This window comes from Pinus tabuliformis, chromosome 9, assembly GCF_031772625.1.
Source record: "Pinus tabuliformis cultivar Carrire ecotype Pingquan chromosome 9, CPIR1, whole genome shotgun sequence".
NCBI lineage: Eukaryota > Viridiplantae > Streptophyta > Pinopsida > Pinales > Pinaceae > Pinus > Pinus tabuliformis.
This window is the reverse complement of record NC_142307.1, coordinates 1,300,380,314-1,300,442,026: the sequence shown is the minus strand read 5'-3', so window position 1 is coordinate 1,300,442,026 and position 61,713 is coordinate 1,300,380,314. Positions and strand designations below refer to the sequence as shown.

General features: G+C 35.7%; 2 protein-coding genes across 2 annotated transcripts; both read right to left on the bottom strand.

Annotated features, from left to right (window-relative positions):
* Positions 1-19,840: 19,840 nt before the first annotated feature.
* On the bottom strand, positions 19,841-21,293 carry LOC149153326 (C4-beta,C20-epoxidase-like). The gene is made up of 3 exons (XM_089440083.1): positions 20,781-21,293; positions 20,305-20,644; positions 19,841-20,223 (listed from the first exon to the last, which is right to left on the bottom strand). Exons 1-3 carry the CDS (start codon positions 21,167-21,169, stop codon positions 19,984-19,986), a joined length of 969 nt encoding a protein of 322 aa, XP_089296209.1. The 5' UTR covers positions 21,170-21,293; the 3' UTR covers positions 19,841-19,983.
* Positions 21,294-34,563: 13,270 nt separating this feature from the next.
* On the bottom strand, positions 34,564-36,179 carry LOC149153325 (C4-beta,C20-epoxidase-like). The gene is made up of 3 exons (XM_089439665.1): positions 35,465-36,179; positions 34,989-35,328; positions 34,564-34,907 (listed from the first exon to the last, which is right to left on the bottom strand). Exons 1-3 carry the CDS (start codon positions 35,851-35,853, stop codon positions 34,668-34,670), a joined length of 969 nt encoding a protein of 322 aa, XP_089295791.1. The 5' UTR covers positions 35,854-36,179; the 3' UTR covers positions 34,564-34,667.
* Between the last annotated feature and the right edge of the window lie 25,534 nt (positions 36,180-61,713).

Sequence of the window (61,713 nt, the reverse complement as noted above, 5' to 3'; positions counted from 1 at the left end):
ATATTGATAATAAAAGGAGTAATTCATTTCTTAATTCCATTTAATTTTTTAGGACCTCCAGATCCCATGCATGATCAATGACTTTATGCTCGTTTCCAAATACTACAAGAAAAGCTAGAGGTTATTAAGACATCAATGGGTTCTGAATTTGACAACTTAAACAATTTTCTAGAAGATAAAATTAAGAAATGGTTAGTTACATTTGTTATTATAATTAATACCTATTAACCACACACATCTACAAGCATATGCCCAAGATATCAAGGAGGAAATATTTGACATATGTGTCAAACAGGACATAATGGTTCCTCTAATGAAGGAATATATTAAAGAATGGTTGAAGAAATCATGGTAAGAAATCATTAATGTTTAATATATATCAAACTTTTAGATTAACAACATCCTTCCAGCCAAATAAATGAGCATCTTCTTCAACATTAGAGAGAAAGGTCATCCCACATCATTTTTGTCAGCATCCAAATCCATTGAAGCATTTCCCCTCTCTTCTTAGTCTTTTCTCATCCAATTTTCTTGATTGTTTCTTTACATCATTTAGTTTTTTTTGCTGAAGCAAGAGTCGGTCCTTCTATTCAAATGTATATAAAAAAAAAGTACATAAAGTACAACAAACCCAAAGGAGATGTGGTTCATAGATTTAACGAGCCGCACAAAGCCTTGGGCATCAAGCCAAAGGCTCAAAATCCAAGCCCAGGGCCCACAAAACGTAACTACGAGACCTTCAAAATACAATCAATTGTCGAGACCATTCAATCCGCCTTCAGAGATCTGACGGACGAGGCTCTATATCGGAACAAAAACATGCAAACTCTTTAATTCTTGAATCGGACTCGATGAGGAAATAGAGACTGCCATATAATGATTTCAGGTCTGCCTAGGGGGATAACCCTCGAGCCTGTAGACCACTCGAAATCCATTGATCCCAACCTTGAAGAGAAACAATCACCGAACCCGAAGTCCAATAAAGCCATCGTTTAATTTAAGTTCGGGTCTAACAGGCATGGTAACCTCCTTGCAAGTTGCCATACGAAATCCCTAGGATTGCTTCAAATCGGCCTAACTACTAGCACGTTAACCAAACGCCCGACAAAGCTAATTCAAAGGTGATCTTCTTTAGAGAATTTCGTTTTCATAAAAAGACTTGTCATTTAAATTGACTCCCACCCGAAAACTTTGGGTATGAAGGGTTCAGGGTACATATTCCCGCCCGCAGACCAGATATCCATGCACTTCTTCACCATAAAAGATCAAAATACCCCTGTTTCCTTTAGTCTACATCCTTCTAGTTTCCCTTGCTTTGATAGAGCTCCATGTCCGTGCTCGCCTATCTGAGACACTCTTCCCTCAATCTGCCTTGGGGGGTCTCTATCCAATCGTAAATTTTATTGCTCTTAGCATAGAGCACGCCTTCATTAGCTAATATGTCTGCTACTTTGTTGGTTGTTTGGCGCACATGCGTAAAAATAAGGGTTCTCATGTTCTGCAGGTGGGATTGAATCCATTGATACACTTGCAAAAGCCACCAATGTCTCGAGACTTTATCTGGAGTAGAGCCATAGCAAATTTTCTTGACCGAATTAATAATCAATTCAGAATCAGCTTCAATTATGGTATTATGGAGATTTGAGTCCCTCAAGATTTCTAGACATTGCTCAAGGGCCATAAGCTCTGCCATATTGTTAGTGGCTTTTCCCAAATGGCTATGAAAGATGGTTTTTATGAAACCCTTTTCATCTCTTATTACTCCTCCATACCCCGCCATACCCAGGTTTCCTTTTGAGGCCCCATCTATATTGCATTTCAAAAATCCCTGGGGGGGGTTGCCAGAAATCCTTATCAGTTATTATATGACTTACATTCCTATTTTTTCCCTGTGGGACAAGCCCCTAGAGACCCAAATGCAGTAGTATTTTCACAACTGAATCTTTTGGTTGGTCCTCGGGGGGATTTTTAATGAGGGTCCCTACTGTCTCATTGAGCTGTCTTAAAATCTAAGCCATGATGTTCTGGGGAGAACCTTTCCTATTCTTGAATATTCTGTTATTGCATTCTTTCCAGACATCCCAGATTAGAAATCCTGGAACTAAAGCCCAAGCTTTGTTGATTATTTCATTGTCAGAGAAATTTTTCCTCCACTTCTTCAGAGTACTAGTAATGTTTTCCATGTCCCTGTCAATTTGTCTGAATATAGAAGCTATCCAGTTCCACAAGGTGGATGTGAATGGTAGAAGTTGAGTAGCTGATCCATAGTTTCTTCTTGTAATTCACATAGCTAGCATCTAGATGGGCCGGATACCCCTCTTCTCCTAAGGTTTTCCCAAGTCAGAATTTTTTTGTGCTACACTAACTACATGAACAATTTGATTTTCATCCAGCTTTGGTTCTGCCATAGGTCCTGCCCTACCCAATCAGGGTTTGGACAGTCAAGTCCAAGGGTTATGTGCTTGGCCTCTTTGAGGTTAAAGTTGCCTTCATTTTTTTTGCCCCATCTTAGTTGGTATGAATCAGCGGATGTCAGAATCCTTCTCTAATCCAAGATGGTTGTTAAAGCTTTTTCCTGTGCCTTCAACGGGGAGTCATCACTATATACCAGATTCTTCCATACTCTCCATTTTCTCTCGCTTCTTTCCTGATCCTAGAAGTCATTTACCCTGAGTAACCCTTTGTTGTCAGTATCATTCTTGAGATTGGCGAGTTCTTCTCTTCACAGTTTAGGTTCATGTTGCCAATTATCTTCCCAAAAGCAAGCAAGGTTTCCAGCTCTTATTTCCCAGAAACTGTGTTTCTGAACAATGGCTCTATTCTCCCAAGCTTTTCCAAATGTGGGAGCCTTTGATGAGCCCAGCCATTCTAATGTGATCCCTTTCTTTCCAATTGTTTGCAATATTTCTGTTTCCAAAGTTTGGCCCAAGGTGAAGCCGAATCTTTTAGCCATCTCCCTCATAGTTTTGCCCCCAAAACTTTGTTAAGTATTTCAGGGTCATCAAGTCCCAAACCTCCATGTGTCTTAGGTTTACATATCTTTTCCCAGACTACCAAACCCTATTTTTTGCTCTTCCCCTTTGCCCCAAAGAAAATCTCTTTGGATATTTCTGCATTGTTGCATAACTCCTTTAGGAGCTGGAGGGCTAAAAACATAAAGATGGGAACTATTTGAAGGACAACTTTTGTGAGCACTAGTCATCCTGCTAAATTTAAAGACTTGTCTGTCCATTTCCGGATTTTGTCCTGGATCTTATTGGTCACAGGCTCCCAAACTTCCTTGCTTAGAGGTTTGTCTATTAGAGGTACTCCCAAATATTTGGAGGGTAGCATATCTCTCTGAAAGCCTAGAATTCTAGAAATATGTCTTTGAATAGCAATGTCAGTATTAAAAAAGAAGATCTTTGATTTGGAAAGGCTTACCTCTGTACCCGCAGCCTTTGCGAAGTGGTTCAGGATTTGTTTGTAGGCTAGAGCTTCCTTGACCATGGGTGTACACTATAGCATGGTATCGTCCACAAATTGTTGATGGGTCAAAACCTCTCCATTCATGGTAAGTTTGAGACCCTGGATTTGGCCTTCTACTTTGGCAAATTTGATAGCATTTCCAAGCCCTTCCATCATGAGAATAAAGAGGAAGGGTGAGAGTGGATCTCCTTGTCTAAGACCTCTCGAAGGTTTGAAGGTTGTAGATGGTGAACCATTTAACAGGATTGAAAAACTGGAAGTAGTTACAAGGGCCATTACCCATCTTATCCAGTTATGGTCAAATCCATAAGCTATTAGAACTTCCCTGATGTAAGCCCAACTTAGCTTATCATAAGCCTTTTCTAGGTCAAGTTGTATAATCATTCCTGTGTGCCTATTGTTCTTAAGTGAGTGAACCACCTCATGAGCTTGAATGATATTGTTGAGAATTTGCCTGCCTTCCACATATCCAGTTTGCTCCTCAGAAACGAGCGTTGGAAGAAGGGGCTTAAGCCTATTGGCAATTATTTTGGAAATAATTTTGTACACCACATTGCATAATGCTATTGGTCTAAATCTGTCTGGTGTCATAGCATTAACCTACTTTAGAATCAAGGATATGAAAGAGGTATTGAGCGCCTTCAAAATAGTTTTGTTTTTCCTTGATTCCTCCACCACATCGATGAAATCGTGCTTGACTATTCCCCAACATGCTTTAAAGAAGTCAACATTGAAGCCATCTAGACCTGGCGCTTTTCCTTTTTTCATCTCTTTGATGACTCCGCTGACCTCCTCTTCATTCCTGGTCTGTTTAGATTATAATTGTCTTCTCTTGTCACAAGCTTAGGAATGTGCTTTGTAAATTCCTTAATGAATTGAGATCTGTCTAAAAGAGGTTCCTCAGCTATGCCTTGGAAATGTTGAACCAGAACAGCTTCTATTTCTTTGTGGGTATTGAGTTGATTTCCTTGAGAGTCTTTGATTTTTGAAATCCTGTTATGAGACCTGTGACCCATGGTAGATTTTTGAAAAAACTGAGTATTCCTTTCTCCTTCTTTTAACCATAGTACCCTTGATTTATGTTTCTAGAATATCTCCTCTTGCTTACATAATCCTTCCAATTCTTGTTGATTATGGTTAGTTTGTTCCTTTCTCTCCTCGTTGAAGCTATCTGTGATGAGGATCTGGTTAATTTCTTGTAGCTTCCGTTCAGCTATTTTTTTTGCTTCAAAAATGTTGCCAAACTCATTCTTATTCCAATCTTTAAGCTTGAGTTTGATGTGTTTCAATCTTTTATGCAGGAGGAACATTTTAGTGCCCTAAACTTGCATATCCTTTGTCCACCATTTTTCAATATTGCTGATAAAGTCAAGATGGGTAAGCCAAATGTTTTCAAATCTGAAAGGTCTATTTCTTGGAGTTCCTATAAAGGACGCTTCAAGTTGAACAAACCAGTTATCTGAGCCACCAAAAGGGAGTATCGTAGCTGACAAGTCAAGACCTATCACGATGAGGTCCTCCGAGATAATAAATCTGTCCAGTTTTGAGGCCACTAGAGACTTTCCTCCCATTTTATTATTTCAGGTGAAGATACCATTACTTGTCTCTGTATCTACTAGCCTCATGTTGTTTATGAAATTCTGAAATGCTATGGAATTTCTGCCTAGTAATCTAGTTCCACTTTTTTTTCCGATAGGGACCTGATCATGTTAAAGTCCCCTCCCAGAATCCAGGGGATACTCGAATGCCTGTTCCTTAATTCCTCCGGTGAGGTAAGAAGCCTGATTTTGTCATCAGGCTTTTGTGGACCATAAACATTTGTAATCAAATAAACTTCCTTGTCCCCCAAAAGTTGGATGACCACTGATAGATAGTTCCTGGATGCTTCAGCATCTAGGATTCCTAGCTTCTAAGGGTTCCAAAGTGTGAGAATTCCTCCTGCTGTTTTATCTGCTTTAACTTCTAGATATTCATATTTGATTAGTCATTTGTTGTGTATTTCTCTTATTTTTTCTATTGAACATTTTGTTTCCTGAATAAATATCATATCTAGTTTTTCTACTTTCATTCTATTGCTGAGATTTCTTTGTTTCCTTTTGCTTCCTAGACCCCTAATATTCCATGTTGTAAGCTTCATTAAGAAAGATTTGTAAAGGAGTAACTAGTTAGGTCTTTCATCTTACCAGAGTTGATCATGAGTTTTCCACATTCAATCAGCAGCACATTTTGTTTTTTTCATCCTCTTTTTCTTCCTGGATTCTTGGGAGCTTGTCCCCCTATTGCCTCCATCGTTTTAACCCCCTCATTGTCCTGACTATCATAGTTTCTTTTGGTCCCTGCACCCTTTTCCTGCATTCTCCAGAGGAAGAGTTGTTGTACTCTGTTAAATTCATCTTGAGGTAGTGAATCCACTCCTTTGGTTGTTCCTTTCTCCAAGAACTTTTCTAGATCGAGATGCTCCCTTTCGAGTATGTCCTGCAGTTCATGAACCTTTGTACCCACTTCGCTTGGGGTCATCTCTTGGTCCCAATCAAGTACCATAGTGCTTGGCTGATCCTCCCTTTGTTGGCTTTTATCAAGTCAATCCTCCATGCTCTTATCCTTTTCCTTCTCTACCGGATTGTCCTTAATTACTTGATTTGTTCTTTCATCCCCCTCTTCTTCTTCTAATATCTTGAACCTATTATGACTAGGTTGTTTTTCCTCATAGCTTTTTTATTTTTATTTTTCTCCCTCCTTTTCCTCTACCCCCCACCTTGGTAAAGCTTTCAATCTCTTTACCTGAGGTTGCTTTGATGTTGCACTCCATTTTACTTAAAGGTCATTCTCTGAAGAGGTGCCCGTGTTCATGGCATTTGTGACATCTAAAGGGTACATGTTCGTAGTCCACCGCTTGTACCCATTCTTCATCATATACCTATAAAATTATTTCATCTAGCAAAGCCCCAAAAAGGTCCATTTCCATGCATATTCTGGCAAAGGAGGTATATTTTCCTCGTAGAGTGGCTTCTGATATTTTTAAAAAATGCCCTAGTTTATTACCTATGGCTTTAGCGATTCTGGTAGCCACTAACCTAGAGGTAGGGAATATAGTCTTACCCACATCGGCACCGATGTAAATTTTTCTCGCTCCAGAACAAAGTTCATTACCCATGGCCTCATATAGAGGCCTGCAACCGCATAGAAGTAAGGACCTCCTTCAAACACCCTGTCTTTATCCACTAGGTTCGAAAACACAACTGTGAAGAAACCCTTGGATCCAAGGTGTAGCTCTATTTCTCCCTTAGGTTTCCAATGGTTCTTTATCCATGCGTGTAGTGCCTTCTCCATTGGCCAAAACCCCATGAATTTACATATCACTGCATAAGTCGCCATATGCTCTCTGTGCGCCTGTAGCGCTGGAGCACTTAGCACCACACGAGGTGTGATGGATGCCTTAGGTTTACATGGTCTTGTCCTACTACTGGGGTCAGCCTTCTGACTGTCTACTCCTGTACGCTTCTCTCTTCTAACTTCCTCCTGCATTTCAACCTTCCTTTATGCTCTGTTGTTTTCCTGTTTTCCTCTGTTTGTACCCTTTGTTTCTGCTTCCATGGGCTTCTTGAAGTGGTTTGATACAACATGATTGTAGGAGGGAGTGGAGCTACCACCTTCTCGCCCCTCCATGGTGCCCAACTCTGAAATCCTGCAACAAACCCTAGTTCCGCGCGTTTTCAAAGCTCCATGAGAACTCGATTTACATTTGACAAAATTCGATTTGTGTTACTACCTATATCTTGTGTTTCTAATCGTAGCCCATTTTCTTTACATCATTTAAGCCAATCCCTAATTTCAACTATTTCTTTCTTTTAGGTACCTTAACATTTATTAGTCTACAAAAGCCTAATCGCAGTCCCCTTATGGGATGAATGGATTGACTTTTACAAATTTAAGTATCAATATTTTGAATAGTGCTTTAGGTACCTGAATTTTCCAAAGCTTTGAATTTGTAAAAAAAATTGACTCTCATAGAGAGATCCCTTTTGGGAAAGGGATTCATTTGTCATTCTTAGACTCATTTTAAAGCAATATGAATCCCCAAAATGTTTTCTTATGACATTTATGATTTCGATGAAAAAAATTACTCTATAAATTTCTAAATATCTTTACCATTAATCCTTTTTCTTTATTTATTTCCTTCCTTCATTGATTCTTATCTCACAAATGATGAATGGAATGGACATGATTAATAAAAATTTATATATTTATTTATGTTATATGTTATTGTTACCACACGTGGTCCACTCAGAAGTGCATGATATGAATGGTATTATTTGCTTGGTATATATTGGAAATATGAGTATTCGTTGAAAGAGGAGTACCACCTCTTTAAAAACCTAGAAGGATCTGTATTCAAGTCGTAGGAGGTTGACTTTTTTATTTAAGGAAAAAATATCAACAATACCCTCACAAGAACATTGTGTTTTTCATTTTTGGGTAGTTTTAGTGGTTATAATCAAATTTATATTTCACCTTAAGACCAATATAAAAATCAATTTACATGTCCATGGGGGACATTCACCTACCAAATGTGTCCCTTTCAGTTGTGTAATGCTTCAACCACCTTTCAGAGAGTAGTGTTACAATTTTTTTTTTTCATATTGAATTCATGGTTGTGTTGAGATATATATGGATTACTTTACTTTTATTATGATTTATTTTAGGAGGCATTATATAATGTTGAAAAGTTTTGATTTGATGTCAATAAGCTAACATTAGTTTGAGTCATGTAAAAATTCATAGATGTTAACTAAAGGTGTTTCTCTTGGACATATTATTTCTACTACAACAATTGATCTAAATATGTCAAAGATATAAGTACTTTCAAAGATCACAAAATCCTACAACTCAAAAGGAAGTAAGAACTTTCTAGTCTTGCCAATTATTACATAAGCTTCCCTTAACATTTTATGAGAATTGTTGCACCATTTCTTAAGTTACTCTCTAAAGATGTTAATTTTTCTTGGGATAATTGTTGTCAATCTACATTTGAGATCTTAAAAACAAATATTCTTGCTACATTTGTGTTGAGAGGACCAAATTGGGCCCTACACTTTCACATCTCTGTGGACGCTTTTAATACCGCACTTGGGGTTGTTTTAGTGCAGAAGGAAAACTAGTCTTATTATGTTACTTACTATGTTAGTAAAAATATTGCACTTGATGAATTTAACTAGACTGTTACTCAAAAAAAAAATTAGCAATTTTGCATACAATTAAGAAGATTTAGAATCAAATTAATAGATATGAAACTTTCATTCACACTTATCATTGCACCATTCATCATCTAATAAACAAAACAATCACTAATGATAGGATTAATGGATGAGTTTTGTTGTTGTAGGAATTTAATGTCACCGTTGTAAACAACCTTAGTAAGGTAAATTTGGTTGTATATTTTCTTTCTAGAAATTATAATAAAGCTAAAATTATTCCTGTACATGCCACATATTTCTTTATGAACATTCATCTTTTGTGTCTACTTACTCTTTATGATTTGTAGATATTTCTAATTTCTTAGCTACCAGAAAACTATCACAACATTTTTCATTGAGGGAGAAATAAAGAATTTTCAGGTCAACTACCACCTACTCATGGGTCAATGGTGATATTTTTTTAATCGAATATGATCTCATTATCTATAGAGTCATTTGAGAGGACAACATGTTTCGTATTTTGAAATTGTGCCATGCCAAACCATGCAAAGGACACTTTTCCAACCAAAGGATAGCTTACAAGTATTTCATTTAGGATACTATTGGCCAAGCCTTTTTAAGGATGCCAAGAAGTATGTTACAAGCTATGATATTCATGAAAGATTATGTCAACCAATACTAGCCGATAAGATGAGATTGCCCCCTAGGTACTTATTGAATAATTTTAAAATTTGGCTTTGGATTTTGTTGGACCTATAAATCCCAAGTCGAGAAAGAAAATATATGTTCTTATTTGCACTAATTATGTTACTAAATGGGTAGAATCCAACGATTTATTAAAATCTAATGAATACACAGCTAGAAATTTTATTTATGAAGATATTTCACTCAATTCGATATGCCTAGAAAAATTGTTACATATCATGGGATGAAATTAACATCCAAACTCATCCAATCCCTTACTTAGCAGTGCTAGATCAAGCATAAAACCTCTTCTCCTTAACTCTTGCAAACTAATGGATAGGTAGATTCCACCGATAAAGTGCTAGAAACCATTCTGACAAAGATAATTCGTAATCATCATAAAGATTGGGGAGATCAACTTCCTGATGCATTGTGGGCTTAAAGGACTACATGGAATAATACTAACAGATCCATACCTTACAAGTTGGTTTATGGGAAGCAAGTTCTTCTCCCTATATAAATTATGTTAAAACTTTGGGGATTATAGCCCAGTTTGGAATTAACCTTTCAAATGGAGATCATCAAAGGATGATGTAGCTTAATTAATTAGATAAGATTAGTGATCCTGATCTTTGGAGGGGGGGATTTGAAAAATTGAAATGTCGTAAAAATATGAGAACACACAATAAACAAAACCATCAAGAAACTTTTTATTAAAATAGAGAATAATTATAAAAGCTACAATGTGGTGGACAATATATCCTTTTACAAAATGCGACTTGTTACTTATAGCATTTTTTAGTTACAAAACTATGGGTAAATTCCATGGATGGGTAAATACCATGGGTGAATGAATACCATGGGTGGATGCCACTTAAAATACCATGGGGGGGTAAATATCATGTGTGGATGAATACCATGGGTGGATGCCACTTACAATACCATGGGTAAATACCATGTGTGAATGAATACCATGGATAAATACCATGTATGAATGAATACCATGGGTGGATTCCACTTACAATACCATGGGTAAATTCCATGGTTCGATAAATACCATGGGTGGATGAATAACATGGGTGGATGCCACTTATTATACCATGGGTAAATTGTAGTTTTTAACCTTGTACATAAATTACCTACAAACGAATTCTTAAAAATAGAAAATAAACAATGGCAAGAGCATAAAACATAAAATAGATATACATAGAGATTTCCCCCTGGATCCCAAAACTGAGACTACCAGATTGATTTTTCATTATATTCCTTTCAATGTTACAATACATAAATATACATGTCAAAACATTCATAAACCCCAATCCATTAACCCTGGATTAGAACATAAGCGTAGTTCCCTTGATCGGATCTACAAAATACCATGGGCAGAAAACCATGATGCCCAAAACCAAGTGTGAAACCCATGCACAAAACCATAGGTAGGTCTACCCACCTAATATAGGATCCAAAAAAAAAAAAATTGAAGGGGCTACCTCAGACCCCGTAGAGGGGGGCTATCGGACCCCTCAAACCCCTCGACAGGGGGGGCTATCACCCCCCCTCTAACCCCCCACTCTGCGCGTGGGCCTAGTCGTGGAAATAACATAACACACACCCAATATAAATTCCATGGGTGGATAAATACCATGGGTGGATGAATACCATGGGTGGATGCCACTTTCCATTCGGATCATTCCTCCCTCCTTAAAAGTAATGGCCCCCATTGCATGAAGTTCCCTCCCTAGAAGCCTTTGTTGAATATGAAGAGCCACTTAAGAGAATGACTTTGTGTGGTTAACCCATAACCATTATGAATGAAGATATGAGGATAAAGATACCCTGTAATGCTTGTGAAAAACTATGATACTAATAGCGTGCAACCTACCAGGTGGACTTCTCTAAAGAATGGGCTTGTAGATGACTCAACCATGATAAATGAGTATCTGATGATAGAGATATCATGTAATGCTTGTGACCAACTGTGATAATAACAATGTGGGGACTAGAAAATGGACTTCGATTACAAGGGTTTTGTACAGTTGAGTCATAACCTTAGGTTTGTGGGTCACCCGTAACCGTGATGCTTCTCAGTCTGGTTGGTAAAAGTATGGTTGATTGTCTAGTAGATTCTCCCATCTAATGAGATGTTGTAAAGGTTTCTTTCACGTTAATTTTTTTCTAGCAATAGACCTCTTGCTGATAACTTCTTCTATAGGTGATGAAATCAAATTATGTCAAAGACCCATTTGAGGTATTGAAGTGACATTTCCATTTATATAATACACTTGAACTTTTATTACCTATGGAATGATAAAATGATTCATAAAACTCATGGTGCACATGACCGTGCAAGACTCCTCACATATGTAACTTCAAATGCTCATATATCTCAAAGTGGGAAACGAAATAAAATTCCATAAAAAACCCATTCGAGCTAACAAAAAATAATTTCAAATGAGATATTTTGAACTTTTGAAATGCTTTGTGTAAGTTGTGAAACTTGCATTAAGTTTACTAAATAGTGTTTCTGTGTGTTTCATTCATCATTGTGCTTCAAACCCTCATTCTAATGGAGAAATGCCATAAAAATATGAGAACACATAGTAAAAAAACCACCAAGAAACATTTTATTAAAATAGAGAATAATTGTAAAATCTACATTGTGGTGGACAATTTGTCCTTTTACAAAATGTGACTTACTACTTATAGCATTTTTTAGTTACAATACCACAGGTAAATTCAATGGGTGGGTAAATAACATGGTGAATGAATACCATGGGTGGATGCCACTTACAATACCATGGGTAAATCCATGGGTGGATAAATACTATGGGTGGATGCTACTTACAATACCATGGGTAAATACCATGTGTGGATGACACTTACAATACCATGGGTAAATTCCATGGGTGGATAAATACCATGGGTGTATGAATACCATGGGTAAATTCCATGGGTGGATGCCACTTTCCATTACGATCAATTAAATAATAAATTGTTCATCTAACCTCTCTCATTCAATAGAAAAGAACTATGGGAATGATAAATTTATTAAAAATAAGAAATTTAATGTGGGTGACTAGACTCTTCTCTTCAACTCCAAGTTTAAAAATTTTAGAGGGAAATTATCTACTTGTTGGTTAAGTTCCTATGAAGTTGAAACTGTTTTCAATAATGGATTAGCCTAGATCAAAATAATAGATGAAGAAAAAGTCTCTTTCTTGGTGAACTACCACCAGTTAAGGATGTATCATATGCTCATGACCAAGGAGGAATTCATTATAGATGTTGGTGGATGTACAACCTTCCCACTCCTACTTATTATTCTTGTTGATTCTTTTATTTAAATAATAATAATAACAATAATAAAAGGAGAGAAAGAAAGAAATAAGCATAACTATGAAAACCATTTTCTTGGTACAATTAGACACAAATTTTAATAGAAAACCAGTTTTTTGATGAGTAGAATTTACTCTTCCTATTACAACATGTTGTTATTGTAGAACATTGTTCTTCATATCTCTTTTTAAACTTCTTTGATAAATTGATTTGGTCTCATCAATTCTAATTATCTTTGAGGATCAAGACTAATTATTTTTAAATAGTACTTTGGAACTTGCATCCATTAATGGAGGTATTCTTCACTAACGAAAAAGGGAATGCATTAATTTCTCCTAATAATTAGATTTTCCGGGTGACTTTAATTCATCTTATACATTTGTACATGGCAGAATGTACTATGCTACCTTGACACTCATTAACATGAATGGCGGGTTGTATCTTGTTGGTTAATGACATATATAAGTGGCCACTAATCCCATGTTTTTTCATCATGCTTAACATTAACACATTTATTTCACATGTTGAAAATTGTACCACATGGTTTGGTACATGCGAAGACCTCATGGTTCATTTTCACACAATAGTTGTAGCCTTCAGATTCTTCTCAAATAAAAAGGGTCTGGTTGTTGAAATAGGAAAGATAGATTTGCTTCAACAAGAGGGAATCAATGTGAATTTGGGACATTTTTCCACCCTTACAATTAATTCTCTTGTTACAGATCTTGAGGCAACCATCCTTTCCCACTCATTTAAACAACAATCTATTTACCTACCACTTCCACGTTTTTTCAAAAAAAAATAACATGATTTTTTTATTTCATCCATTCAAAGAATGTATTTTCATAGCAGATTTATAGCCCATGTTCTTTCATTCCAACAAATGTTTTAGAAAACTATGCAACTAGAGTTTCAATATTAGCACTCCTCAAGTTTTTATGTACTATTAAAGGTACAGGGTGAGCAAATTTTTAGCAAGTAAATATTTTTAAGCACTTTTCTTCATCCTTTTAATTTCATTCCTTATCAATTTCCATTTAATCCCAATTATATAGCTTTCTCACTCCACCATTTTGACTCCATTAAACTCCATATAAGATGAAGTCAAAACATACCTCCGCTCTTAAAGTTTGTAACATATTATTAGAAGCTTTGATTTTTAGACAAGAGCATCATTTTGGGATTCCCACTTATATTAAGGATATTTTCTAATCAAAATGTTATATATATATATATATATATATATATATATATATGAAAAGAAAAAAGTAAAAAAAGAAGAAATGCATCATCATACAATGGGATTAAAAGAATAATATCATGCATGAGAACATGTAATGGATTGAGTTTGGGGATATTGAGCCTCAACTTTGACAATTTATAAATCTTATTGGAACTTATCACCTTTTCATTTTCGTCCAATTTTCAGATGGTCCATAATTCCATGCCATAAAAGAGTTTAATGAGTATCTAATTATCAATTTGATCATTTCCCATGTCTTGATCCCTATTTGAATTGGATTTTACAAATTCACAATTGTTTTGAAAGAATAAAAATATTTTATGTCAACTTGCAAATATCTAGTAATGTTGTCTTCCTAAAAATCTGGTAGCACCTCCACACAAAAATCCAATAGCATTGTGTGCCTAAAATTCTAGTAGCTCTTTTACCTAGAATTTAGGTAGCACCCTTGCATAGAATTATGGTAGAACCCTGCACAAAATTATGGTAGAAATATACATAAAATTTCGACAACACCTTGCACAAAATTATGGTAGAAACAAGCATACATAAAATTTCGACAACACCCTGCACAGAATTACAGATACAATAGGTGAACATAGAATTCCAGTAGCGCATTGTTGTTTGAGATACTTCAACCATCTATCAATGAAATTAAGCATATGGATATGTGAGAGATTGTGTTGATATGCTTCTAAGTCATTAAAAAAATTGAATCTTCTTTTATCCAAGTGGAAGGCTCCAATCGAAGTTTTTGTCAACTCATTCCAAGGATATAGGTAGTGGTTGAACTCCTTCGTTAATCCACCCCAACCCAAATGCTCCACATCATTTTCTCTCATCTAGAATTGAACCATTTTCCCTTCGTTTCATTCACTTAGCAAGATGTAACTACACTCATTCTAAGTTGAACATTGAGATCCATGAATATAGGGGAAATTATGCATGAGCATCAACTCCTATTCTTTTTTCTTCAAATGTAATTTTAAATATGTAACCCCTATCTTTGTAGAGGCCATGGGAGGTTTATTCTAGCACAATTCTAATTGAGATTAGCAATTTAAGCAGTTTGGAGGTTTATTCGAGCACAATTCTAATTGAGATTAGCCATTTAAGCAGTTTGGATAGAGCTATGCAGGGGCCATTGTACTCTTTATCTTTGGATGACGAAATAAATACATGTTTTGTTGTGTAATTCTTAACAAAGCCTGTAATTCTTTCCGTCAGTGTGCTAGAAAAGGTAAGGCTTCTTCTCTTCAATATAACTTGCATTGTTTCTTTCCATAAGTAGTTGACTTATTTATTTGATTGGTAGCTGCAAGTTTATATTCATTTATTGTTACTGGAATTTTCATTACAGTTATGTTCATTCATTTTTTTTGTAATTCTTTTATTGAATAGTGTGACAATAAAATTCTGGTAGTGATCTTGTATATCCCCAAGGGTCCAAAGGGTGTTAACATGAGGAACTCTACAGAGGATGCAAAAAGCCTTAGGACTTAAAACTGTTATTGGAGGACCTTCTAGTCTGAGTTGATAGCTTGATCGCTTTTTCTATTGCAAATTTAGAAGTGTGATGAGGCTACAAAAATTAGTCTAGAATGTGAAAAGTTATTTTTTGAAGATTTATTATTATTATTATTGCAGAGAGACTGAGTCATATTAATTCTTAAAAAACAGAGAAAAAATTTTCATCGAAATTGGTTTCTAGAAGTGACCTATCAAATGAGTTAGCGCATCAGATTAGGTTTTTACCTAAAAGTGTATATATTTTTCTCATGCCCTATTTTTCTCATGCCTTATAAGCTTATGAGGTTATGCATTGATAACTTAATGGTTAGTAATTTAAGCAATTAAATTGATATAAACTTCAAATTATAATTATAATTATACGGAAATGAAGATAAAATCTTGTATTTTTTATTATTAAATATATTTCAGATTACTTTTAAATTGATGAATGATATCTATAATTTAAAGTCGTAATTATTTCATTTAAAATATTTTTTAATTTAAATAGTATAATTTTATAAATATAATATTAAAATATATTATATTTTAATGTTAATGTTAATTCAAATATTTTAACATTATCTAAAATTAATTCAAATTCATAATATCAATGAATTAAATATTTTATTTAAAATAATTATTAGTTTGTTTAGTTCATTTTTAAAGATAAAGTGAGAAAATATATCATATATTCAATATTACATATTTATAAACCACTTAAAAATTATAATTATAATTAATAAATTAAATATTGTATTTGTTCTTCTTTATTAATTTAAATATCACACAATAATAGTATTATAATGTGATTTTCCCATTCGGGGTATTAGAATTTACGTCAATCGAGGAGGGAGCCTACCACCGGGCTGCCTCCCATTGCATTTTAGAGGGAGGGATGACATGGCTATCCCACCCCTTGCAATCACACATGTTAAGTGTCATTCATTCCCTTCACAATCATATGTAATCCTCTTCTCTGTCTGCAAGCTCCTAGATTGGTAACCTCGACTCCATGTTCTTTTGTTGTGCCTCTGACATTCCCCCATCATAGGTCAGATATTTCTCGTGCGAAACATCCTTTGTAGCTTAAATCTGGCTGTCACAACCATGTGTCATGCAGAAATTCTTGTGATTCTGCTCTAGTTAAGGGGAAATCTCTCTCCTATGGCAATGGCTCTATGAGAGTTGCATTACAGGGTAGTCCTAACTCCAGGGATGTTGGACTTCAATGCATACATCTAATGTCAAACATCCATGAGAGGAGTAGAAAAATGGAGGCGACCCCTTGAACATTTTTGGCAGCTACGACAGAAGCTTGACCAAGGGGAGTGGTGATAGTCAAAGGAATGTCGTCAACCTAAAGCATTTCCAAGTTCATTGGGTTGACCATTGCTCGATAATCCATTCTATGTCCAACCTCTACAACTCCTTCAACTCTTTCAATTTGATAGATTTTGTTGGGTGGTTGTTGGTTCATAGTCTCCATAGTGCCTAGGTATTGGTGTTTTTGGTTTCTTATGGTCATTGAACCTTGCCCTAAGTCCCTCCATTTTCATTAAACCATTATCTCATTTTTCTATAGTCTACTCCAAACCTCCCTACAGGCTAAGTCTTTATTGGAAAACCATGTTACTTTGTATTATGTGTTACCGTCTCCTTGGTTTAGTTTTCTTCTAGGGGTCGTCCTTGCTTTCGCCTATTCTGGTCTAACATACCATGCCCATTAGAGGATGTGTTGTTGTCAGGGATCTAGTGATCTAGTGGTAAAGGTCCTCAAGGCCACCATTTACGAGCTCAATCCCAAGAACAAAATGCTATAGTTATTTTCCACTTCTCTCAATCCCAAGAACAGAATGCTATAGTTATTTTCCACTTCTCTCACTCCCAAAAATCCAAAAGGAACTATGCCAACATGAATCCTTGACCACTAATGACTGCCAATCCTACCTTGATTCTACAATCCAAGATGAAGTAGCCATTTGGTTTCCTAACCCTAGGCATACCATGGGAAGACATACCCAATATCTTAATTTTGTTACCCTTCAGTGGAAAATAAAAACACTCCTAAGCAAGGTCTCGAAGGAAAAACATGAGGACCGCAACAAGTTCAATGCCACCAATGATCTTGCATCATATGTATAGATTCTCGACTAGCTCACATAGAAGGCCATCTCTAATGTGGCCTAAAACCTCTAGCCCTACCAAGTAGCAATGCCCATGATCTCGCCCTAATCACTTCATAAGTAGCTTATGTCTTTTACTTTTAGCAGTTAAGCTTATTTCAGTAGTTATGAATTTAGCAGTAATAGTTTTTATATTTTAATAGACCTAAACGATCATTGTCCATTGCCATTAGTATTAGTAAATTCCTTGTGGTAGATTATGACATGACTGAGTTCAAAGAGTGATATCTGGCTTTGTATGAAGTCATATTGACACAATAAAATATTAAATCAACAACATATGTGTGTGTGGAGGTGTGTTCAAAGATAAATATTGATTGAGTAATATTAAACCATTTAGAATTACTTGTATTTGTTTATTATTTGTGTTCCTATTCTATTTGTTTTTAGGATGGTGTACATACTCTACCCTGTTTAGATTTGAACATGTAACTTCTTAGAAAGAAATACATACTCTTAATCAATAAGCTCACTCAAAATGTAATCAAGATATACACATATTCTTAAACTTTTATCAACTACCTAGCCATATAAATCAAATGGCAATCCATATTAATCATGAAAATACTTATTTTACTATACATCTCAAATTGCCAAATTTAAAAAAAAAATCATAAACTAACTAAATTATAACTTTATTTTAAACTATTATTATTAATAATTATAAAAATATTAATATATAACCTTTCTCTCACCTATATTTAAAAAAACATGAAACAAGATTATAAACTACAAAAATTTACCTTTATTTTAACATAGAGATTGGTAATCTATAATAAAATATGTTATAATATCATAAACCAACAAATACTATGACTTATAAATAATAATAATAATAATATATGACTTATAAATAATAATAATAATAATATTCATTTTAAGGTCACAGCCAAGCCAGACACCAAATTGGTGTATGAGACCCCCTTGTTTGTGGGACAAGGGACCCACCTCCACGCAGCGATTTGACTGCTAAGTCTACGAAGGCATACATACTCTACCCCCTCTGGTTTTGAACCTGTGACCTCTTAGGAGGAAACACATGCTCTTAACCATTAGGCCCACTCAAGCTGTATATACTTAATAATTAATAATAATTAAATTACAATTATAAAAACACTATTTCAAAATAAACACATTTTTCAATATTAATATATATATATATATATATAATTTTCATGAAATTTAATTTTAAAACTATTATAAAATCTTTCATAATCTTCATGGACAGAGAAAGGCACGAATTCTCATCTTTTTACATCATTTTTTTAATGCTCTGCTTAAAAGATTGAAACAAAAATGGATTTTTGTGTAAGATCGAAATCTTCAATCAATATATTAAAAATATGAAAATGGATTATCGAAATCTTCAATCAATATATTAAAAATATGAAAATGGATTATCGAAATCTTCAATCAATATATTTTATAATATAAAAGATTTTTTTGGTAGGATCGAAATCTTCAATCAATATATTAAAAAAATATAAAAGATTATTTTTTAAGAATAAATATAAATAGAGTTTTGTGTAGGATGAGATTGAATTTTTTATTTTGAATATGTAAAAGTTTGGAGCATAGTAAATTTTTATGAGAATGAATCAAATTGGTGTATATAATTTTATTTTTTGTGAGATTTTTTAAACTATTTAACTGAAAGCATACATTCTAATCTTTTCTAATTTTAAATCTATAACTTTTTAGGAAGAGACACTTTTTCTTAGTCATTAACTCACTTAAATTATATATTTAAAATTAATAAATTAAATATTTTATTTATTCTTTTATATTAATTTAATTATTCTATTAGAATAGTTTTGAAATAAATATTGATTTAATTAATCCCAAACCATTTTTAAATAATTTTCTTTTGTTGATCAGTCATCCCTATACAGCGCACCACCCAAATAAATTATAAAGAATCTAATTATGCTGTTGAAAGGGTTCGGTTTATTTAATCATCAATTTACATAGTTGTTGTTAGGAGTACAGTGCACATTAATTGTAATTGTTTATCTTTTTAAATAGGAGTTGTTTTTAGTGTGATTTTTGGTGTTGGAATTTGGTGAAATAATTTGAGGTAAAATGTTGATTTGTGTTATTTAAATTTCTTAAAATATTTAAATTGTGCAAAAATTATCTATAAAATTTGTGATTTTAAAAAATTCTTATCAGACATTAAACCAAAAAAACTTATTAGAAAAACTTCCAAAAACTCAGACTAAAAATAACTCTAAATACATATAGCAAAAAGCCAGTGATAATACAATGACTTTGGGTAAAATGAAAACTAAAAAACTTCGAATAATAGATGCGGTCACCAGTAAGACCATTCACGAAATGTGACCTGACCTTTCCCTTCTGTTTATAATAAAAAGTAAGCCGGAGGTCCACCCAGAGTTGGGCCAGCTTTCATGAAGTACGCTTTTAAGTCTTCAAAAGTAACTCCTATGTACTTTCGAGGGTGCTTCTCATCGATCAGTTCTTCAGGAGCACGAATCTCCGCTTTGTCTGTAAAATCCAGAAAGAACGCCATGGACAGTCGTTCCGATCCTCCATAAACCACGCGGTGCTCTGCACTGCGGTATCTGCCATTACTCCACATCTGCCAACCATCGCCATCACTTGTTTCAGTGACAATTTCTAAATTTAGCTTTAAGAAAAAGAGGTCGAATTAAAGATTCACCTGTAAACAGTCGCCGATGTTAACAACAAACGATCCAGGCAAGGGCTTCGTATTAATCCACTCTCCTTCCTTTGTTCGGATCTGAAGGCCACCCACATGGTCTTGGTACAGAATAGTAAGGCACCCGATGTCTGTATGAGCTTTCGAGTAACGCCGCTGCTGCTGATTATCATGATCGTCTTTGTTGTGATAGAAATTCATGCGGAGCCAACCGTGAGATTTGTGAAAGAGCGGTGATGAATAGTGCTCAGTCACATCAACACCCAGACTGCGAAGAATCACTTTCAGGATCCCATGTGACACCTCCCTCATTTCCGAGTTGTACTCCTGCATCCTCTCGCTGTAACAGTACGCCAAATTTAGATTCGAATAACGAATATCCCGTAATGTAACTAATAAATGAAATGGGTTTTGAGATTTTACAAAAGAATAGCAAATATTACAGAAACTGAAACTTCAAGATGGTGAAAACCAACCGGAAATTGTGGTTTCCGTGGGGCCAAAGCTTGGAAGAGATGTCATCTACTGAATTGTCGTTGGGAAAGACCATGCTCTCAGGCAGCGAATCTTTACCCTCGGGACCCCTCTGGGCCTGGAAATAACCAGTATTGAAAATGGGGGAAATGGTTTTCTCTTTCATGTCAGCGGGCAGCATAAACATGTCTCGCGCCATGGAGTCCACTGTTTGAACTAGGCTTGACTCGACTCCATGGTTGATGGCACGGAAGAAGCCCCATTCCTGGCAAGCCTCTCTCAGTTTCTCGAGCTCCCGCTGGTCATGGTGATGGGCATCGCCTCCAGATTTCCATGGGAGGAGAGAGAAATCAATGACAGGAAGTTCCACGAATTCGCAAGGCGATTCCATGGCTTTCGCTCAACCGATAGGCTTCGCGCACACCCTGCCGCCCATCTTATAAAAGAAATTTAGTTATCCCGTCTAAATGCACTAAAGCCGAAGATGCGAATATCCTTTTTTAACGCTAAGTCATTGTAATTTCTTTTTCCTTTGTGTCTGAGTTTAGGTGGAGGTCGAATTCGCAAGGCGATTTCATAGCTTTCACTCAACCAATGGCTTCGCGCACACCCTTTTCGCTTTCACATAGGTCCAAACTCTCAAGTTTCACAGATGGCAGGTATGTTTAGGAGTCCGTCGTGATTTGATTCCCAAAGTCTGAAGTTTCACAGATGGCAGGTATGTTTAGGAGTCCGTCGTGATTTGATTCCCAAAGTCTGAAGTTTCACAGATAGCAGGTATGTTTAGGACTCGACTCAGTGGTGATTTGATTTTTTTAATAGTATAATTATTGTTTTTTTAATATTAGATAATAAACTTAATTATATTAATAATTGTTTTTTTAATATTAGATAATAAACTTAATTATATTAATAAATGTGGTTGATATATTTATGAGAAGTATAGATTTATTTTAAATAGAGATTTAAATTTTATTAGTTTAAATTTAATAGTAGCTATATATAATTTGACTATATTAATAAGTTTAAAAATATTAATATAATATATGTTTATGATTAAATTATATATTTGTTTAAATTTAATTGTGGAGATATACAACTTAATCGCATTAATAACAAAATAAGTTTAAATCTAACCTTCACATTAATAGACCTTGAATATGAAAATAACACAACGAATCAAATATTTAACCAACACAACCTCGAACATGCACATCATATCACTCACTCAACCTGCACATCGAACCAAGGAAACGAAGGGGCCAAACACATGTTGTTGAAGTGCTAGAGGGTATCAATTGGGGTCACACAGCTGGAAAGAAACGAAAAAATTCAGTTCCAATAAAGATGAATATATGGTAAAATAAATAATATTTAAATTTAAATTATTGTTTTGATTTGGGAAAAAAATTCACATATTTTTTATATTATAAAATATTTTATTATTTTAAAATCAAATTTTATCTATCTATTTATTAAAAATAGAAATTCCCCAATCTCAATTTCAATATAAGCCACACCTATAACTTATAACTTAATTTAATAATGTTGAGCAACCTATCACAATGAACAACCTATCACCATTTTTGCAAATACAGGCACAAGATGCCTCTGGTAGCACTTTGAACAGTAAAATTACATAACACTCAGAACAAATATCTCGACAAATTTGAAATGAAGGACATTAACTTCATTTTATATATACATTTTATTAAATATTTCTAAACTTTAGAGTGGAATCCGCGTGGATAATTTTCCCTACTTGTTCTTAGGATGACGTTTATTATGCGTGTGTCTAATGAATTCCACGAAAACCTCCCTATCGCAATTATGTTCTTTCACTTCCTTTATTGGACAGAGTTAACTTTATTGTAAGTTTATCACCAAGGACTATCGAAGAAAGGGATGGACAACCTCTGTTATAGGTTTTAAGAGATCTGAATCTCACATTATCATCATTAATGATGTAACTCTATTTTAATTATTTTATATATTTCATTTAGGTATTTTTTATAGATATATATATGAGCTATTTTCTTATCTGGTTAAAGATGTGTGTATTTATATATTTTTTCCTTATAAACAACATCATATTTAATATTACATAATATCAATCATATAGGTATGTGTTACCATTGTAATATGCACTTATATATTTTTTATCATAATTTAATTTATAATTAATGACAAATTTTAAAATTGTAATCATGTCAAATTTTTGTGGCCATAAACATTTTACAATTACATTAATTTTTTTTGCATCATTTGATTGGTAAATGCGTTACATAACTCAATGTATCATATTAATGTCTCAACTTAAAGGGACTACTCTAATGACAAATTGGATGATCAAATTTGATTGAGCCAACCTATAATGACAAATTGGATGATCAAATTTGAATGAGCCAACCCATAATATACATATGTGATCAAGTTTAACCAATTCACCATACACATGTCTAATTTAATTTCAAGGAACAAAGTAATGATTGTTATCATTCACTATGTATAAGACAATTAATAGGGACAACATTGATTCAACAAGTTTATCCAATTCAACACATGCATGACCAATCTAATTTCAAAGGACAAGGAATTGATTATCCTCATTTAGTGTGCATGAGATTGGTTTTTAGGGACAACATTAATTAATCAATTTTAATGAATTTAATGTGTGCATAGCCAATCCAGTTTTTACAAATAAGAAAATTATTATACCCATTCATCGTGCATAAGATAGGACAACATTCACTGATCTTTTAATCATCCATTTTTGCATATGCAATCACAATTACTTGTAAATCTCTAAGATAGTAGAAAGTGAGTTTTATGGGTTTTCCTGTGTACTTATGTTGAATCAAAGCTTATAGTTATGTCTTTAAATAACTTGCATACAACAATTCTTCATTACATGGCTAAGATTTTTTCTCCAATTTTCTATTGCTTTATATTCATAGCAATATGCATAGATCAAGCATTTTTCTATTGGTTTTATGTTTTTGAATCAGCTTGGTTTAGTGTTTATTAATTGTTTGAAGTCATTCTACAAATTATCAATGTCCTATATCTATTTGTTACATTGCACTATGCACTCTCTATTTTAACTTAGCTAAATCATAACAATGCATTTAATTCCTTGCCAAGGAAAACATAAGTTGTGCTTGTTAGCCCAATGGTTTGGATCTATTTATTCAAAGAAATTGTTTCAAGATAGAGTTCATTTAAAGTCAAATTTTTTAGTCATAATTGGGTTTCTTTGAGTTATTGTGCACTATTGTTGATATGTAAACAATAGGCTTATGCTAAGACTAAATCTTATAAAAGGCTCATATAGAATGATTGTTAGCATTAGCACTGAACCAATCATGCATACTTACACCCTAAGTATTATACTATGCTTCATTCATCATATCATAACTAATATCAAGCTATGCCATAGTCAAATGATAAATACAAATGAACCTCCATCTTACTCAAAATTGCAACTTAAATAAGTGAATTATGTTCATTCATGAACATAGATTAGGAACAGTTATATAACACATCATCACCATTTAAAGGAAAGAAAATAAAAAATTTAACTTGGAACTACATTCCATTAATATTTAATATGAACATATCCATCATCCATTAGAGGATCAAGGGTTCAACCCAAATATATGGCTACTAGTACCAATTAAAACTTCTTATTGTAGTTTCCACCCCATAGTTCCAGTGATACTAGAAATTTGTTCAAAATGTTCAAAGTCATTAATATTTTTCCAATCCTAAATTGATGTATTATTTTCTACATAATCCTTTTTTAGCCATGTGCCTATTTATCTTTTCACCACATTTTTATTTGGTCACCTAGAATATGACTTGCTTAGTATGATTTCATTTTTTGTTTAGTGCTACTAACAATTTCTACTCCATGTGGCATAACTCCTATTTTCCTAGTGCTTGGCCCTACACCACCTTATCCTTTGCTTCTACCATAACTTCTCATTCTATAATACAAAATGATGGTACCACTAAGCCTTTAGAAAAATTTATAACTCGCCCCCAAGTCAACTCCCACCACATTTTTTGATATCCTCAACCTTACCCAATTAGGTTCCCAACTTTGTAACCACCTCCACAAATTTGTTCCTAAAATCAAGGAGTTTGTCCAATTCCTTAGTCCATTTTCTCACCATAATGTTGACTCTCCAAGTATACATCATTTTATTAGTTATGGTTGGGTGTCTACGATTGAGTTTCCTATACTAATGACTAGCCAAATTATGTGGAGTTGTGCAGTTTCTACAGCACACTATAAATCCATAATATGACTAATTAATAGGGATTCTTGTCCTCATCGTCAACATATGTTTGACATATCACATTATTACTAGTATTAGGGGACTATTCTTGTGGTTTGGTGTGATGAATCCTTCTTTTTTTCCTATTTTCATGAAATAGTTGAGATCATATTTTTAATTATCTTTATTGTTGTGATTAGTTGCTAGTTCATAGTATCTAATTGAGATTTTATCTCCTAATTATTTAAGTTAGTTTCTTGATGTGAAACAATAAATTCATGTGTTTTCATAATGAAAAAGCATTCAAAGGTTTGTTTTTTACATTTTGGTATTGAATTGTGCTCATGGGTAGTTAAATCCACATCATTGGTTTTGGAACCCACTAATACATTAGCATGCCAGCTTTAAAAAAAATGATGTTGTAACAACATAGAAGCCAAAAACCTCCTCCCTTATAGTTGGGCTACAAGAACCTTTACTCTTTAATGCTTAAGGGTTTTTCCCTTCCTTAATTCTCTCAAACATCTCTACCATGCTCCTACATTATTAATATTGACACTCCACTATCACCATATCCAACATTCACATATTGAACAAATACACTTTTACCAACTCATTATGTTTCCCATCAACACTTTGTGGATCAAATTCATCATAAATTCCCCATAACAGAACTCCCCAAGTTTTTTTTTTTGTGAGCTGCATGATGTAGGATAGTTCAAGGCTCCTCATCGTGAACACACTTGTGTTTCTATTTTATGAATATGTTATCAAACTTTAGGTCACCATGGGTTATAGGAGTGTTACATCCATCAAAATGAATGAGTCCTTTAATAATTTTCCTTGCCCATGGCTTAGAAAGATTCTAGTGTACCTACATATACCTTTCCCTCTATTATGTCATGGCCCTTGATGTGTGCATCTCCAAGATGAAATCCATGGTTGTAGCTTACTAATCAAATAATGCATCATAGTATCAAATTGTATTTTTTTGGTGCAAATTTCTAATGAGATTATGACTTGTCGCTTGGATCCTTTAATTTAGATTACAACCTTGTAACTTTTATAAAAGGTAGAAACCACATTCTCTTCATCCATGGGATGAAATAAAAATCCTCGATTATAAATTTACTTCATTTTAAACTTCATCATAATATACAAAATGCTAAGTATTACAATGAATATTTAGAGAGGACGGATCTAATGGAGTCACAGAAGAGCATTCGACCACATGGTAGAATTAACTACATTAGTAACATTTTTCATTTATCACTCTCATGTTATCGAAAGTGAAATCCATAAGATCTATATATATAAAGGAGTGTACCAATAGAGGTAAGGGATCTTCCTACGTATGATGGGTTAAGTGAGGTGGATGACTTCGTGAACAGATTTGAAAGAGAGGTGCCAGAACAACAACATTTTGAAGCTTTGAAATGGGTACTACACGCTAAGCCTGCGAGGTGGTGGGGTACGCACCAAAGAAGCTTTGGGGACTGGTGTGAATGTAGGAGAACGATGCACATGCGGTTTGGGAAGCCTCAGATGCAATTGAAAGAAAAGTATGAGGGACAGGATGATCCGTGCGCTCACCTTGCCAAATGGACAAAGGTCTATGGGGAAGAGCCACAACCTGAGTGGGTGCACCTGTTTTGCCATACCCTGGATATTATACCCATGAACTGGTATATAGATACGGAGCTCCACCATGGAACGAGTGAATGGGATATCTTGCGCAAAGGATTCCTGTTAACCTTCACGTTTGAGGATCGTTGGTGGGATACTGTTGATGATGCACTACAAGTAGTAAAAGCAACTATCTTTAAAGTACCCCAGGAGCAAATAGAAGTGATTCAGTCTGAATGCGCAAATCAGCTGAGCTACGCACAAGAATGTTACAACATAAATACTGAAGAAGACAACGAAGATCCACGAAAAGTTAATATTCCAGAAACTGAAGGCTATCGCGAGGTTCAAGGGCCATTGATTGAAGACCCTGACATAACCGCGCCGGTGAAAACAAAGTAGGTAAACATTGGTAAGGAGGCCGAACCTAAGTATGCAACGCTCGGCGACTACTGGGATGATGCGACGGTGGATGAGGTCGTTGAGTTACTTCGCGAGTACCAGGACTTATTCCCGACCAAGATCACAGACTTAAAAGGAATCGTTAGCGATTTAGGGTTGATGAAGATCACCTTAAAACCCGATGCGAAGCTAGTTAAGCAGAGGCCTTACCACCTGAATCTGAAGTACAAGGAAAAAGTCCACGTAGAACTAAACAAAATGCTCGCAGCTGGAACCATTGAACCGGTGGAAGAATCCGACTGGGTAAGCCCTATGGTAGTACAGGAAAAGAAGCAAAAGGACGAGATAAGAATATGCGTGGACCTCAGGAAATTGAATGACGCATGCGTACATGACCCATTCCCAACTCTGTTCACAGATGAAGTATTGGAAAATGTCGGCGGGCAAGAAGCATATTCTTTTACTGATGGGTTCTCAAGGTACCACCAGATCAAAATCACGTCAGAAGATAGGAGCAACACCACCTTTGTGACTGAGTGGGGCTTCTTTCAATACACCGTTATGCCGTTTGGGTTGAAGAACGCGTCAGCCATCTTTTCGCGCATAGTTGTTGCAACATTCAAAGAGAATATCCACAAATTTCTGGAGGTCTATCTAGATGATTGGACTGTATTTGGATTGGTTAAGCACCATGTAGCGAACTTACGCTTGATGCTGGATACTTGCCAACGACACCAAATCATGTTGAACATCAAGAAGTGTACGTTTCTCGTTCCCTTTGGAAACTTGTTGGGACATGTGGTCTACAAACAGGGACTGATGGTAGACCCCGCGAAGATTGCAGTAATTCTGAATTTGGAAGCACCGCGAAGTGTCAAGAAGCTGCGTGCTACCCTGGGGCATACGGGGTACTACAGAAAGTTCGACAAAAGCTATGCCCATATCACCGCGCCAATGGAGAAACTGTTGAAAAAGGATGTCACGTTTTGCTAGAATGATGATTGCATGAAGAGCCTGGATGTACAAAAAGAGAAATTGGCGTCCACGCCAATCTTGGTCTTCCCTAAATGGGATATGGAGTTTCATGTCCATGTCGACACGTCGTGTATAGCGCTCGAAGCAGTACTAACATAAGAGGGTGCAGAGGGCTTGGATCACCCTATCGCATTCGCAAGTCGCAGGTTATCTAAAGCAGAAAAGAACTATTCTACAACTAAACGTGAGGGGTTGGCTATGGTCTACGTGCTCCAAAAATACCGGCACTACTTGCTAGGGGGACACTTCAAGATGTATACAGACCATTTCACGCTAAAATACTTGGTCAATAAGCATGTGTTGGGGGGGGTGCATATGCAGGTGGCTCTTATTGTTCCAAGAATATGATTTTGAGGTAGTTGTGAAGCCTGGACGCCTAAACGCAGGACCAGATCACTTGTCGTGAATTCAGACGGGAGAGGAACCTACTAATTTGGAGGAAGGATTACCTGACACACAACTCTTTACTGTGCATGTAGCAGATGGAAACTTTGAAGATATAATCCACTTTCTGACAACAGGGATTGTACCGAAAGAATACTCCGTCCAGCAGAAGAAGGCACTGGTGGTGCGCGCGGCTGATTTCTCTGTCATCGCGATGCACCTATATAAGATGGGCAATGATGAGATACTGTGAAGGTATGTACTTGAATTCGAACGAAGTTAGATCCTCGTGGAAGCACACGGGGGCATTGTAGCAGGACACTATGCAAGGCAAGTGACTGCGCAAAATTTTCTCTGTGCAGGGTTGTGGTGGCCAACCCTTTGTCAGGATTCAAAAGCACACTGTAAAGCCTGCAATATATGTCAAAGAATAGGTAAACCATCACGAAGGGATGAGATGCCTTTGAATCCACAAATGATGTTGCAAGCCTTCGAAAAGTGGGCAATCGATTTTATAGAACCTATCAAACCTCAAGGAAAGACGGGTGCAAGATACATTATCACTGCGAAAGAGTACTTGACTCGTTGGGCAGAAGCGCAGCCAGTCAAAGACTGCACCGCCGCCATGGATGCGAAGTTTTTGTTCGAACGTGTATTGACTCAATTTGGATGTCCAAAAATATTGATGAGTGATCGCGATACACATTTCTTGAATGAAACAATTAGCGCACTCACAAAAGAGTTTCAGGTGTATCATCAAAAAAGCACATCGTATCACCCACAAGCGAAAGGGACAGTAGAAGCATTCAACAAAATACTGGAGACTGTGTTGATCGAAGTCTACAACGCACAGTGGAATGATTGGGACCTGCGCGTTCCTGCAACATTATGGGCTTATAGGACAACGTGCAAGAAACTAACGGGCCAGACACCTTTCCAGTTGGTCTATGGTGTGGAAGCTGTCATGCCAATGGAGTATATTGTGCCTAGTCTACACATCGCAGTGCTCACAGGTATGACAGACAGCGGAGCCCTGGAAGAGAGGCTCTCGCAGTTGGAAGAACTAGAAGAGGAACGGTTCCTGGCTGGTTTCCATCAACATGTACAAAAGCAATGCGAGAAGGCCTGGCATGATCGCCATATTAAGTTGCGCACCTTCAAGGTAAATGATTTAGTGTTACTGCATGACAGTAAGTTTGATAAATTCCCAGGAAAATTCAGAATGCATTGGCTATGACCATACGATGTTAAGGAGGTCACAGACAAAGGCGCGGTACACCTGGTAAATCTAAATGGAGAACCCTTCCCAGGCAAAGTAAATGGCAGTCGATTGAAGCCCTACATGGGTGGCTCGGCTATCTGACTAGCCGACAGAAGCACAGTCTTCGCGCTCCAAGTAGTCAGATGAAGGCGCAGGACTATAAACGATGACAGGGGACGTAGAAACAGGTCCAGGGAAGCAGTTCCGACACTGTGGTCTCGGAACAACGGGTACAGGAGATTCAACAGGCAGCCGCTCAGTGCGCTGCCGACCTTGCAGTAGTTCGAGCAGAGTTGGAGGGATTCTGCGCAAAGATCTCCGCACTGATAGAGTGACTCGAGGGCGAGTCACGATGTTCGTGTTGGGGGCCTGTTGGGCATGGAATCACCCCCTAAGGCATGTTTTGGGGCTTAAAACCCAAGTTTTGACGAAGTCCTTCGTAAAAACTCTACGATTTGTGGGCACGAAGCGCGAAGTCATAACAGAGTCATGGGGTTGTCCGCCCTTGTTTTTGTAAATGTAATGTCGACTTGTAAGATCCACCCATGGTCCACGGACCATGGGATTGTATAAATAGAGCGAGGCTCTAAATGTAGAAGATAGCGAAGTGAATCAAGAATATAGAAGATAGGCATGATGAGTTTAAGAGATTGAGTCGAAGTGTAAAGGGTGTCTTTGGGTCATAGAGTAGGAGAAGGCTTTGCAGCTGAGTGCGCAGAGGCCTAGTAGTCTGCAACTGAGTGCGCAGACCCCTGCAGCTGAGTGTGCAGGGCAGGTTCGGTCTGTAACCGTGGGAAGCAATAATAAAGAGAAGTTTTACCATATTTCTGTGTATCTTTTCCTGCTTTATGTATTATTAGGTATAATTTGCAAGTTTATTGTTATGTGTTGCACGAACTTATATGAATATGTTGTATAATTAAATATAACACAAGGATCCTATTTATGCGGAACTAACTAACTGGTGTAAGAAGACAAGTAAGATCTCCGGTGCAACTTAGGGGAATAGTGTAGAACACTGCTCTAGTAGCACAAAAGCCCCACAGCCCTTGGTTATGGCTAAGCGAAGACGAATCTATCAAGGTGCGAAGGCCAGGGAAGTGCGCGAAGCAACCTGTGCACAGGAAGTAACAGTTGGACCAATTCAACCTCTCAAACATCTCAAGGGTGCGGAAACCTGGTTCCAGCACCCCCCCATACTACTTCGGGTGAGACCTCAATTTGCGCTCTGCGGGCTGTTGCCGAAAGGGCCAGTAGCACAGGGATTTTCATGGCTAATTAGCTCCGAACCTAGGTCAGGCCCCAACAAGCCAACATTTACAAATTCACAGTTGCTTTGAAAGAATAACAATATTTTATGTCAAATTGCAAATATCTAGTAATGTTGTCTTCCTAAAAATATGGTAGCACCTCTACACAAAAATCCAATAGCATTGTCTGCCTAAAATTCTAGTAGCTCTTTTACCTAGCATTTAGGTAGCACCCTTGCATAGAATTAAGGTAGAACCCTACACGAAATTATGGTAGAACCCTGCACAAAATTATGGTAGCAACAAGCAGACATAAAATTTTGACAACACCCTCGACAGAATTACAGAAATAATAGGCGAACATAGAATTCCAGTAGTGCATTGTTGTTTGAGATACTTCAACCATGTATCAATGAAATTTAGCATATGTATATTGTGAGAGATTATGTTGATATGCTTCTAAGTCATTCAAAAAAATTGAATCTTCTTCTATGCAAGTGGAAGGCTCCAATCGATGTTTTTGTCAAGTCATTCCAAGGATATAGGTAGTAGTTAAACTCATTGGTTAATCCTTTGTAGCTTAAATCTGACTGTCACAACCATGTGTCATGGGGACATTCTTGTGATTATGCTCTAGTTAAGGGGAAATCTATCTCCGATGGCAATAACTCTATGAGAGTTGTATTACACGGTAGTCCTAACTCCAGGGATGTTGGACTTCAATGCATACACCTAATGTTAAACATCCATGAGAGGATTATAAAAACGACAACTGAGGAGGCGACCCCTTGAACATTTTTTGCAGCTACGACAGAAGCTTGAGCATGGGGAGTTGTGACTAGCAAAGGAATGCCATCAACCTAAAGCATTTCCAAGATCATTGGGTTGACGATTGCTCGATAATACATTCTATGTCCAACCTCCACAACTCCTTCAAATCTTTCAATTTGATAGCTTTTGTTGGGTGGTTGTTGGTTCATAGTCTCCATAGTGCCTAGGTTGTCTGCACAGAGATTGGTGTTTTTGGTTTCTTGTGGTCATCTAACCTTCCCTGGAGTCCCTCCATCTTCATTAAACCATTATCTCATTTTTCTATAGTCTGCTCCAGACCTCCCTAGAAGCCAAGTCTTTATTGAGAAACCATGTCACTTTGTATTATGTCTTATGGTCTCCTTGGTTTTTTTTTCTTCTAGGGGTCGTCCTCGCTTTCGCCAGTTCTGGTCTAGCATACCATGCCCATCAGAGGATGTGTTGTTGTCGGGGATCTAGTGGTGGAGGTCCTCAAGGCCATTTGCGAGCTCAATCCCAAGAAAAAAATGATATAGTTCTTTTCCATTTCTCTAACCCTCAAAAATCCCAGAGGAAATATGCCAACTTGAAGCCTTGACCACTAGTGACTGCCAATCCTACCTTGATTCTACAATCCAAGATGAAGTAGCCATTTGGTTTCCTAACCCTAGGCATACCATGGGAAGACAAATCCAATATCTTAATTTTGTTACCCTCCAGTGGAAAATCAAAACACTCCTAGGCAAGGTCTTGAAGGAAAAACATGAGGACTGCAACGATTTCAATGCCACAAATGCTCTTGCATCATATGTATAGATTCTTGACTAGCTCACATAGAAGGCCATCTCCAATGTGGCCTAAAACCTCTAGCCCTACCAAGTGCCAAGGCCCATGATCTCTTCATAATCTCTTCATCAAGTAGCTTATGTATTTTAGTTTTAGTAGTTAAGCTTATTTCAGTAGTTATGAATTTAGTAGTAATAGTTGTTTACATTTGATAGACCTAGATGATCATTGTCCATTGTCATTAGTATTGGTAAATTCCTTGTAGTAGATTGTGACATGACTTAGTTCAAAGAGTGATATATGGCTTTGTATGAAGTCATATTGATGCAATAAAATCTTAAATCAACAACATATGTGTGTGTGGGGGTGTGTTCAAAGATAAATATTGATTGAGTAATATTAAACCATTTAAAATTACTTCTATTTGTTTATTATTTGTGTTCCTATTCTATTTGTTTTTAGGATGGTGTACATACTCTACCCTATTTACATTTGAACATGTAACTTCTTAGAAAGAAATACATACTCTTAATCAATAAGCTCACTCAAAATGTAATCAAGATATACACATATTCTTAAACTTTTATCAACTACCTAGCCATATAAATTAAATGGGAATCCATATTAATCATGAAAATACTTATCTTACTATACATCTCAAATTGCTAAATTTAAAAAAAAATCATAAAGTAACTAAATTATAACTTTATTTTAAATTATTATTATTAATAATTATAAAAATATTAATATATAGCCCTTCTCTCACCTATATTTAAAAAAATATGAAACAAGATTAGAAACTATAAAAAATTACCTTTATTTTAACATGGAGATTCTTAATCTATAATAAAATATGTTACAATATCATAAACCAACCAATACTATAACTTATAAATACCATATACTTAATAATTAATAATAATTAAATTACAATTATAAAAACACTATTCCAAAATAAATACATTTTTCAATATTTTAAAATTAATATATATATATAATTTTCATGAAATTTAATTTTAAAACTATTATAAATCCTTCATAATCTTCATGGACAGAGAAAGGCACGAATTCTCATCTTTTTACATCATTTTTAATGGATTTTTGTGTAAGATCGAAATCTTCAATCAATATATTAAAAATATGAAAATGGATTATCGAAATCTTCAATCAATGTATTTTTTAATATAAAAGATTTTTTTGGTAGGATCGAAATCTTCAATCAATATATTAAAAAATATAAAAGATTATTTTTTAAGAATAAATATAAATAGAGTTTTGTGTATATAATTTTATTTTTTTGAGATTTTTTAAATTATTTAACTCAAATCATACATTCTAATCTTTTCTAATTTTAAATCTATAACTTTTTAGGAAGAGACACTTTCTCTTAGTCATTAACTCACTCAAATTATATATTTAAAATTAATAAATTAAATATTTTATTTATTCTTTTATATTAATTTAATTATTCTATTAAAATGGTTTTGAAATAAATATTAATTTAATTAATCCCAAACCATCTTTAAATAATTTTCTTTTGTTGATCAGTCATCCCTATACAGCGCACCACCCAAATAAATTATAAAGAATCTAATTATGCTGTTGAAAGGGTTCGGTTTATTTAATCATCAATTTACATAGTTGCTTTCAGGAGGACAGTGCACACTAACTGTAATTGCTCATCATTTTAAAATATATAGGAATTATTTTTAGTGTGAATTTTTGGATTTTAGCCAAATAATTTGAGGTGAAATCTTGATTTGTGTTATTTAAACTGATTTTTTTTTTACTGTTTATATAAATTCGGCACCATGAAAACCTCTCAAGACTCTTAGATTGTGCAAAAATTGTCCATCAAACTTGTGATTTCAAAAAATTCTTACCAAAAATTAAACCAAAAAAACCTATTAGAAAAACTTCCAAAAACTCACACTAAAAAACGGTAAATACATATAACAAAAGCGAATGATAATATAGTGACTTCTGGTAAAATGAAAATTAAAAATCTTCGAATAATAGATGCGATCACCAGTAAGGCCATTCACGAAATGTGACCTGACCTTTCCCTTCTGTTTATAATAAAAAGTAAGCCGGAGGTCCACCCAGAGTTGGGCCAGCTTTCATGAAGTACGCTTTTAAGCCTTCAAAAGTAACTCCTCTGTACTTTCGAGGATGCTTCTCATCGATCAGTTCTTCAGGAGCACGAATCTCCGCTTCGTCTGTAAAATCCAGAAAGAACGCCATGGACAGTCGTTCCGATCCTCCATAAACCACGCGGTGCTCTGCACTGCGGTATCTGCCATTACTCCACATCTGCCAACCATCGCCATCACTTGTTTCAGTGACAATTTCTAAATTTAGCTTTAAGAAAAAGAGGTCGAATTAAAGATTCACCTGTAAACAGTCGCCGATGTTAACAACAAACGATCCAGGCAAGGGTTTGGTATTAATCCACTCTCCTTCCTTTGTTCGGATCTGAAGGCCACCCACATCGTCTTGGTACAGAATAGTAAGACACCCGATGTCTGTATGAGCTTTCGAGTAACGCTGCTGCTGCTGATTATCATGATCGTCTTTGTTGTGATAGAAATTCATGCGGAGCCAACCTTGAGATTTGTGAAAGAGCGGTGATGAATAGTGCTCAGTCACATCAACACCCAGACTGCAAAGAATCACTTTCAGGATCCCATGTGACACCTCCCTCATTTCCGAGTTGTACTCCTGCATCCTCTCGCTGTAACAGTACGCCAAATTTAGATTCGAATAACGAATATCCCGTAATGTAACTAATAAATGAAATGGGTTTTGAGATTTTACAAAAGAATAGCAAATATTACAGAAACTGAAACTTCAAGATGGTGAAAACCAACCGGAAATTGTGGTTTCCGTGGGGCCAAAGCTTGGAAGAGATGTCATCTACTGAATTGTCGTTGGGAAAGACCATGCTCTCAGGCAGCGAATCTTTACCCTCGGGACCCCTCTGGGCCTGGAAATAACCAGTATTGAAAATGGGGGAAATGGTTTTCTCTTTCATGTCAGCGGGCAGCATAAACATGTCTCGCGCCATGGAGTCCACTGTTTGAACTAGGCTTGACTCGACTCCATGGTTGATGGCACGGAAGAAGCCCCATTCCTGGCAAGCCTCTCTCAGTTTCTCGAGCTCCCGCTGGTCATGGTGATGGGCATCGCCTCCAGATTTCCATGGGAGGAGAGAGAAATCAATGACAGGAAGTTCCACGAATTCGCAAGGCGATTCCATGGCTTTCGCTCAACCGATAGGCTTCGCGCACACGCTGCCGCCCATCTTATAAAAGAAATTTAGTTATCCCGTCTAAATGCACTAAAGCCGAAGATGCGAATATCCTTTTTTAACGCTAAGTCATTGTAATTTCTTTTTCCTTTGTGTCTGAGTTTAGGTGGAGGTCGAATTCGCAAGGCGATTTCATAGCTTTCACTCAACCAATGGCTTCGCGCACACCCTTTTCGCTTTCACATAGCTCCAAAGTCTGAAGTTTCACAGATGGCAGGTATGTTTAGGAGTCCGTCGTGATTTGATTCCCAAAGTCTGAAGTTTCACAGATGGCAGGTATGTTTAGGAGTCCGTCGTGATTTGATTCCCAAAGTCTGAAGTTTCACAGATAGCAGGTATGTTTAGGATTCAGTCGTGATTTGATTTGATTTTTTTTTATAGTATAAGATATAAAATAGATAATTATTGTTTTTTAATATTAGATAATTAATTTAATTATATTAATAAATGTGGTTGATATATATTTTAGTTATTAATTTAATTAATAAAAAAATTGATTACATAATTTATGAGAAGTATAGATTCATTTTAAATAGAGATCTAACATAGATGTAATTTTTCTCGTGTAAAATTTTATATAAGCTCATATTATTTAAATGTTTTGTTTAGTTACTTATTTATTTTTTAGATTTAAAAAAAAAATTATTTTGACTTATATGAACAAAATTTCTACTTTAATGATTAGCAAATAAAATTAAACTTCATAATAAACTGTAAAATAAATCACTCAACTTAATAATATTTTTTATAAATATTTATAAAAAATAAATTTAAGTAAATTATCATAATCACAAATCACATGAAATTGAGATTGAATGTCAAGTTTTATTTGATATTATATATATATATAACTCTTTAATGTTAGGAGCTACACACGCCCACGTTTGCAAATTTCGGCATTGCTCTAACTCGTCAGCGTTCGGAGGGTTGTAAGGTGTAGCGCAGTCCTTATATTTAAATTTAATTTAGTGTTTTGATTTGAAATTTAAAAAAAATAAAAAAAATTCAAATACTTTTCATATTATAAAATATTTTATTATTTTAAAATCAAATTTTCTCTATCTATTTATTAATGTTGAGCAACCTATCACAATGAACAACCTATCACCATTTTTGCAAATACAGGCGCAAGATGCCTCTCGTAGCACTTTGAACAGTAAAATTACATAACACTCCGAACAAATATCTCGACAAATTTGAAATGAAGGACATTAACTTCATTTTATATATACATTTTATTAACTATTTCTAAACTTTAGAGTGGAATCGGCGTGGAAAATTTTCCCTACTTATTGATCCCTAAGGGTTTTTTTTTTTTTTGACTTATTTTAGAGGGGCCACTTAATAAGTAAATTGAATCTTTAATAAGTAAATTGAATCTTTAGGTATTTGACCAAAAGGATCGGAGAGGCTTGACCTTTAGCCCCCCACCTAATAAGTAAATTGAAACTTCTAGCCCCCCACCTAATAAGTAAATTGAAACTTTAGTTACTCGATCTTGCATAAACAGGCTCGACTGTTAAGGCCGCCATCACCTTTAGGTGCTCGACCATAAGGGAGAGGGAGAGGGCGGGTTCACTTTTTTCGGTGTTTTCACTGTTTCATGATGGGGGAAATCAATGGGAAAGCGAGCAAACAGTGGCAAGTTCATTATCTCCAGTTCGCAAGAAGAGAGAGATACGGATAAGAGAGATCCGGGTATCAATCGATATAAAGGTATAAATAAAGATCCAGCCAGGTATAAATATCGAAGATATCAGGTAGAGAGAGGGAATAGACGGGCATTGATAGAGAGACGGTCAGCAATCGAGATATTCTTAGGATGACGTTTATTATGCATGTGTCTAATGAATTCCACGAAAACCTCCCCATCGCAATTATGTTATCTTTCACTTCCTCTATTGGACAGGGTTAACTTTATTACAAGTTTATCACCAAGGACTATCGAAGAAAGGGATGGACAACGTCTGTTTTAGGGTTTAAGAGATGTGAATCTCACATTATCATCATTAATGATGTAACTTTATTTTAATTATTTTATATATTTCATTTAGGTATTTTTTATGGATATATATGAGCTATTTTCTTATCTGGTTAAAGATGTGGGTATTTATATTTTTTTCCTTAAATATGTAATAAACAACCTCATATTTAATATTACTTCATATCAATCATATAGGTATGTGTTACCATTGTAATATGCATTTATATATTTTTTATCATAATTTAATCTAAAATTAATGATAAATTTTAAAATTGTAATTATGTCAAATTTTTGTGGCCTTAAATATTTTATAATTACATTAAATTTTTTTCGCATCATTTGATTACAATGCATCATATTAATGTCTCAATTTAAAGGGACTACTCTAATGTCTCAATTTAAAGGGACTACTCTAATGACAAATTGGATGATCAAATTTGATTGAGCCAATCCATAATATACATATGTGATCAAGTTTAACCAATTCACCATACACATGTCTAATTTAATTTCCAGGAACAAAGTAATGATTGTTATCATTCACTATGTATGAGACAATTATTAGGGACAACGTTGATTCAACAAGTTTATCCAATTCAACACATGCATGACCAATCTAATTTCAAAGGACAAGGAATTAATTATCCTCATTTAGTGTGCATGAGATTGGTTTTTAGGGACAACATTAATTAATCAATTTTAATTAATTTAATGTGTGCATAGCCAATCTAATTTTTAAAAATAAGAAAATTATTATACCCATTCATTGTGCATAAGATAGGACAACATTCACTGCTCTTTTAATCATCCATTTTTGCGTATAAAATCACAATCACTTCTAAATCTCTAAGATAGTAGAAAGTGAGTTTTATGGGTTTTCCTTTGTACTTATGTCGAATCAAAGCTTATAGTTATGTCTTTAAACAACTTGCATACAACAATTCTTCACTACATGACTAAGATTTTTTCTCCAATTTTCTTGTTTTATATTCGTAGCAATATGCATAGATCAAGCATCTTTTGTTGGTTTTATGTTTTTGAAACATCTTGGTTTGGTGTTTATTAATTGTTTGAAGTCATTCTACGAACTATCAATGTCCTATATCTATTCGTTACATTGCACTATGCACTCTCTATTTTAACTTAGCTAAATCATAACAATGCTTTTAATTCCTTGCCAAGGGAAACATAAGTTGTGCTTGTTATCCCAATGGTTTGTATCTATTTATTCAAAGAAATTGTTTCAAGGTAGAGTTCATTTTAAAGTCAATTTTCCTAGTCATAATTGGGTTTCTTTGAGTTATTGTGCACTATTGTTGATATGTAAACAATAAACCTATGTTAAGACTAAAGCTTATACAAGGCTCATATAGAATGATTGTTAGCATTAGCACCAAACCAATCATGCATACTTACACCCTAAGTATTATACTATGCTTCATTCATCATATCATAGCTAATATCAAGGTATGCCATAGTCAAATAATAAATACAAGTGAACCTCCATATTACTCAAAATTGCAACTTAAATTTAAGTGAATTACATTCATTCATGAACATAGATTAGGAATAGTTATAGAATACATCATCACCATTTAAAGGAAAGAAAACAAAAAATTTAACTTGGAACTACATTCCATTAATATTTAATATGAACATATCCATCGTCCATTAGAGGATCAAGGGCAAAACCCAAAGATATGGCTATTGCTACTAATTAAACTTCTTATTGTAGTTTCCACCCATAGTTCTAGTGATACTAACATTCAATAAATACGCAATAATGATAATCACTCAAAACCAACTAATAACCAAACCACCATCATTCCTAACCCTTTCTATTATATGGTCTTTCACTTGACGAAAATGGAAGTTTGTTCAAAATGTTCAAAGTCATTAATATTTTTCCAATCATAACTTGATGAATTATTTGCTACATAATCCTTTTTTACCCATGTGCCTATTTCTCTTTTCACCACATTTTTATTTGGTCACCTAGAATATGACTTGCTTAGTATGATTTCATTTTTTGTTTAGTGATACTAACATTTGAATCTACTCAGTGTGGAATAACTCTTATTTTCCTAGTGATTGGCCCTACACCACCTTATCCTTTCCTTATGTCATAACTTCTCATTCTATAATACAAAATGATAGTACCACTAACCCTTGAGAAAAATTTCAAACTCGCCCTAAATTCAACTCCCACAACCTTTTTTGATATCCTCATCCTTACCCAATTAGGTTCCCAACTTTGGAACCACCTCCAAAAAGTTGTTCCTAAAATCAAGGAGTTTGTCCAATTCCTTGGTCCATTTTCCACCAAAATGTTTACTCTCCAAGTATACATCATTTTATTAGTTATGGTTGGGTGTCTACGATTGAGTTTCCTATAGTAATGACTAGCCAAATTATGTGGAGTTGTGTAGTTTCTACAACACACTATAAATCCATAATATGACTAATTAATAGGGATTCTAGTCCTTATCCTCAGCATATGTTTAACATATCACATTATTACTAGTATTAGGGGACTATTCTTGTGCTTTGGTGTGATGAATCCTTTTTTTTATATTTTCATGAAATAGTTGAGATCATATTTTTAATTATCTTTATTGTTGTGCTTCGTTGCTAGTTCACAGTATCTAACTGAGATTTTATCTCATAATTATTTAAGTTAGTTTCTTGATGTGAAACAATAAATTCATGTGTTTTCATAATGAAAAAGTATTCAAAGGTTTGTTGTTACAATTTGGTATTGAATTGTGGTCATGGGTAGTTAAATCCACATCATTGGTTTTGGAACCCACTAATACATTAGCATGCCAGCTTTAAAAAAAAATGATGTTGCAACAACATAGAAGCCAAAAACCTCCTCCCTTACATTTTGAAGCATTTCTCAATCAAGCCTTGGGCTACAAGAACCTTTACTCTTTAATGCTTAAGGGTTTTTCCCTTCCTTACTTCTCTCAAAGATCTCTACCATGCTCCTACATTATTAATATTGACACTCCAGTATCACCATATACAACATTCACATATTGAACAAATACATTTTTACCAACTCGTTATGTTTCCCATTAACACTTTGTGGATCAAATTCATCCCAAATTCCCCATAACGGAACTCCCCAAGTTTTATTTTTTTGTGAGCTGCATAATGTAGGCTAGTTCAAGGCTGCTCATCTTGAGCACACTTGTGTTTCTATTTTATGAATATGTTATCACACTTTAGGTCACCATGGGTTATGGAAGGGTTACATCCATTGAAATGAATGAGTCCTTTAATATTTTTCCTTGGCCATGGCTTAGAAAGATTCTAGTATACATATACCTTTCCCTATATTGTGTCATGGCGATTGATGTGTGTATCTCTAAGATGAAATCCATGGTTGTAGCTTTCTCATCAAATAACGCATCATAACATCAAATTGTATTTTTTTGGTGCAAATTTCTAATCAAATTATGACTTGTCACTTGGATCCTTTAATTTAGATTAGAGCCTTGTAACTTTTATAAAAAGTAGCAACCACATTCTCTTCATCCATCGGATGAAATCAAAATTGTCGATTATAAATTTACTTCATTTTAAGCTTCATCAGAATATACAAAATGTTAAGTATTACAATCAATATTTAGAGAGGATGAATCTAGTGGAGTCATAGAAGAGCATTCGACCACATGGTAGCATTAGCTACATTAGTAACATTTTTTCATTTATGAATCTCATGTTATCTAAAGATAGCTTCATAAGATCTATATAGAGAGAGGAGTGGACCATCTAGTAAATTTCCCTAGATCTAGCCTTTATCTTGCTTTCGTAAATTGAGAGGGAGGATAAGATGTTTGGATACATTTTACCCCTAAATATTGATGGTGATCATGAATAGTGTGGTTATTGAGAATATTGCTCCAGTTCGTAGATATATTGACTATATTATGTAGAAATTTCACCTGTAGAACAAACCGATATATGCAATGTCCTAAAGCATAATACTTGTTCTACTTCTACAAAACATTAAGCGGAAGCATAATCGAATTCATGAGCAACATCAAGTAGAAACATGCATAACTGATCAAGAGAAATCAATCACACATAACACAGAATATATCACTGGGGAAAGCACCAGCATAAAACCCCAACACTGTATTATCAATCAAGTGGAAATCCTCTTCACAATGCAAAAAGAATCAGTTCAATAGTTATCTTGCTCTCTTTGTACTCTGATGATCTTCAATCAGAAGATGAAAATCATGAACTACCTAGGCCTCATTATATAGGCTGAAAATTGGCCTAATCATACCTGCTGTCACCTCAGGTCCACCTACGTAGTCATAGAAGAAAATAGATTTCTTCCTCATGCAAGGAATACTTACTATAAATATCCAAGCATCTGATAGTACACTTTCCCTCATCTGATCTCAACTGGGTCTCTGACAGAACTGACATGCAACAGTTATCCATGAGTGAATCCTCAGTTATCTAAAATAATAGTTGTCACGAGCATGCAAGCATCAACAAACTATATTTTATTATTTTAACAACTTGTTAAAATAATCTAACTCAACTTGACTAGTTAGAACTAAGTCAGCTGATTCTCTCATTATAGAACTCATACTTATTCCCTCAATCACTGGAGGAAATTAAGGATAAATTCCTCAATCAATGGGACAACTCATGAGCATGCTCGCAAAGACTTCAAATTCGAATTTCCTTAACTAATTAACTCAACTAAATTAATTAATTAATATTTCCAACTGCTGTTAAGACCAAAATTAATTTTACTTCCTATAGATAGAATAGGGATTGCTATAAATAGGAAGGGACCCAGAAATGCTATTTTTAGAACTTTCTATTTTTAGCAATTTCACCTCTCACCCAATGTGGCCAATGACCTCACTGGCCAAACTGCTATTTTTAGCAGGTCTATTTTAGCACATTCTAAATTTAACATTTCTTGTTGCACATTTTTCAACACTCCCTCTCAACAAGAAAGGCTTTCTCTCAAACTCGATCCTGTAACTCTGGAATGTTCTGCATGCAACACATCTACCTGGTCCACTTGCTCCAACAACACTTGGAACAAAAACACTCCCAACTGACCACTTCGTTGGGCTAGGAACATACTCTGATGCTGAAGCTCTACTTGCTACTGACAAGTGCTCCCTCTCTGACATCTGCGCTACTGCAACATCTCCATGCATCTCGCACCATTGCACACCTCTCTGTGCCACCTAGCACTGTGCAAAACACTTGTGCCTCTCGCATTGTTGTAGCCTGCTAGCTATGCGCTATCCTGGGATTCCCTGCACTGTCGCTCTCTCTGCCATTCCATCTGCATCTGTCTCTACCCAATCAGTCAGTTCCTGCTACTACACATCAGGGATCCCGTAGCAAGGTCTCATCCAAGAGGTTGGGTACTTCAAGGATCCTGCCCCTCCTCCTTGGGACGATCACTCTATATCGCCCCACCTCCTACATGGAGGTATGGCTGCATGTGATCCCTCAGTCCACCTGGCTCGAAGTTTCCCCCTACTGGAGGTCTCTACATGAGTAGATGTCTCTACTCTATCTCCACTCAGCTTCCCCTATTGTGGTTGCTCCACAACCTCCTGAAGTTGCTGCACCAATCGTGGCTCTTCCACAATCGTCTGAGACTTCTTCTGGCTCTGCATGTTGAGAGGTAATATACCCTCCCTCTCAACCACCAAGTCTCTAACCTTTGCCTTGCTCCTCAAGGTTTTTCATGTATCTTGTACCTCAAGTGAATATAGGTTCTTGGTTAGCACACCAATCTATTTCCACTATCTCGTCGTCACGAAATTTTCTAGAAAAGGAGCTGAATTTAAATCAGCGATATCTCCCTCATCCGAACTCCGATTCAACAATTTTTTTTTTTGATTTTGGGTATTTTTCCACAAGGATCCAAATCTGATATTTATTTGAAAATTTTGTATAGAAATTTTCAAATTTTCTCTGCAAACTCTCGGCCCAAAACTCAAAACTTTGAAATCTCCTCTCAGTATATTGCTCTTGCTTGATCACTTGTGCTCTGATACCATGTGGAAATTTCACCTATAGAACAAACCAATATATGCAATGTCCTAAAGCATAATACTTGTTCTACTTCTACAAAACATTAGGTGGAAGCATAATCGAATTCATGAGCAACATCAAGTAGAAACATGCATAACTGATCAAGAGAAATCAATCACATATAACACAGAATATATCACTGGGGAAAGCACCAGCATAAAACCCCAACCAATCAAGTGGAAATCCTCTTCACAATACAAAAAGAATCAGCTCAATAGCTATCCTGCTCTTTCTGTACTCTGATGATCTTCAATCAGAAGATGAAAATCATGGACTACCTAGGCCTCATTATACCGGCTGAAAATTGGCCTAATCATACCTGCTGTCACCTTAGGTCCACCTACATAGTAATAGAAGAAAATAGATTTCTTCCTCATGCAAGGAATACTTACTAGAAATATCCAAGCATCTGATAGTACACTGTCCCTCATCTGATCTCAACTGGGTCTTTGATAGAATTGACATGCAACAGTTATCCATGAGTGAATCCTCAGTTATCTAAAATAATAGTTGTCACATGCATGCAAGCATCAACAAACTATATTTTATTATTTTAACAACTTGTTAAAATAATCTAACTAGACTTGACTAATTAGAACTAAGTCAACCGATTCTCTCATTATAGAACTCATACTTATTCCCTCAATCAGTGGAGGAAATTAAAGATAAATTCCTCAATCAGTGGGACAACTCATGAGCATGCTCACAAAGACTTCAAATTCGAATTTCCTTAACTAATTAACTCAACTGAATTAATTAATTAATATTTCCAACTACTGTTAAGACCAAAATTAATTTTACTTCCTATAGATAGACTAGGGACTGCTATAAATAGGAAGGGACCCATAAATGCTATTTTTAGAACTTTCTATTTTTAGCAGTTTCACCTCTCACCCAATGTGGCCAATGACCTCACTGGCCGAACTGCTATTTTTAGCACATTCTAAATTTAACATTTCTTGTTGCACATTTTTCAACATATTACTTATTTGTAAACTATCGTGGTTATTTCAATAGACAATTCATCACAACAGATATGATAATATTATGCTTAAAATATGAAATTATACATTATTATAGTTTTATTACATTTTTGGATCTGTAGAATTTACTGAAAATTATTGCATGGATGCGAATGGAAATTATGCAGAAAGTAGAGACTGACAAAATAAAATCCCACACACACATAAGACAATATTTTCTCTAGGAAACCCTTTCGAGAGAAAAACCCAACAGGAAGGTGAGGTCACTCCCCTCTCTTTCTCTTTCTGGAAATATGGCTACAAGTACAAAAAAATATGGTTTGTGTCCTGTGGGATGCTACAATGCACAAATCCTCTCTATGTTCTCTACCTCCTATCCATAGTATATATTTTTTCTCATCTATGGAACAAATTCACTCAAAAGAATGGAATCTATTTTCCTCCTAGTGGCCTGATTATAACACAACATAATAGCCCACTAGTGGTTAGGTTTGATTACCTAAAATCTTAACTAGAGTTAAGATATAGACTCTTCTAGAGTATTTTACATCATATTCATGTGAATAGCCCCTTTTCCAAGAATAATGGGGGTTGGCACAACATCCTCTTGAATTATGGATGTGAAAACAATAAGGTCAACTTCTGAGTGGCATAACTTTCAGATATAGAATTTGATTGAAGCACTTGTTACATCATTGGAAAGATCTCTATGTGTAGAATAACATCAAAAGGTGCTAAGCTAAAGTGACAAAATTCCCCCCCCCCCCAAAAATTTCATTTGATGCCTCAAAACTCTCCCGGAAGGTGTCAGACTCTCTTTTGCCAAACTGGGTCCTGCAAGTAAAAATAGTCTCATGAGTTGTTTCTTCCACTTTTTCCACTCTGAAAGCATTGAGATGGATGAAAAAAAATATATTGATCCAATTTGGATCAATTACTCACACTTGTATCATTCACATAAGACAACAAGAGCCATTCCTATTCTCCTACCAAAATCTACTAGAGTGATGTGCTACATCTACATTATATTATCAAAGTTAATTTAAATCCAATTGATTACATGTAGTTGATGACAATGATTGGGAAAGAATAATGAAATACATATTAAATATAATTAGATCATTTTACAATTATATATTGGATGGAAGAAATCCCTTCTAATGCATTAGCCTCAACTCCTCCTTGACTAGTAGTAATGTTTCTTATAGCGTGGAAGGAGTCTCCTTGAGAATTTTACAAGAATTTCCTTATATTCTTGTTCTCTCTCTCTCTTTTCTTCCCTTAGGAATTTCCTTCTAATAAATGCTTCTCAAGGAGTTGAGAGGATTAATGTAGACACTTAGGTCCTAGAGAACTTATCCTTCAGAAGAAATTATTAGACCATGTGATGGTCTAAGAAATAAAATTTGCAGTTTCATACTTCAGAGTCAACGAGATGTCATTCTATGGTTTGAGACTTGAGTATGCCCTGGAGGGAAACTTGAATTACATAGCTTGGAATGACAGAATGGAGGCAGTGTTGGAAGACAATGGGTTGAACGAATTGATAGATCATGATATCTCGAAGCCTCCAACTTCTAATGCTAGAGATTTGGTTGAATGGAGAAAGTGTGTGGCAAAGGAAAGAAGGATTATCCTAGAAGGAGTTTGATATCATATTATATCGAATCTCCCTGATAAGTAAACTCCATTTGAAATGTGAAAAGAATTGATTGACCTATTTCAAAATAATAGTGACCACAGGAAGCTGGCAATAAAGAACAAGCTCAGAAACATCAAGATGGAGAAGGGTGACTCAATTCCAAAGTACTTGACCAAGTTTACCCAATGTCAGGATGAGCTTGGAAGTGTCGAGGTTACTATTGCAGAAGATGATCTGGTGAGATTAGCACTTCTAGGACTTCCCAAGAGCTGGCACAGTTACAAGGACTTAGTTAATGTGAGGGAGAAGCTACCAGAGTGGGAGCGAATGTGGTCTGACTTGGTATAGGAAGAGATTTGGTGGAACACCATAGACAGATCCTCATCAAAGCATGATGATGAGGATAACTGTGCCTTATATGGGAAGGTGAAGAAAGAAAATGGGAAGTAATCCCATTCCAAATCAGATTCCAATTAGGATGACAAGAAGAAGGACATGTCTAAAATGAAGTGCTTTCACGGTCACGAGCTAGGACACTATGCCAGAAAGTGTCCATACAAGAAGGCTGGTAAGAAGCCCTCAGGGGGAGCGGAAGGTGAAGCTCTTTCTTTGCAATTCAAATTGTATTTTACCCTCATCACTTGCATGGTGTCATTGGTGATGGGTATTGTGTGGTACCTAGACAATGGAGCTTCATTGCATATGACTAGTAACAGAGAGCTCTTCAATAACTTGGAGGAGAACGATATCCATATGCATATTGATATGGGTGATGACGAGAGGTGTAGTGCAACCAACATCAGTAATGTTACCTTTCAGAGGGAGTCTAGTTCTCCTCTCATTTTGAGAGATGTCATGTATGTTCTAGGTTTGAATAAGAACTTGGTTTCTGTTTCCATGTTGGAGGATATAGGCTATGATGTGATATTTAGTAAGGGAAAGGATTTCCTTCATCACATAGCCACAGGACAGGTGAAGTGGATAGGGGTTTGAGTGAATAACCTCTACAAATTAGAGGTAGAAGACTATGATACTTTGAGCACTAAAGCAGAGAAGGTGCAAAGCTGAGACATCAGTGAGTTGTGGCATAGAATATTTGGTCACTTGCACCACAGAGCTTTGAATATCATGCAAAAAAATTCTACAGGACTTCCCAAGGGTACACTAGAGAAGAGAGACACATGCAAAGGGTGTACATTGGAGAAGTACACTAAAGCTTCCTTTCATGACAAAGACAATCGAGCACAAGCGATCCTTGATCGAGTTCACTCTGATGTGTGTGGACTGTTCTCAACATCATCCATGGCCAAGCACAGGAATTCTGTAATATTTTTTTTATTTTTCTCGTAAGTGTTGGATTTTCTTCATGCATAAGAAATATCAGACGTTCGCTAAGTTTTATGAATTTAAAGCACTTGTCGAGAAAGATGATGGCAGGAAAGTTAAAGCTCTCATAAGTGATAACAATGGAGAGTATGTGTCGAATGAATTCAAGAACTCATGTGCAACAGAAGTCATTTGACAGGAGTTGATAGAACCTCATAACCCACAACAGAATGTGGGGTGGCTGAAAGGAAGAACATAAGTATTGTGGGAGTGGCACAGATGATGTTGTGTGATTAGGGCCTACCATTACACTTGTGGGTTGAAGCATGCAAAACATTTGTTTATTTGCAGAACATAAGCCCTCATCGAATCCACGAGATGAGTACACCAGAAGAGGATTTTCCAGGGAAGAAACTAGATGTGGCACACTTCAAGATCTTTGGTTCATCAGTCTACTACCATGTTACCAAAGATTCACATAAAAGCTAGAGTCAACATCTGAGTTGAGCATATTTGTGGGGTACACTAATATAACTCAAAACTATCGAGCGTACCTTCAAACCAACATGATGAAATTGGTTTGTAGATATTTGAAGTTCGATGAAGAAAAGAACATGAGATGTTCCCTTGAGAGGGAGCTTCAACTACATGCAATTGAGGAGCTTTTAGCTCCAAGGGGGGAACCTCGGGATGATGTGGAGTAGCCATAGGTAAAGGAGCGGGGAGTGGAAACACCCACTCATGTAGAGACTTCCAAAGATGGGAGAAAGTGCACCAGAGAGGATGACAGGTTATTGCATGATGCTAGAGAGAACGTGGGAGCACCCACATCATAGTGCAGGCAAAGGAGGTCACCAAAGAGGTACATTGGCTATATGGATCTGATGAGCGAGAGTGTAGAATTGATCCATCCTCATTCGAGGAAGCGGTGAAGAAACCAATGTGGTTTGATGCCATGGTCAAGGAGTACAACTCAATTATCATAAACAGTATTTGGGAGGTGGTCCCAAGGCTAGCAAACAAGTCAGTGGTGAGTACCATATGGCTTTACAAGGTAAAGAAAGCAGCAGATGGGAGTGTGGAGAAACACAAGGCCAAATTTATGGCCAGAGGGTTCTATCAAGTGGAGGGAATTGATTACGATGAGACTTTTTCTCCTATAGCAAGGTACTCATCAATCAGATCTATTTCAACAATGTCAACACAAATGGGATAGAAGATACATCAGATGGATGTAAATACAACATTCCTCAATGGCATGATTGAGGAATAGGTGTATATTAATCATCCTGAAGGATTTGAGACCTTCAACAAAGAGTCGCATGTGTGCATACTCAAGCGAGCACTGTATGGACTGAAACAAGCACCCTGTGCTTGGTGCACTCGGATTGACAACTATTTCATTGGGTTTGGCTTCACCAAAAGTGAAGCAGATGCAAACCTTTACCATATTGTGGTTGAAGGTAAATTGTTGATTATTGTTTTATATGTCGACAATTTGATTCTGTAAGTGATGAGAAGTTGATCAAGTCTTTCAAAGAGGATCTTGTAAGAGAGTTTGAAATGGACTTAGGGCTCATGCATTACGTTCTTGGTATGGAAGTATGGCAAGGAGATGAGGAACTATTTCTCTCTTAGGGAAAGTATGCCAATGAGATACTTAGGAAGTTCCACATGGAGAGCAATAAACCCATGGAGACTCCTCTAGTTGGTAACTGGAGGAAGGAGGATGCTACTTCAAGTGAAGTAGTGGAGGCTACTATTTATAGACAACTTGTGGGTTTAATTATGTATTTGGTGAACACACAACCATACATGTGTTATGCAGTTAACTAGCTTAGTCAATTTATGGTTCAGTTAACCAAATTGTATTGGAAGGCACCCAAACATGTGTTGAGATACCTCAGGGGCACCACTCAGTTTGGTCCTTGGTACAGATGGACACAGGAAGTGAGATATTAATGTAGTCCATTACAAGGATTATCTTATGATATTAACAATCTATTGTTTTATTAATAAATAAGTAAAATGATTTTAGATTAATTCTAAATATGAAAAAAATTAATATATACGAATGTGTTGTTTTAGAAATTTAGTAATATAATTTTAATTTGATATTTTTGGATTCATTATGATTGAGTCATTTTTTTTTTGTCAAATTCCAACAAGAAATTATTTAGGTGGCTATTACACCTTAAAGACTACTCCTTATTTAGGTGGTTATTACAGCTAATCAAAATTGACAAATAGTTAATTATGATTCACATTACATACATAATTAAAACATATAACTAAAATAAATTCACTACTATACAAACAGGTAGCCATGTGATCTTGAATCTAGAAAAAAAAACCAAGTTGTTCCCCAATTATTTTTTATTAGTTAAAATTTCACTCTTACACAACCATTAACATTTTTTATCCTTAACAAAATGGAAAATTGTGTATGGTAAATTATGTATGTATGTTACTTTTAATTTTATTCAACATTAAATTGTTTTGTTGATATCAAATGTGTTTTTTTTTACTGTTAGGTGATTTCATTGTTTCATCATGGATTGAGCTATTTGGTTGTCTTCCATTTGAAGTTCTTGAACTTGTCTTCCTGTGGCTCCTTTATCGGTTGTGATAAAGTTTAACATTGTTTGTAAAAAATGGAAGAATTCTTTGCAAAACCCTTCTTTCTTTTTACGTTGCAAGAATGTTTGTACGAACGAATTTGGATTTCTCGTTCCTTTACTCAATAGTGAAGACACTTGTTTTGGAACATTCTCTCACTTGTAATATATATTGCAAGAGGATTGATCAAATGAGGGTGAGCGCTGGTGAAGGGAAGAGCTAGGGCTTTTAAGCGTCTGCAGGAATAGAAATCCATGGGAGGGCACAAAGGGGGGAGCTCCACTCCCTCCTATAGGTAGGCAGTAGCCAGCCGAGGCAAGAAACCATTAGAGAGTGTCAGAGGTCCTTCAGTAGAAGGGACAAGGAACACGGAAAAGGAGCAAGAATCTAACAAGTCAAGGGAGAATAATAGCAATAAAGAAAATGAGGAAGAAGACAAGGAGCAGGGAGAGAAAAACAAAGCACAAAAGGGGCCATGTAAACCCAAAGCTGAGGTCACACCTAGAGTAGTTTTAAATGGTCTGGCTCTGCAGGCACACAAGGATCACATGGGGACATATGCTATCATTTGTAAATTTATGGGATTATGGCCCACTGAAAAGGGCGTATATTCATGGATTAAATACCACTGGAAACAAAAAGGAAGAATTGACCTACATCTTGGGTCAAAGGGTTTCTTCACTGTGGTCTTCACAAATATTGAGGACAAATATGGGGTGTTTGAAGGAGGCCCTACTTCTATGCAGCAGCAGGCCTGTACATGTGACTGTGGATGATGAATTTTGTCCCTGAGCGTGAAACTTTCAGTTCGGTTCTAGTCTGGGTAAGACTCTACTCTCTACCTCTTGATTACTAGCAACTGGAATCATTATCTGCCATAGGAAACAAATTAGGGCATTTTGTCAAAATTTCTAAGGCCACCAAAAGGGGAAAGTACACTTCCTTTGCACGAATATGTGTGGAGATGTATCTCTCTAGAGCTCTACCAGATGAGGTCATCTTGGAAGTTTTTGATGAAGAATGGGTGCAAACAGTAGACTATGAACACATCCCTTTCAGATGTCGAAGATGCCATGAGCATGGGTACCTATTTAGAGACAGTCTTCTCAGTAAAATAGAGAACAAAAGTAAAGCGACCACAATGAAAGATACTAAAGGCTTTCACAAAATGGTTCATAAAGGAAAAGGGGGCAAGAGGGGGCCAAAGCAACATCAAACAGAAGGACAAAAGACTAATCTAAATAAGTTCCAAGTACTCAAAGAAGAAGAAGAAATAACAAAAGAAGATCAGGTAATGGAGGGAAGCCCAATGGAGAAGGAGAAAGAAGAAGATAGAGTACAAACACAAGATATTAACAAACAGAAAGAGACTATGCTGAGCGATGAAGAACAGGATATGGACCAAGAAATGACCCAAAGTGAGATGGAAATGGAGGATCATGAACTATAGGAGATTCTTGACAGGGAACACTTAGATCTGGAAGGGTTCTTGAAACAGGGGACCATGAGGGGGGTAGACTCTTTACTACCAGAAGAGTTCAGTAGAGTACAACAGCTATTCCTATGGAAAACTCTAGATATAGGGCTGGAAAGGCAGGGAAAAAAAGAAATGTAGGGCAAAGAAGGTGTGAAAACTATGAAAATCACACCTGGATTAGCACCCAAAAACCCAGGTAAGAAGAGAGGCAAGAAAAAGCATAATGAGTTACTGATGGAATGTGGAAAGCTAATGATAGATTCAGGTAAGATGAAAGATCTAACCAGCGATTGCTTTACGAATCTTTAATAATGAAGTTTACATTTTGGAATATCAGAGGTATAGGTAGTAAAAAGAAACAAATAATTCTTAGTAATAGAATGAAACAAGAAGCTCCAGATATGATCTTTATCCAGGAAACTAAATGTTCCATTCAGAAAGTAAAAGAAATTCACAACAAATGGCTCAATAGATTTGAGTTTCTAGAAGTCAAAGTAGATAACACAGCAGGGGGCATACTTTCTCTTTGGAGCCCCCAAAAGATTGGCATAATAGATGCTGAGGCATCTAGAAATTATTTGTCAGTGGTTATACAACCGGTGGGAGATAGAGAAGCCTATCTGGTCACGAATGTATATGGCCCTCAAAGAATGGATGACAAACTCAGGTTTCTAGATTCTCTTATGGAGCTTAGAGACAGACATGTAGATGTACCATGGATCTTATGTGGGGACTTCAACATGATCAAATCACTTTCAGAGAAAAAAGGGGGAACCAAAACATTAAGTAGAGACTCCACAACTTTTCAAAATTTTATAGATAATATGAAGCTTGTTGACACTGACATGAGTAATGGTCTCTTCACTTGGAACAATAAAAGAGGAGGAGATTCTCAAGTAGCCTCAAAGTTAGATAGATTCATAATCTCAGAGGACCTTATGCTCAGCAACAAAGAAATGATATCGAGAATTCTCCCCTTTGGAGGCTTGGACCATTGGCTTGTTCAACTTGAGGTTTAGCGCATTGGTACCCCCAAGAACAGACCTTTCAGATTTGAGAATATCTGGCTCACACACCCCGACTTCATCAGTAACATTACAAAGTGGTGGATAGAAGATTTTCATATTCAGGGTACAAATATATTCCAACTACACAAAAGACTTCAACGCATCAAGCTAAGACTTAAAGATTGGAACAAGAATGAATTTGGCAATATTTTTGCGGCTAAAAACGCTGTTGAAGATAAAATGTGGGAACTCAATCAAACCCTTATCTCAGAGGGCTTTGATAAAGATAGAAATGACCAAGTCACCAAACACCATCAAGACTAGGAGAATTTATGTAAACAAGAGGAAATATTTTGGAGACAAAAATCTAGAGTTCAATGGCTGAAAGAAGGGGAGCGTAACACTGGTTTTTTCCACAGATCAACCATAGCGAACAGATCTCATAATAGGATCTCTTTGATCAAGGATGAGGGCGGTCATCTTCTTAACTCCCATGAAGATATAGAAAATGTGTTAGTTCAACACTTTCATGGAATAGCACAGGAAACCATTTCAAATAGAGATCATTTTATCAGGGATTTAACTGGGAACATTCTTAGACTAGTTACTAGAGAGGATAATTTCAATCTCAATAGGATAGTGACAGAAGAGGAGGTTAGTGAGGTAATTAAAGAAATGCAGAATGCTAAAGTGCCAGGTCCTGATGGTTTCAATGTGGATTTCTTTAAAGCTTGATGGAATATAGTTAAACAGGAAATTCGGAAAGTAGTGGAAGATTCCAGGTTGAATAGAACTATTTTGAAGGTGCTCAATACTTCCTTCATCTCCCTGATCCCAAAATATGACAATGCTCAGACTCCTGACAGGTTTAGACCCATAGCCTTATGTAATGTGGTTTACAAGATCATATCCAAGGTTGTTGCTAACAGACTCAAACCACTTCTGCCTACTCTAGTTTCTGCAGAGCAATCTGGCTATGTGGAAGGTAGACAAATTATTAATAACATCATTCAAGCGCATGAGGTGGTGCACTCATTGACAAGAAATAGGAAGGCTAGTATGATTATGCAATTAGACCTAGCCAAAGCTTATGATAAGCTAAATTGTTCCTATATAAGGAGGGTCCTTATTGCTTTTGGGTTTGACCATAACTAGGTTAGATGGGTCATGGCCTTGGTAACTTCTTCCAGCTTTTCAATTCTAGTTAATGGTTCTCCTTCCAAGACTTTTACTCCTTCTAGAGGCCTCAGGCAGGGTGATCCGCTCTCTCCCTTTCTCTTCATCCTCATGATGGAAGGTCTGGGTCGGTCTATCAAACATGCGAAAGAAGTTGGTGATATCCAAGGCCTCCAAATTTCAGAGGCTGGTTAGGCCTTGACCCATCAACAATTTGTTGATGACACTATGCTGTAGGGAATCCCTATGGTTAGAGAAGCTATAGTGTACAAACATATCCTCTCTAACTTTTCCATGGCTATAGGTATAGAAGTGAACCTCTCCAAATCTAAGATTTTTTTCTTTAACACCAATATAACTATTCAGAAAAATATCTCCAAGATTCTAGGCTTTCAAAGGGAAGTCCTTCCCTCCAAATATTTGGGAGTTCCTCTCACTGATAAGCCTTTGCACAAGGGAATTTGGGAGTCGGTGATTAATAAGATGCAGGATAAAATCAGGAAATGGACCTTTAGATCTTTAAACATAGTTGATCGGTTAGTGCTTACAAAAACTGTTCTCCAGTCAATCCTTTTCTTCATGTTATCAGCCCTTCCAGCTCCAAAAGGAGTTTTTCAATTTTTTAGAACCATTCAAAGAGACTTTCTTTGGGGCAAGGGGGAGGAAAGAAAGAAATGGGCCTTGGTACCTTGGGAGAAGATCTGCAAACCCAAGAATTATGGGGGTATTGGACTAGATGATCCAAAAGTACTAATTAAAGTTTTAGGGGCAAAATTATGGTGGCGCTGGGTGAAAGACCCAAAGGCGCAGTGGGCTAGAATCTAGAAAGAAAAATATGCCAGCAATTGGCAAGATAATGATCTAATAAGGATGTCTGGCATTATAAAGGGCTCACACATATGGAATAAGGCCTGGGGGAATAAAAGATTAGTTAAAAAACATAGCTTTGGGGAAATCAGAGAGGGTGATCTTGCTTTATTTTGGGAGGACAAATGGCAACAAGAACCTACTCTGTTAAGAGAAAGCCTTCTGGACCTCAAGAAAGAAACAGATACCAAAAGGTTATTCAAGGTAAAAGATTTTTGGGATCAAACCAATAATGAAAGAAAATGGAGAACCTAGAAGAATTTGGATCACAGGGAAGACAGCCCACTGAAAGCCAAAGCAGAGGCACTTCTGAGAATTTTGGAAAAAAGGAAAATTTTAGTGCTAGGGGGGCATGACCAACTTAGATGGGGCAACAACAATGTAGGCACCTTCAATCTTAAGGAGGCAAAACACTTACTACTTGAGCTGGTTTCCAATGATTCGGACAAGGTTTGGCAGAAAATATGGAAACATCAAGGATGGATGAAGATTAAACTCTTCATGTGGTTGGTTCATCATAGGAAAATTTTGACTTGGGATAACATTCGGAGGAGGGGTGTTATGGGCCCTTCCAGATGCCAGCTTTGTGAAGCCCAAGAGGAAACAATGGAGCACCTTCTCAATGATTACATTTTCACCTCTTGGTTGTGGGTTACATTTGCCACTATCTTCCAGCAGACATATAGGGATAAAGGAAGTATTATCAATACCCTAATCAATTGGAGAAGAAACTTCTCTGATCTTGAACTTCTAAGCTCTGCTTGGGCTTTAACACCAAGCTTCATAATCTAGACTATCTGGAACGAAAGGAACAACATAATCTTCAAGAGTGAAAAATGTTCCTCCCAATGCCTTTTTGAGCAAATATTAAGACAGCTTAAGGAGACAATGAGTACCATAGTGCGAACTCTCCCTAAAAATCCACCTTCAGAAGCTGAAACACAGATTCTTCGCAAGTTAGGTATGCAGGGGCTTATTCTATAAGGCCTGGACAGGAAGGTTTTGAAAATAGATACTAAGCAACATTATTGGCATCCTCCCCCTCAGGGTTTTTTGAATTTCAACATTGATGGGGCATCCAAAGATAACTTGGGTATTGCTAGCTGTGGAGGGGTGTTAAGAGATAAAAATGGTAGTCTCCTTTTTATTTTTCATTGCCATTTGGGAAGAGCCACTAACAATATGGGGGAGTTAATGGCTCAAGAGCAATGTTTGGAATTCCTAAAGTAGGATAATCTCTTGAATGTGATTGTAGAAGCCGATTCTGAGTTAATCATAAACTCGATCAAAAGAATCAGCTATGGCACAGAGCCGAAAAAAGTCTCAAAACAATGGAGGCTGCTCCAGGTCTTTCAAAGGATTCAGCTTCATCTCTGTGGTCTACACACTGTGAGTTTTAACCATGTACGAAGGACCGCAAACAAATTGGCGGACACCTTGGCTAATCAAGGTGTACTATGTAATAATAGCAGGGTTGCGATGAATTGGCATTAGATGCCTCTGAATAGAATAAAGGCACAATGTTACAACCAGGTAGATGAGGATATAATGGTGTTTCGAAACAAAGACACATAGGTGGGGTCGAGGTGATTTGGATTCTTTATGCAGGGTTTTTTCAAAAGCAAGAATATTCTGGGGATTCATGGCACTTTCGGCCTACCCAACCCTCGACATTTTGAACACAGAAGTTTTAGATCGGAGTTGCTGAGCAGACACAGTTCTGTGGATAATCGGCCAAAAAGATGGATATTTATTCTACACAGGTACATGCATTTGCGGAGAAGTGATGGTAAGAGGCGGAAAAGTGATGGTAAGTGGGGCCGGAATTCTGGCTTTCCTGACAGCCTAAATACCCCCGCCTTCCTTTTTGTGGATGTAATACCGCTCGGGAGGTGGTTTATCGTCCATCACGAGCCTTTCACGTGGGAAGTGGTTTTACGGAGTTGGAAGCGATTCCACTCACCAAGCAACACGTGGCATTGTATGGGGTAGGAATACTGCCCTCATCGTGCATTAATCTTCGGTATGTTAAGCCCGTGCCATATGCACCTCGGCCATTAGATCTTGCAAGACGGATCAACGGTCAGGAACAATCGAGCATGTTGGTGGGTCTAGGATGGCTATCGTGTGGTTAATCACCAGGCTACTTGGGATTGCGATATTATCCTCCGCCGTTGGATCTAGCATGGAGGATCGATGGTCAAGGGTGATGGCATTGTTCCCCTTCTAGACTCGAATTCCTTTTAGTGGTGTCCCTATTTATGCTTCGGGTCCGTTTCTAATTTTTATTATGTTTGTTATCTCCGGCTCGAACGGTTTAGGCTTGGTTTGTATTTTGAGGTATTGGTAGTTTTTTGTTTTGGGGACCAAGGCTTAGTGTTTAAGCCTGGGCTGTAAGCGGTTGGTTTTTTCTTTGGCCCAAAATTCCTTTGGGATTGCTGTATATTATGTAAGTTGTTTATAGTTATAATGAAATTGAAATTTCGACTCTTGCTTCAGCCAAAAAAGAAGACAATTGTTTTGATTCTCAATACCTTAATCAGAATGGGCACATATCTCAATTTCATTTGTGATTCATAGATTCAAGATGCCCAGTAGAGTGTATTGTTGGACAAATGGTGGTTTTATCCTTACCAACAGAATGCACCCAAACACATAACTATTTTGTAATGAATCCATTTACAAAGGCATTTAAAAACATAGGGCCAATACTAATTGGAGACTCGGTTTTCTTTTCATTATTGGACAATGTAAGCAGAAAAAAATATGACTAAGTTATTCTAAAATATATGTATGACAGAATGCAGTCTAAACTTTATGTTTGTAGTATTCTTGATAGGGTATGGTAAAGGGCTGTTGTTCCATTTGGTGGCACTTCACCCCCTAAGAATGTAGTGTTTTATAAAAGTAAATTGTTTTGGCTGTGTCTGGACAAGGAGTATGAAGATTATCCTTGTATACAATCTACTGGTTTGACGTAATAAAAAATGAGTGGGGTTTTTCATTTGTTCCAATCAGTGACATACGGTGTATGTCGTTAGCAATATACATGAATCAGTTGATATGCCTTGTCAATGATGGCTCCACTTTTGTATGGTCAATTGAAGAATTAGATCATTTCCAATTTGGTCAACCGTGTGTTGAACGAAGAATTGACTACTTTGAAGATGATTGGGGTTTCAGATGGAAGTTGTTGGAAGAAATTTCTGCAGATATAAATAGCAAATGTCCTGGTTATCTTCCATTTCGAATAGTCCATGGTCTAGTTCTTATGTGCAATTGCAGTGAAGTTCCTTTCCTATTATATGACATGATGACTTGCATCTGTTTTCCAATAGATATTGATAATTCAACTAATGAGCAGATTTATCGGTTTTGGTACCCAACATTAGAGGATTGCAATGATTTGATTGAGTATGGAAATGTTTTTGCAATTGCTCCCCGTATGGATTCTATTGATGAGATTCCACCATTGGATATGGATATGGATTCTTAGGATATTAGTATTCTTAGGAGTTCTTATAAATATTTCCATTTTATATACTCTCTATGGTTGTGGAAAATATTTCCATTTTTGTCTCTATACATACTATGGGTCTTTATGGTAATAGCTATTATATTATTATTATTATAATAATATTAATTATATTATTATTATAATAATAATTATATTTGTATATTATTATAATAATATAATGATAATATAATATTATAATATATTATTATTATTATTATTATTATTATAAATATATTTTATTATTATATTAATAATACAATATAATTGTTATTATTATTTTTATAATTTTATATTATTATTATAATAATAATAATTATATTACTATATTTTTTTAATAATATAATGATAATGTAATATTATTATGAGCTATTCTTATTATTAATTAATATTACTAATATTATTAGGAGTTTATATTATTATTATAATATTAATATAATAATATATATAAATAATCTGGTTGTTAATATTTATATAGTTATTAATAATCCTAATTAGTTGGTGTTTAAAAAAATACCCATAATAATTATTAATGTGGTTGATATAAGCCTATCAGCATATATCAACCACATTGGAAAATGTGGTTGTATATATGTTTCATATATGCCTATCGGCGTTTATCAACCACATTGGTAAATGTGGTTGTGCTAGTATAATAATCTATGTTGTGTTACTTCTACTTGTCCTCTTGGTACCTACGTTATTGTTAGTTATATCATAATTCCCGCTACTTGTGCCTTTGTACAGTCTGTCACTATCATCTTTGTTGCTTTGGTCAAGAATCTCAGACCTAATACCATTTTAGTCTTGGTCTTGACTAATTTTGGAACCAATGTATTACTTCTTATATCAATTAGATGCATTTGTTTTTGCTTACACATAACATGCTCGTGATAATGGAATTTTCTTTGACTCTCTCTTGTTTAATCTCTATGTTTTGTGAATTAGCCTTTATTCTTGTTTGCATGTTCTTGATATTTTATCTTATCTTTGCATAATGGGCCTGGACTAGTCTATTTACTCATTTTTCATTCTAGTGACTACAAAGAATATAGTATGAAACACATTGGTTTTAAATTTCAATCCCATGAATTGTCATCTTCAACATATTAGATATGTCATCCTAGCCAACCCATTTGATCATTTCTTGCCAACCAAGCTTGATGAATACTTTACATTGCATTTGATAGAATTTCCTGCCAAAGTATCTGATATTGCATTGCTTATCTATGTGTTTTGATATGACTGAAGTATTTCCTTTTCTTTCCCCTAGAAATTCACATATGGTCATTTTTTTAAGGATATGCTTAATATTTTATGAGGTAGCTAACTTTCATTTGACTAACATTTGATTTTGTCCAAGAGCTTCAAAATATTTCTTCATTTGATAGAAAAAACAGTTTTAACATCCTTTTTTTGGGATAATGGATACACGTTTCTTGTATAGTTTTGATTTCAACTCAGAAATGGGTTGTAGCCTCATTTTCTACAACATGTATGTCCTCTTCAGATATGCAGAATGATCTTAGCATATGATGAAATTTCTTCTTCAAATGAACTGAACTATCATTCAATTATGTCTCTGCTATAAGAATATTTATTTTCTTTTTGCTTCATTATTTACTTGGATTTCTACATTAACTTATTGGCTAACCTCTTCATTAAAATTGGCTCAATATTTTTTATCATAACCTCATGTCAAGAAAATTCCTCTTTGAGTTTGAATGTTTTGTTTTAGAATAGTGAATAGTTCATGATGAATTGATGCTATTCCCATATCCTTATGAGACTATGGATCTTCATTTGATCAACATCTTATTAATGCACTTTTTTCTGTTCAACTATATTGTTGAAGCAATTCAGGGGATTTATTCATTTGATGATAAAGACACTTTAACTCTTCATGCATTCACCATTTGTATACATGAGGTTAGGTAAAAAAATATAGCATTAATAAATATAGCATTCAATTCTTAGTGATCATAATAACAATGTTGAAGGATTTAAAGGGATACTAGTGATGCATTGAAATGCAACAATGTAGCTTAGTCACATGCTATCGTTCTGATCATAGAACCAATTTCATAGTTTTCTTCAATAAAAGTCTTTTGCAATCATACAACCAATTTGATTTTTTGATTGATATTTGAACAAAATTATCCTTTACACCAACAATGTGATAGATTGGTTGTTGGACTAGATGTATTCATATGGAACTTGTAAATAATATGGTTCAGATGTCAAGCTCACGATCCTTTATGACAAAGTCTTCTAGAAACCAAACCTAAAGATGTATAGTATCTTTGCTTTTGCTTTGATGTATATATTTGAAGAGATCTAAATTTTTCTTTCTTCATAGATCAAATGTTTGAATACATGAGTTATCATAATATACTTTGATGCATACCACATACATATTGGCTAAATAATTTTAGAAAAAACTAATGATGCAAATATACATTATACTAGGCTCATCTTCAATAAGTTTTGGCTAGATATGCAAATGTTTAACTAGACTATCTACATTTGAGAATGATTACACACACACATACATTTCTTGCATAAAAATTTTGTATCAAAGAATAAACCTATGAGTGATGAACATGATTGATGATGTCTAGTCATCAAGAAGATAGTTTGATATTGCAATTGTAGGATGGTCCTTTGTTCTTGCTACTTCTTGACTACTTCAAAATCTTGACACAATAATATGCTTCTTGCTCCTCTTATTTACTCATTGTTTCTCTAGTAGTCTCCCCCTTAGATAGTACATTCATTTTCATATTCTCTACATAATTTTAGGATTTTCTTTTGAAGTCAAACTAGTGGCACCAAATATCCTAATTTGTTCATGAGATATTCAAATAGTTCTCTAGCAAGTGGCTTTGTAAATATATCTGTTATTTTTTCTATTGTGGGTATGTATCCCATCTTCACTGATTTCTCACCCACTTGTTCTTTCAATAGGGGTACTTTATAGGGACATGTTTAGTCTTTGAGTGAAGCACTAGATTTTTTGAAATAATTATTGCACTTGTATTGTCACACTTAATAGATATGTATTCAACAATCAAAAAATGATATGTATTCAACTTATGTTGTAGATAGAAATCCTAAT

What these genes read in the sequence shown, in the direction of transcription:
- LOC149153326 (XM_089440083.1), bottom strand. Translation starts at nt 21,169, where the DNA reads ATGGAATCGCCTTGCGAATTCGTGGAACTTCCTGTCATTGATTTCTCT. An exon ending in CACGGAAACCACAATTTCCG is followed by an intron (nt 20,645 to 20,780) that starts GTTGGTTTTCAC and finishes GTACTGTTACAG; the next exon opens with CGAGAGGATGCAGGAGTACA. An exon ending in ACATCGGCGACTGTTTACAG is followed by an intron (nt 20,224 to 20,304) that starts GTGAATCTTTAA and finishes GATGGTTGGCAG; the next exon opens with ATGTGGAGTAATGGCAGATA.
- LOC149153325 (XM_089439665.1), bottom strand. Translation starts at nt 35,853, where the DNA reads ATGGAATCGCCTTGCGAATTCGTGGAACTTCCTGTCATTGATTTCTCT. An exon ending in CACGGAAACCACAATTTCCG is followed by an intron (nt 35,329 to 35,464) that starts GTTGGTTTTCAC and finishes GTACTGTTACAG; the next exon opens with CGAGAGGATGCAGGAGTACA. An exon ending in ACATCGGCGACTGTTTACAG is followed by an intron (nt 34,908 to 34,988) that starts GTGAATCTTTAA and finishes GATGGTTGGCAG; the next exon opens with ATGTGGAGTAATGGCAGATA.